General features: G+C 39.7%; 3 protein-coding genes and 1 pseudogene across 3 annotated transcripts in view; 2 read left to right on the top strand and 2 right to left on the bottom strand.

Annotated features, from left to right (window-relative positions):
• The first annotated feature begins 7,895 nt into the window (after window positions 1-7,895).
• LOC138379053 (ORM1-like protein 1 pseudogene) lies at window positions 7,896-8,539 on the top strand (annotated as a pseudogene).
• Window positions 8,540-15,719: 7,180 nt separating this feature from the next.
• On the bottom strand, window positions 15,720-46,903 carry CLTRN (collectrin, amino acid transport regulator). The gene is made up of 6 exons (XM_069463126.1): window positions 46,846-46,903; window positions 46,471-46,529; window positions 41,667-41,752; window positions 28,942-29,055; window positions 24,658-24,852; window positions 15,720-15,867 (listed from the first exon to the last, which is right to left on the bottom strand). Exons 1-6 carry the CDS (start codon window positions 46,901-46,903, stop codon window positions 15,720-15,722), a joined length of 660 nt encoding a protein of 219 aa, XP_069319227.1.
• LOC138379155 (prothymosin alpha-like) lies at window positions 36,564-36,830 on the bottom strand. Its single transcript, XM_069464534.1, has one exon. It carries the CDS (start codon window positions 36,828-36,830, stop codon window positions 36,564-36,566), a length of 267 nt encoding a protein of 88 aa, XP_069320635.1.
• A 10,353-nt stretch (window positions 46,904-57,256) lies between the features above and the next one.
• LOC138379052 (carbonic anhydrase 5B, mitochondrial-like) overlaps window positions 57,257-60,948 on the top strand; it is a 16,336-nt gene continuing 12,644 nt past the window's right edge. The window contains exons 1-2 of the mRNA XM_069464316.1: window positions 57,257-57,343; window positions 57,624-57,724. Of these exons, the coding sequence (XP_069320417.1) occupies window positions 57,257-57,343; window positions 57,624-57,724 (188 nt within the window). The remainder of the gene's footprint in view (window positions 57,344-57,623; window positions 57,725-60,948) is intronic.

The raw sequence follows: 60,948 nt of genomic DNA, 5'->3' as shown, positions 1-60,948 counted from the left end.
GGAGAACTAACACTTAAAGAATTTATTATGTGTAGGGCACCAATGTACATTACCTCACTGAGTGTTCACAACCACCTTTGCAGAAGTTGTTATTTCTCAAACTGTCAGCAAGGTTAGTAACTAGCTCTGTGTCACCCAGTAAGAGAACTGGGCTTTAACCTGTCAGTGTGTTTTCCATTGCAACCCCTTCCCCTTCCCATGGGATGTGATAAAAGTTCAGAAGAACGAGTAAGTAAGATTGTTGAAGAAGAAAATAATTGATTTTTAAAAATAGATGAAAACGACAGAGTGCTTCTGGCTTGAAATTTATTGACGTCAATACATAGGAGATATTGCCCAGATAGCTCTGTTTCTCCCGAGAAAAGAACAAGAGGAAATGGACTGAAAAGACACAGTGAACCCTCTTGTTTATCTTAAGGGAAAATCACTTGACAGTTGTAAACACTTATGCAAACTATTGAAGGGTGTTGTGTAATCTGTGCCTCTGGAGGGTTTCATAGGCTAAACACTTGACCAGGGGGGGTTTGAGGAAGGGAGTCATAGGCGGCCAGGGCTTCAGTCAACTGCTACTCTGGGAATGAGCCCTGACCAAGCCCAGTGTGGCCTCTACCCTCTCCCCTCCACCATGCCCACTTCCACTCTCTGTATGAAGACTGTCTCTCAATAAGCAGTCTAGCCCACCCTACATTCCATCTCAAATAGCCTGACCCTGTGGGTCCTCCCTCCTTTCATTCCCAACCCTCCCAGGACTCCACCTCTCCTGGCCCTTTATAATATCAGTTTTGAATGGTTAGATCAAGGTGGTAGATCTATGGGTGTTCGTTATACTATTCCTCCAACTTTTATGTATGACAATTTTTATAATGAAAAATAGTAGGGGGTTCACAGGTGTTGAGAGAAGATTGTGTGGGGGCCAGTTACCATTTAGAGACTTTGGCTCCTATCCTGGGAGGGATGGAGAGGTATGGAGAAGTTTGAGTAAAGGAATGATTAAGGTCTGGTTTTCTGCTTTAATAGGATGTGGGTTTTTTCCCTCTATTTAAAACTGGCTCAATACCGGGAGGATGAGGAGAGTTGTGGATGCAGTTTTACCAGAGCCTCTAAAATGTGCCCTGCATTATTCACAAGAAAAGTATAAACAGCAAATGACCTAAATCAAGTTATAGCACAGCATAGCCAACAAACAATTGTCCAAAGTGCAATATAAATGCTAAAGCAAAAATATAATCCTCATTCTAAAATTTCCCAATTGTGAAATGCACCAAAACTAAGATTCTGATTTCTCTCTACTCCACTGCCCAAGGTTCTGTGTTTAGTTTGGACCAAGGCTCATCCTGGTGACCACTCTGCACATTATTCAGTCATGGGGTTTCAGACACTCCAATCCCAGTTTTTGTCCTCCATCAAGAACACACTTGGCGTGGTGAAAATGGCAAACTTGAGTTATTCCATGAAGAGGAGTTGATGACTAAGTATTTTTAACATAGTAATAAGCTTAAAGTAGAACAATAATAACTAAAACATAGAAACAAAAAGAATCAGTCACTATAAATCCTCTAACACAACCTATGAACATTTAAAAATGCTGTATGCTTTGGGGGAAGATATTTAAATTCGCTTAGCCTCCATTTCTTCTTTTGATGGCTAGAATTAGTAATAATTGCCTTATCTATCCAAAGGTTATTGTGAGAGTTGAATGAAATAAATAACCAAAAAAAGTAAGAACCAGTGAATAAAATAATATCTGTGAAAAATTTTTCATATTATTTATAAAAAGTGATATTGAAATTACTCAACCTGAGTCCACAAAGTAAAGAAAAAAGGATTTATTTAGGGAAAATATTTCACTATATGTATAAATATTTATATCCTCAATGGCTAAATCTTAGAAGTAAAATAACCAATCCATCTGGAAGGACACATAAATTTGGCAAGAAGGTGGTAAAAGGGAATACATTGACATATGTTGTCTATTGGAATTCTCAACAAAAATTTAAAAAGAACAATGAAACTCTGATTAAAACTGCCAACTACACTGATTTCTAGCTCCACATACCCTCGATTCCATCCCTTTTCAAAGGACTCTAATATAATCCGCAGGAAGATTTTGTAGATGGCATTTTATTTGCTGATCTATTGAAATATGCCATGTCAAAGCACTACATTTAAAACTGTAACCTGAGGCTTTCTACAATCATTGTACTACTAAAATGAACCTTAGTATTCCTCCTTTATAGCTATGCAGATGATAACCTAGTAAGCAAACATATAGGTGATTGGAATTTAATATGAGTCTCAATCACTCTTGGAATGATTGCAAAGATATTAACATTGGCAAACCTCTGCCACTTTTGAACAAGCAGATTTTAGTTCTTATTAAAATCTGCTTCATTGGTTTAAATTTTCTTTAGCTCTCAAAAGAGCACATTAGATCACCTAAAATTATCCCAAATGAAAGCCAAAAGGCTTATAATAGCAATGAATTGTTCCCCCACTGGTTTATTGTCCTGTCCTCCCAAGGACCTTTGAGTCTTTGCTTAGAGGAGCCGCAAGCAATGAAGAAATAGAACAGGTGACTCATCCTATATACCTGGCAGACAAGTCAGAGGCACGAATTCTCACTGTAAGAGAGTCTAAGTGGCATTAGAATTTCACCAGATGCACAAAGTTTTACCCTATTGACTAGTTAGCAAAGTAGCTTGTCTATCCATCAGAGAAACTTTTTAAACTGAGTTGACTGGGAAGCCAGTTCATTCAGTAAATGTCAACGGGTTCAACAATAGTCATAGAGTGAAAAAAAAAAGCAATCATTTTGAAACATGATCATCATTACCTGGTTGGGTGGAAGTTAACACTGAGATAATTATCTTCTCAATCTCCCTCTCTCAGTAGTTTTTTCTTTGCAACTATACTAGCAGAGTTTTGTAGTGTTTTGTTTAATTTCTTTGTGTTGAAAATTCAAATAGATACATTAGAGTGCCTCCCATTATCTTTCTACCTGATATGTGTGTGGTTGTTTCTTTCCAGATGGGTAGGTTATCTTACTTCTGAAGGTTGTCACCATAGATACAAACATATATTTATATAATAAATGTTTTCCTTAAATAAAACCTTTCCTTCTTTATGGCCTCAAGTTGAGTAGTGTCAATATCAATTTTAATAAGGAAAAATTTCAGTCACAGAGCACATATTCTGTACTAATTTTTCTGTTTTTCATTATTCCATTCTATTCTCTGAATAACTATTCGGGCATATAAAGCAAGTATGAGTTCCTTTTTAAAGATAGTCTGTTTATATCAAATGGGGACAAGTTCTTTCACTGGACTGCCTCCTCTTTTATGAAACCTTGCTCACCTGGGGCCATCCAGTTAGTAAATAATAGTGTTAGCATTCAAATTCAGGCAGCACAAGTAATTCTATGGTAGATTAACATATATTATATCATATATTAATCTATTCCCAGTGGGATCTGGGGCAACATTCTATCACCAAATACTTGAATATTTTGGCAGTTAAAAATATGATGGACTCATTAATACAATAAATAAAAGACATTAAGTATAATAAATGAAGATCATCAAGAGCATTATATCTGCTCAGGTCAAGTGTTGCCACCAAATAGGTTTTAAAGGTTTTTGGATTTTAGAGTTGCAGATAAAGGATTGTGGATATGTCTTCCTCTGGCCCTGGTACTTTCTGCTATTATGTGAAGCATAGTATGCTTCATTTAATTTGCAAATGACTACTTACACGTTTTTTTTCTCTCTTACTGCAAAGTTTCTCTAGAGAGCAACCAGGCTATTGGTGGTCAGCAGAGAGAACCATTAATCCCAAGTATTTTTTTCATTGCCGTCTTATGCACAAGAGGCAATTCTCTTCTTTCTTTCATACTGAGAGCTCAACTACATTTTACACAATATCACTCAAGTTTTTACCTGTTTCTTTCTTTTTCTCTCTGCTTTTTCTCTGACTTCCTTAGGAGTGGTCAGAGAGAAAGGAGAAGGAATAAAAGGATAAGGCCATGTCACAGAACCCAAAAAGAGAGAATGCGTCGAAGAGGGTGACAGGGTGCTCTACACTGTGAGATGCTTCAAAGAGATTCAGCAGGTTGAGGATCAAAAAGCTGTAACCTTGACAAACAGAAATTCACAGTGACTTTTGAGGGAACAGTTTCCTCAAGGTGTGGGAATAGAAGCCAGAATGCAGAGTCGATGAGCAAGTGGATGGTGGTGACACCAACAGCAAATCTAGACCTATTTTTTAATTAACTAGGGTCAATGTCCTTTAAAAGTCTTCAGAATGCCTATAAGTTCCCTTTACTCATTCCATGTACTTTCTTATTCTCCCATCAAAAACATGCTTTCCCTCAAGCACTGACAATCAAAATACCATCAAAGCTGGTTCTTATTAAATTGTATTCTTCTTGTTTGTTTTCATTACATTGCTGGCATTATCAAAGTTTATCTTCTAATAGTTTACATCATAAATATATAATATTTCAGCTATATCGTGGGTTAATATGCTACTGAGAGCTGGCCTGATGACTGTATCAGCACAAACAACATGCTTATATGGAGAACATCTTTCTTAAATTCTAAAGGATTGACTAGGAAACTAATAGCTTGAACCATATGAAATTTCCATTTTTGTAGATCAAGAATGATTTATAGCAGCAGTGTTACATGGTTCTACCTCATAAGTTTTCAAATGTAACCTTGATACAAACTGAATATTTCCAAATACTTCATCATTTATTAAATATGGTGGGCTATGAGCCAATGGCTTAAGATGACAAGTGGAATCCAGGGGACTCCAAGAGCAAGTAAGACATGAGTCTTGATTGAACTTTTGTTAAATTTTGCAAATGAGGACCACCTGTTCACTGTAGCAAGGCAATTGACAATTGTACCTTCTAGGCATGCTTGCTCACAGTGGTGAGTGCTCACTTTGCTGTACACCATGCCCAAGAGCCCTTTCCAAAAGCCTTGGACCTCCTAGCCGTGTTGTTTTGGGAACCTATTTCCAGATTGGGTCACAAGTTATCAGACACTTGGAAAAAAGTAAGTTACCCTCTCTGGGTCTGATTAAATGTCTTCTTTCAGCTGGGCATGGTGGCTCATGCCTGTAATCCTAGCACTTTGGGAGGCCGAGGCAGGGAGGATCACTTGAGGCCAGGAGTTTGAAACCAGCCTGGGCAACATAAGGAGATCCTGTCTCTACAAAAAATTAAAAAAAAAAATTAGTCAGGTGTGGTGGCGTAGTCCCCCAGCTACTTGGGAGGCTGAGGTGGGAGGACGGCTTTAGCCCAGGAGTTTGAGGCTGCAGTGAGCTAAGATTGCACTGCTGCACTCCAGCCTGGGCAACAGAGTGAGAGCCCATAAAAAAAAGTCTTATTTCATCCAACACCCCACACCCATATTTACTGCTATATATTCACTAATATTCAAAAAATATAAGTGACATCAAGGGGTAATTATGGAAAAATTATAGCTAGGGACACAATTGTCACTTCTTTCCTGGCTAAACTCTCCCCTACGGCCCAGTACCACTATGGAGAGTTGTGCCAACTTGTACCCCACTACTGCCCCTACTGTGTTATAATAATTAAAAAGAGGCTAATGTTGTGTGTTATAAATTGGCTCTTATTCTGTGCCAATAGCTGATAAAAATTCCTTTTCAAACAATGCTATGAAAATAAAGAACAGAATGACTCAATAAATAACACCTAGAAATTATTCATTCATTCATTACAAAATTCCCTTAAAAAGAATGGTATTCTTAGTAATGAACTTAATCTCGTCATAAAATAATGAATGAGACCCTTATAGGACCTTCTTTCTCCTATCATAGTTCCTGAATCTAGCATGATATCTTGAATAGAGTGGCGGACAGTCAATAAATTTTTAATGGAGGGAGGAAGGAAGGAAAGTAGAAAGGAATGAAAGAAAATGTTATGCATGCTTATGCAATTGAGGTAACTAGACATGAAAATTTTTTATGCAGGAAAACAAGACATAAAATGGGAAACAGAATAGTATGTTAAGGGGCTCCAAGAATTTGAAAGAAAAACTGGGAATTTGGACTCTAAGTTTCTTTTTACTATTTTTGGCTTTTAGCCTGTGTTCTCTCCCATTCCTTGTTTCTTATCTAGGAATGATCATAAATATGCCTATTTCATGAGGTGATGCTCATATCTACAATCTGACCATTATCATTCTAAGTGCAAGAACTCACTGCATTCTTTCATATTATGATGTTTTGCATCAGTTAGTTCTTCCGGAAAATATGGATAATGAAGCTTCTTCAAAAAACCAAAAGTTATCTGCATTTACATTTCCTTTTTTTTTTTTTTTTTTTTGAGACAGAGTCTCACTCTGTTGCCCGGGCTAGAGTGCCATGGGGTCAGCCTAGCTCACAGCAACCTCAAACTCCTGGGCTCAAGCAATCCTGCCTCAGCCTCCAGAGTAGCTGGGACTACAGGCATGTGCCACCATGCCCGGCTAATTTTTTTCTCTATATTTTTAGTTGTCCAGCTAATTTCTTTCTATTTTTTTTTTTTAAGAAAGAGATGGGGTCTCGCTCTTGCTTAGGCTGGTTTTGAACTCCTGAACTCCAAGGATCCGCCCACCTTGGCCTCCCAGAGTGCTAGGATCATAGGCGTGAGCCACCGTGCCAGGCCTGCGTTTACATTTCTTTTGTGAAACAAGTTCAGATATCACCACCCCTGTGAACTTTTCCTGTACTGACTTGGTTTTCAGACACTGTCTTTCCAGTTTCATCAAGTAGTTTTTGCTAAGGATGTAGAGACTGGAATGACAGCTATATTTCCACTTGCTTTACAATATTTTATTTCCACTACATATAACCTCTCAATGTGTTCCCTTATGTCAAATTACAGGATCATTAAATTAAAAATGAAAGGTGTGGTTGATGATTGACTGCTCTCTAATTACCCAGAGTGTTTGTCAAAGGCAGTAGGCAGGAGGCATAAGCTCTATTTTGCTGTTATATTGACTCTCAAGGTTACAGCACATCTCTGCTAGCATAGAAAACTTTTCCAACAAGGATGTTTAGTGGAACAGACCTTTCCTAGTGGAATAAATCCCCTCCTCATTAGAATACACAGTAAATAAAATGATCTAGTGATCAAAATGTGTTCATCCCATGCCTTCAAAATAAGAAACATTATCTAGGATCAGTGTTTCCCAACATTTTTTCTTCATTATTGAGATTTTTTTAGACCATTTTCCTAATAGCTCTCCCATGAAATTTTAATGCCTTAGATATTACTGTTTATCTGCTTATATACTGTGATCATTTGGAGGACTACAATCCATTGTAATATCTCATTTTTTTCTCTCCACCAAGAACAATTTATGCCCTATTGAGAATGCATATCTTGGATTATGCTTGCCAGTGCACGCTGATTTGAATTCAGATGATGTTTCAACAGTTAAAGACTTCAATATGCAAAGCCGCACTATTCTCCTGGAATATACAACCCAAAAGGGCATAGGATAGAAAATGGTTCCTTAGTAAGTCATATCTTGCCAACCAACAGGCCAAATCTCATTCCTCTCCTAAAAATAAGGAAGCTCTACTAATATTAAAAAGCATATGGTTCCCGGGTCAAAATGGTGTCCAAGTAAAAAATCTTATACCCACAAATGCCTCTCCTTACAGAGAGAGGGGCTGGCTTTACTCCCAGAAGGGGTAAGACTGAGCTTGCAACAGCTACCACCTCATTTGCTTGTTTATTAGCACACATATATTAAGCTCTGCTGTGTAGGCTTTCAGCTTCATGAGGGCAGGGACTGTGTTTGGTGTTGCTCGCCATTGTAGAATAAAGGACAGAAAGAAGGAAGGGAAAAAGGAAGAGAAGGAAAGAGGGAGACATGGCACTATGTAAGTGACTTGAATACTACCTCTAAGAATATTATATTTAGTGTGAAGATACAGACATATAAACAAGTAAATAAAATGAAGTGTTATAATTATTATAATTTAAAATATGTCTAGGTAGCTGCCAGGCTGGTCCTGCTCTGTGCTGGTGGCCAGGAGTGGGCAGCGGAGCAAACATAAATGTTGCAGCTGCCCACAGTGAGGTGAATCCAAATACCCGTGTAATGAGCAGCCGGGGTACGTGGCTGACATATGCATTGGGAGTTGGCTTGCTTCATACTGTCTTACTCAGCATTCCCTTCTTCAGTGTTCCTGTTGCTTGGACCTTAACAAATATATATGTAATCTGGGCATATATGTATTTTTGCATGCAGTGAAAGGAACATCTTTTGAAACTACAGACCAGGGTAAAGCAAGGCTCCTAACTCATTGGGAACAACTGGATTATGGAGTAGAGTTTACATCTTCATGGAAGTTTTTCACAATTTCTCCAATAATTGTATATTTTCTGGCAAATTTCTGTATGAAGTATGATCCAGCTCACTTCATCCTAAACACAGCTTCTCTCCTGAGTGTGCTAATTCCCAAAATGCCACAACTACATGGTGTTCAGATCTTTGGAATTAATAAGTATTGAAATGTTTTGAAACTGAACAAAAATTTTTTACAGCTACTGAGTTTCCTATAAGGAAGGAGTAGTTAGTAAACTGCACTGTTTCTGTGATGATGTGAAATAAGAGGTATTTACATTGGAGGGCCAACTGGGTTTTTCATATGCTATTTGAAGCGCAGATTTCTGTTAAAAGATGCCTCTGTTTAACGCATCTGATATATTTCTGAAGAGAGGCTTTATAAGCAGGCTGGGCAGGCCCAGATTTTAAGTAAATGGCAACACAGTGAGGGTGTAGCAGATAAATCCAAGGAAATAAGAGATTTGTAAGAAACTAGGACCAGCTTAACTTATAATGAATGGGCATTATGTTAGGAAAAGAAAATTTCCAACCATTCAGTCACAGTCAGTTTAAGCAGACTTACATGTAAACCAGAATCATCTCTTTACAAGCTTATTAAAGATTGTTTTTATTACCATACATATTCCTCTTGTTTTATATAACAGGATATATACCCTCTTGATTTATGCAAGCCAATTCCTACTTATGAGTGTACATTTTTGATTTCACTGGCTCAATATTATGTGTTGATAGATAAGGTCATTTTTATATTTAAAAATCCACCTTCATGACTGATTGGTGCTAGAAGATAGCCAGGTATCTCACAAGCAGCCTCTGAGTCAGCGCTCTAATTTTGGAAAAAGTGGGTTTTACTGCTTTCCAGACACAGGCTGCTAAACCAATTAAGAAAATAATTTATTTGAAGCATCTAAGGTATAAGGTAATTTAAAGTGTCTGCTTATTTAGTTGAGCAATTTAATTGGTAAAGTCAGTCATTTTTTAGAAAAGGAAATATAAAATGGACTATTTAGCCAACCTGTGGTCTGGCAGAAACTGCTTCTCTAGCAATAATACCAAAGTAAGTAATGGAGTCTTTTTTAGCAGGTCTGCAGTAAAAGATAACATTCTCTTTTCTTAGTCTGCCTGCTCTCAACCCCCATATTTTGCCCATTAATATTTTGCCTTTAAATACATGGTTCTTAGTGTAGATAACCCAAAATGGTAACTATTTCCAGAGCACCAACCATATTGAATTCTGACTTAGGAAAGTTTCCCATAGGTGCTAACATTAATTGCAAAAAATACTATATACTACTTTGAGCAGTAAGCATGCCAAAAAACCAAAGTTATGATATGGAATGAAATTGAACAATTCAGTTAACACTTATAAACAAAATCGAGTGAAAAGAGTTATAGACCAACTTAAAAATCAGTTTGTGTCAATAAACTGACTTTTGGGGATAATGATCGTTTTGTATTTCAAAAGTATTGAGTTTAGAAATCAGTTGTATGATACAGCCTTTGTATGTTTGTCTTTTCTCATGTATTTTTAAATAACCAGCAATCTATACATTAGTAAAATTTTTCCTTGATGTAAAAAAATGTCTAGATATAGTTAGGTTACAAAGCAGTGGTTAATTCCATCTGGTTGGAGGTTGAGAGCAAAGTGAAATGGGTTATGAAAACATTTATGGAGACAAGGCTGCATTAGGACTTTTGTGGGCTCTAAAGCACTCTTGCCTTTGTGGTTCCCTTCTTCCATAAAAACATATTTAAAAGTAATATCATTATAGTGGAGCAAGATGAGCATAATTGTCCAGGCACTCTAGGAGCACGTAGCCAGGATGTTCAGCAAAGACCTCCCTGAGGTCAAAATGTTTAAGTGAGAGAGACCCTAAGGACAAGTGGGAAGAGTGACTGAGAGGTAGGGTAAAACACTTTATTCAAAGGCCTAGAAGTGAAAGATCTATGTATGATTGGATGGAAGAGAAAGAGAGAGGGGGTGGGGTTGGAGGGGGTGGAGAGAGAGAGAGAGGAGAGAATGGGTGAGAAATGAAGTTAGGGAAGGAAGTGGGGATCAAACCTCAACAGGCCCTGTGTTAAGGAGTCTGGCTTTATCCTAAGGATAATGAGAAGCCATTAAAAGTCTTTATGTTAAGAACTAACAGGTCCAGGTTTCCATCTGGGGCATTCATTCAAGCTACATTGCAGCCAATGGACTGGTAGATATTCTGGGGGGCCTCTAGGCTCCCTCTTGTGGGCCAATGTACCCATCCCCAGCACTCAGGAATATTGGCTGTTGAAGGCTCACAGCTGAATCCTCTAGTGAGCATTGCACCCAGCCACAGTGAACTGCCTTTCCCAAGGGTAGACCTTCTCCCAGAGAGCACCCATGGTCATCCCTGGTTAGTGTGGAGATACAAAGGCCCAACCCCCTTATCTCAATCAAGGGCAGCCCCAATCCTGAAGGATTGGCTGAGGCCTCAGTTGTAACCATGCCTCTGGTTGCTTTCACTTTGCTTAATCCTACTCTATTAGTTACCTATTGCTGTATAACACATCACCACAAATTTAATGGCTAAAAAATACACATTTATCATCTCACAGTGTCCATGGTCAAGAGTCTGCATACAGCCTAGCTTTGGTCCTCTGCTCAGGCTGCAAAGTGTTGGCCAGACTGTATTCTCATCTGGAGTTTGGCTGGGGGAAAAAAATCTGCTTCCAAGCCCATTCCAGTTGTCAGAATTCATTTCCTTGTGGTTGTAGGACTGAGGACCCCAGTTTCTTGCTGGCTATTGGTTGGAGGCTGTCTTTGGTGTCTAGATGTCACCAGCAATTCCTAGAGGTTGCTCATAGTTCCTGTCACATAGACTTTCCCAACATAGCCACTTGCTGAGTCAAGCCATCAAGAAGAGTCTCTAGAACAAGTCTGCTACCAAGACAGACTCATATATAATATAAAATAATTGCAGTGCTGCAGCATCTCATCACCTTTGCTATATTCTATTCATTAGAAGCAAGACACAGATTCCATACTCACTCAAGTGGAGGGGATTACATAAAGTTTTGAACACCAGGAGATGGGAATGATGGGAGCCACCTTTACATCTGTCTGCCACACTTGGCTTCTTCACTTCTTACAGGTGTACCTCCTGAGAGCATGCTCCAAGAAACCTGCTACCTGAAACTACCCATCTTAGAGTCTGAATCCAAGGAGCAACACTGAAGACAGGGAAGTAAGTTAGAGACTTGATGTAACCTTAACTATGGGTGATAGCAGTAGGAGATTCAGTAGCAAATTTTATTTCCATTAATAAATGTATAATCATTGTTATTAGAATTTAGAATGATACATGCCCTATCTGGAAATAAAATCAAGTCTAAAAACAAGGTATCTTCAAATAAGGATATACACAACAAAAATAATTCATTTCTAATGGACAAATTTTTAGAAACACATAGTCTTCCCAGGCTCAACCAGGAAGAAATAGAGTACCTGAACAGACCAATATCAAGAACTGAAATCGAAACAGCAATAAAAAACCTTCCCAAAAAGAAAAGCCCTGGTCCAGATGGGTTCACACCTGAATTTTACCATACATACAAAGAAGAACTGGTGCCCATCCTACATAAACTATTCTCCAATATTGAGAAGGATGGAATTCTCCCCAACACGTTCTACCAAGCCAATATAACATTGATACCAAAACCTGGAAAGGACGCAACAAAAATAGAGAACTACAGACCAATTTCCCTCATGAATATAGATGCAAAAATTTTCAATAAAATACTAGCAAATCGAATCCAAGTACCTATCAAAAAAGTAATCCACCACGACCAAGTAGGCTTCATCCCCGAGATGCAGGGGTGGTTCAACATACGTAAATCTATAAATGTAATTCACCACATAAATAAAAGCAAAAACAAAAACCATATGATACTCTCATTAGATGCAGAAAAAGCATTTGACAAAATTCAACACCCTTTTATGATAAAAACGCTTAACAAAATAGGCATTGATGGAACCTACCTAAAAATGATACAAGCCATATATGACAAACCCACAGCCAACATCATAGTGAATGGGGAAAAACTGAAAGCACTCCCACTTAGAACTGGAACCAGACAGGGCTGCCCATTGTCTCCATTACTTTTCAACATAGTATTGGAAGTCCTTGCGAGAGCTATCAGGCAAGAGAGCAGAATCAAGGGAGTCCAAATAGGGAAGGAAGAGATCAAACTCTCACTTTTTGCTGATGATATGATGTTATATCTGGAAAACCCCCAGGATTCAACCATGAGACTCCTTCAATTGATTAACGAATACAGCAAAGTCTCAGGCTACAAAATTAATATACACAAATCAGAGGCATTTATATATGCCAATAACAGTCAATCGGAAAACCAAATTAAAGACTCAATACCCTTCAAAATAGCAACAAAGAAAATAAAATATCTAGGTATATATCTAACTAAAGAGGTAAAGGACCTCTATAAGGAAAACTATGAAACACTGAGAAAAGAAATAGCAGAACTTGCAAATAGATGGAAAAATATACCATGCTCGTGGATCGGAAGAATCAACATTGTTAAAATGTCTATACTACCCAAAGTGATCTACAGATTCAATGCAATCCCTATTAAATTACCAACATCATTTTTCACAGATGTAGAGAAAATAATTATACACTTTGTATGGAACCAGAGAAGACCCCGTATAGCAAAAGCAATTTTAAGCAACAAAAACAAAATGGGAGGTATTAATTTGCCAGACCTCAAACAATACTACAAGGCCGTGGTTCTTAAAACAGCCTGGTATTGGCACAAGTGCAGGGACACAGACCAGTGGAACACAACAGAAAATCCAAATATAGAACCATCCTCATATAGGCACCTAATTTTTGACAAAGCGGGAAAGAATATACTCTGGGGACAAGAATCCCTATTCAATAAATGGTGCTGGGAGAATTGGTTAGCCACTTGTAGAAGACTGAAACAGGACCCACAACTTTCACCTCTCACAAAAATCAAATCACAGTGGATAACAGACTTAAACCTTAGGTGTGATACAATCAGAATTCTAGAAGAAAATGTAGGAAAGACTCTTACAGACATTGGCCTAGGCAAAGAATTTATGAAGAAGGCCCCTAAGGCAATCACAGCAGCAACAAAAATAAATGAATGGGACATGATTAAATTAAAAAGCTTCTGCACAGCCAAAGAAACAGTCCAGAGAATAAACAGACCACCTACAGAATGGGAAAAAATATTTGCATACTACACATCAGATAAAGGACTGATAACAAGAATCTATTTAGAACTCAGGAAAATCAGCAAGAAAAAATCAAGCAACTCTATCAAAAAGTGGGCAAAGGACATGAATAGAAATTTTTCAAAAGAAGATATAAAAATGGCTAACAAACATATGAAAAAGTGTTCAACATCTCTAACCATCAGAGAAATGCAAATCAAAACCACAATGAGATATCACTTAACCCCAGTGAGAATGGCCTTTATCAAAAAAACCCAAAACCACACATGTTGGCGTGGGTGTGGAGAGACAGGAACACTAATACACTGCTGGTGGGACTGCAAACTAGTGCAACGCCTGTGGAAAGCATTATGGAGGTATCTTAAACAGATTCAAGTAGACCTGCCATTTGACCCAGCAATCCCATTACTGGGCATATACCCAAAGGAAAAAAGGTCATTCTGTAACAAAGACACATGTACCCGAATGTTTATAGCAGCACAATTCACAATAGCAAAGATGTGGAAACAACCCAAATGCCCATCAATACATGATTGGATTAGTAAGCTGTGGTATATGTATACCATGGAATATTACTCAGCTATAAGGAATGATGAAGATACGACATCTCTATGGTTCTCCTGGAGAGAGTTGGAACCCATTATATTAAGTGAAGTATCCCAAGAATGGAAAAACAAGCATCACATGTTCTCACCAGAAAATTGGTTTCCCTGAACATCACCTAAATACAAATCTGGGAACGACACCAATTGGACATCAGACTGAGGTGGGGGGTGGGGGAGGGGATGGGGGTATGCCTACACAATGAGTGCATTGCGCACCGTTTGGGGAGTGGTAACACTTGAAGGTGCTGACTCAGGAAAGGGGGGGTGGGGAAAAAATATGAAACTGTTGTTTTTAACTTGCATTGTTCACTTAATAATTTATCATGAATATTTCCCATATTATTTCATATCATTGTACAAGAAATAATAAAAAAAAATAATAATTCATTTCTAGGGCTGTAGAGCAGATTAAACATAACTAATAAAAATTAAACTTACTATGTTCCACAGTGTGAAAATAAATCTCAGACACAGTCACACAATCAAAAAGAGACGATTAACAGTTTATTAAATTAGCACAGATTGGACTTTTGCAAATTGCAGAAATAGCCAGCAAATAGAACTGTCCCATTAGAGACTGATATTCAGAAATATATAAGCAGCTTTAGGTATGATAACAGGATAAAATTCCACCCTGTTTATCAGCATTTCTATTTTATCCATCCCATTTGCAATACATTTTACTTTTGCTTACTTAGTCATATACAGAGTGATATAAATGATATTCAAAAAGGATCCATTTTCAATCATTTCTACACCATATTATAGGTATTCCCCACTGAAAAAAAATTATTTTTCCTTAGGTCTTTGAAGTGTGAAAAAATTATGTAGATATATCCCTGACCTTATTTCTGGAAATTCTTTTTTTTTTTTTTTTTTTTTTTTGAGACAGAGTCTCACTCTGTTGCCCAGGCTAGAGTGAGTGCCGTGGCGTCAGCCTAGCTCACAGCAACCTCAAACTCCTGAGCTCAAGCGATCCTACTGTCTCAGCCTCCCGAGTAGCTGGGACTACAGGCATGCACCACCATGCCCGCCTAATTTTTTCTATATATATATTTTTTTTAGCTGTCCATATAATTTCTTTCTATTTTTAGTAGAGATGGGGTCTCGCTCTTGCTCAGGCTGGTCTCGAACTCCTGAGCTCAAACGATCCACCCACCTCGGCCTCCCAGAGTGCTAGGATTACAGGCGTGAGCCACCACGCCTGGCCATTTCTGGAAATTCTTAAATCAATAACTGTAAACACCACATGGCCACACTTATGTGCTGTCAAAATATTTTAGAATATTTTGAGTAGTCAATAGCTTATGATTTCAGTGGGTTTGTGGGTATAATTGATTGCCTTTCATTTTAAAGTACATTCAAGATTTATTACAAAAAGGGATGGTGAAACAAAATATAAGATCTGCCCTTGGTATTTGAGAATGCTCAGCAGAAAGCGCAAAAAAAAAAGTGTTGAATTTATCAGGGAAGCAGAACAACAGTCCTTCAGAGAGGGGTAAGCCGCTCATCCTCTGACATGAAGGCATCATTAACGTGTCCTCCCTTCTCATCCAAAGGGTTGCCGTTTTCCATTGTGATCATGTGTTCACACTTATCTTCACTGTCAATCACTTCAGATGTTTCTGTTTTCTTCCTAAAAGCATACAAAAAGAGGCATTGGCATCTAAGAGGAGATGAGCATGGCTGAGTATGGTCTTCTGTACAAACATGGAGAACAGGAAGGGGAATAGGAACCTTAGAACTATGAAACAACTAATGATATTATGTATTTTCAAATAAATTTCAAGGATCGTAAAGAGTTGGTGAGGTGAAAAGATACAATCAAGATAAGAACTCTGCATGGATGACATACGTATATTGATCAGAACAAGTGGTCTTATTTAGAATAGAATATAAATATAGATGAATATGTATATGAATGAATATATATGCATATGAAGGAATATGACTGTATACCCACATATGCATACACACACAAATTGTATGAAGGATGTGAAGAAATGTATGGTAAACTGGCAAGTTTAAAATTTTGCTCCAGGAGAACAACTTGACAAAAATTGAACTTAAAAAAGTAATAATTTTGTCTCGTGGGATTTGACAACTTAATGGTCTGCAAATGTTGCGTGAAAACCAAATTGAAATGAGCTATCAGAAAGCAAATTCACATTACTTTGTAGAAAGTAAGTAACTGTTACAAATTTTGGATATCACTGCTTGGCTCTACTTATTACAAAATAGTTGTGTTCATTTGTAAGTCAGGATTTGGGAACCCAGAACGCATCTTCCTAATTACATTACAACTCGTAGTTGTAATTCCAGGTCATTCCAAAAAGCTCCACATGACAGGATAAATTTTTTAGTTTCTCATACTCTCACCCTCTGTAAATCCTGCTACCCCAACCCAAGTGGTAACTAGATCCTTAATATGTCCTTGGAGTGTGGAAAGCTGCAGACTAAAATTCAAAAGTTTTTCCTGTCTTTTGTGAAAGACTAAGACACCGAGCCAACTATGCTTGGTATCATGCAGTAAAAGAAAGAAGAGAAGTGAGTGCCTCTCTAGGCAACCATAAGAAGGAGGGGTTTGCCTGAGGCTTATAACAGATTGGACATTGGAACACCATTCCATGGTGGCACCAGAGATCCATGATGTCAAGCATGAGGCTCCCAGAGTTGTCAAGGATTCTCTTGTCCAAGGAATCTGGGGAAACTCAAAAAAGGAAGACCTGAAGGGATCATCTGGCTGGAATGTTGGGCACTGCAGTGGTGACCAAGGTGGATTCTCACCACTGAGAGTCTCTTAGGACCTTAGTGAGTCTCTGACAGGTGAGGAGGTGGTGAAGATGCCCCAATGATGACCAAAATGGAACTTCCTATTAGTCCTATCTGAACATCACTTTTAATGTGCTTTAAAGAATATGGTGGAAGAAAAAGGAGAAAAGAGAAAGCTCTTTTTCACAAAAGAATGCCAACTAATACAGAAAGGGTAATAGAAATAGACAATCACCACTACAATAAAAATTGATAAAGAATTATCAATGGATACTGAACCATCCAGTGAGAGATGGTTGGGGAACAGGATATTCACATGGTCTCAAAGTATCACCCCCATAAGCAATGTACTAATTACAAAAGGACACTTATATTTTGCCAGGAGAGAAATCTGGTGAACACCTCCAACCATGATACAAACTGACAAGTCCCTCCTGATTTGATACACTGAGAAGATCACATATACATTTTTTCCTGTGTTCCTGCCACCCCAACCCCACTTTTTTAACCTGAATCTCATAATGAGGAACCTAATCAGACAAATCCAAATTTAAAGATGTTTTGCAAAACAGCTGACCTGGATTCAGCACAGAGTAGGCATTCAACTCAATGGGTGGATGGAGCAATGAATGTAGATCCATGGCTGGTTGGTTAGATGATAAATTAATGGATGGATGAATGAATGGATGAATTAATGCTGTAAGTAAAGTTATTCAGACAGTAGCCCAAGGTAGATCTTGAATAGGATTCACCACAAGAAAAGGAAGAAAGGAAGGAAGTTAGTTTCATACATGTGAAATTTTTTGTATCTCATATTTTTTTAATGGATGGAGAAAATATTCATTTTTTTAGCTTAGGAATTAGGAGTTAGCATGGATTTTGCCAGGCTTTGTGATGGTTTATTAAGTAATGTCAAACAGCTAGAATTCATTTTAAAAAGTAAAATACCTTTCCAATACTGTGAATCCCAATGTCATCATCTGAAAGTATTTTGTCATTATATATGCCACTATCCAATGTCACAATGAATCACTATAGGAAATGATTGAATTGGAGTCACTGAATTTTAAACATTTATTCATAAAACTACTTGCCCAATGCTAGGTTAAAAGTCCAAGAGACCCAGGAAAAGATAGGCTGCTGTGTTTTTCCAGCCTCAGGGTGAAGACACTGCACTGTCCATTGAAAGCATCAGCAATCAGCACATGTTGGAGTGGACAGAGAGTTTAATGTGGTGAGAGGGTCCTCCAGCCAGGTAAAATCACCCACTAGAGGACTAGAACACTTTGGTTCCTCCTCCTGTGAACAGGAGTATTGTCACTTTCCATGTTCTTCAGAAAGCAAAGGCAACTAATATTCTATAACCATCAATCACATCACTTCCATTCATAGTATCCAACATTCATTAACAGCTATGTTTTGAGTGCCTACTATGTGTACGGAAAAGACACAATCCTTATCCTAAAAAGGACTCAATGAAAGGGGAAAACTCCATATTCATCCATCCTCCCTCCCTCATTTTTTTAATGTTTTATGAAAGGGAGAAATGATTTTTTATAGGAATGAAGCTCTAGTAGAAAATATACATATCACCAAAAATGACTAGCTCATGAAAATTCTCCCAAAATCATTCCTCACTGAGCTTGGAGTGAATAATAATTTTCCATAACAATATATAGGTTTTAAACAGCCAAATCTTACCCTGAAATTTGTGTTTATAAGTATAGAACCCATATTAGAAAATCTTAGTGAAGGAAGCATTCTGCAGTAGGTAGCAATGCAACAGTAGTCTTAGAAATAATGGGTTGTCAGTGTCTATTTGCCAGTTTCTTCAGTAAAAAAGTGTTTTTATGGAGTTGGAAGAAAAATGGCACAGAGCTAGACATATGCAGATCACTGCGAGGAATCTCACCTCCCTCTCCAGAGCCACAAAGGAAAAATAATCCATCAGGCATCACAAAGGAATGGGGAATAACTAGAAAGGAAGATGGAAATGAATGAAGACAAGTTTTGCTTCTTTAGAAGAAGGATAATTTCTCGACCAAAAATGTTCTGAGGGCAATCACTGTGGAAATCTACGAAACTGAGCTGTGTCAGTGGAAAATTAGGTACATATTGTTCTTTTGCAACCTTAGATCCAGTTGTTCTGAGCCTTAGCATCGCTGGGCTTCACAAACTGCAGTGTCAGTAACTTGCTGGCTGGTGGACATGATAAGCAGCTCAAAGGTTATCTAACAGTAATATAGCACTTTGTCACATTTCAGAGTGCGTGCTGTAATAAAGTGATTCACTACCTGTGCATTGCTCTAAGAATCATAAAACTTAACTATATTTTGATCATTCTGATTTGATGTTCTGCTAAAAACATGACTTCTTTTTCCTGAAAACTAAAATTGAGTGTTAATGATTTCCGCTGTTCCTGCAATGTCAGGCGGTTCAGGAAGAGGATGAAAAACCTGTGACTAAAATGCATGAAACTAACTCCTAGGAGACCTGAGAGCAGATATCTCTTATAAATCCAGAGATAAGAGGGGCAAAAGAAGTATCATGCAGCCTTCAGAGCTGGGGAGTGTTGAGAAACAGGGTTTGCTCTGTTCCGAGATAAAGTAGTGGCGGTTAAAAGCAGAAAGAGTATTTCTGTCTCCTTTCATAGAAAATAGGGCTGATGAGCCAAGAACCAAGAATAGCCAGAAAAACAATAAAGGACAGACAAATATGATTTTTAAACAGGATAGAATCAATTATTGGGGAATTGAGACTGTCCTTATAATCAATCCAGATGATTCCTGGGGGAAAAGTCAGGGTTACGGAAACAATTTGAGTGGGCATTGCAGCACACTGAGATTGGTGGACTTTGAAATCAAGCCTGTCTGGCTTTAAATCCTGGTACCACTGCTTTTTAACCATGTGACTATAGACAAATTGCTTTACATCTGCCATATAAGAGCAATAATAATGATAATAATATTAGGTATCTATTACATGGCAGAAATCAGATTAGGTGCTTGTACACATAATCTCATTTCATTCTCACTGTGATATTATGTAGATTTTATTATTATCTCTGTTTTTTAGATGAAGGAGCTGAGACTCAGTAGAGCAACTTATCTTTCAGAATGAAACAAGATTGGTGAAAGGATTTGATCTAGAACTCTATTTAGTGCCCCCAGACTCCACTGAAAACAGAGACACTGGATTTCTATCAAGCACACATACTTAAGAACAGTAAAGAAAAATAATTATTGTATTAGCTATGACATTTCTCATTTTATTTACATTTCTATTTTTAAGACTATATATTTATTTAAGACTTTAGGCCAGGTACAGTGGCTCACGCCTGTAATCCTAGCATTTTGGGAGGCTGAGGTGGGAGGATCACTTGGGGCCAGGAGTTTGAGATCAGCCTGAGCAACACAGCGAGACTTCGTTTCTACAAAAAATTAAAAAATTAGCCAGGTATGGTGGCGCATGCCTGCAGGCCCAGCTACTCAGGAAGCTGAGGAAGGAGGATTGCTTGAGCTCAGGAGTTTAAGGTTGCAGTGAACTCTGATGATGCCATTGCAGTCCAGCCCAGGCAACAGAGCAAGATAGAAAGAAAGAGAGAAAGAATGAGAGAGAGAGAGAGAGAGAAAGAGAAAGAAAGAAAGAAAGACTTTAGAAGAATGTTAAGTTTCAGTATATGAAAGTGAATATCCAAATGCAGAAGAATGAAATTGGACTGTCATCTCACACCAAATACAAAAATCAACTCAAAATTGATTAAGGACTTGAACATAAGACCTGAAACTATAAAATGAATAGAAGAAAACAAAGGGAAAAACTCCATGACTTTGGTCTGGGCAATGAGTTTTTGGATATGACCCCAAAAGCATGGCAACAAAAGCAAAAATAGACAAATGGGATTTACATAAAACTAAAAAGCTTCTGCAAAAAAGAGAGATTAATATCCAAAATATATAAGGAACTCAAACAACTCAATAGCAAAAAAACAACCCAATTTAAAAATAGGCAACGGGCCCTCCATAGACAATTTTCAAAAGAAGATGTACAAATGGCCAACAGGTATATGAAAAAATGCTCAACATCACTAATCATCAGGGAAATGCAAATTAAAACCACAATGAGATGTCACCTCACACCTGTTAGAATAGCTATTGTCAAAAAGACAAAAGATAGCAAATGTCGGCCAGAATATGGAGAAAAGGGAACCCCTGTACATTGTTGGGGGAATGTAAATTAGTGTAGCAATTATAGAAAACAGTATGGAGTTTCCTCAAAAACTTAAAAATAGAACTACTACATGATCCAGTAATCTCACTTCTGGGTACATATCCAAAGGAATTGAAATGAGCATGTTGAAGAGATATCTGCACTCCCATGTTCATTGCAGAATTATTCATAACAGCCAAAGAATGGAATCAATCTAAGAAGTATCCATTGATCATCAATGGATGAATGGACAAAGAAAATGTGCTGTTTGTGTTTATGTGTGTGTGTGTGTGTGTGTGTCTGTGTCCATAATGGAATACCATTCAGCCTTTAAAAAGAATGAAATCCGTCATTTGTGACAACACAAGTGAACCTGAAGGACATTATACTAAGTGAAATAAGCCAGAAAGACAAATGTCATATGGTCTCACTTATATGTGGAATCTAAAAAAGTTGAACTCATAGAAGCAGAAAGCAGAATAGTGGTTGTTGGAAGCTTGGGAGATGTTGGTCCAAGAGATAATGTTTCAGTTAGACAGTAGGAATAATTTTGGGTGATCTGTTGTAGTGAGTGTAGTTAGTAATTATGTATACTTCAAAATTGCTAAGAGAGTAGATCTTAAATGTTCTCACTTCCAAAAAAGATAACTATGTGAGGTGATGGCTATGTTAATTGCTTAATTTAACCATTTCACAATATATACATGTATCAAAATATCACCTTGTATATCAGAAAATATATAAAATTTTTATTTATCATACTTCAATAAAATAAAATAGGTATTTATTTGCTAATAAAATCCCAAGCAATGAGTCAGTGAACTGGAGAAATTTCTACAGTATGATGATGATATCTGGGTGGATAAGAGTTCCTTTCCTAGCACCCCTTAATCACAGCAATGGGTTAAGCTGATCTTGGATAATAATAATAATTACTGTTTATTTATTGCACACAATATCCTGGATATTTTATACACATTTATATCAGTCAATCCCCATAAAAGCCCTGTGAAATATCATCTGCCTATTGCAGATGGAGAAACTGAGACCCATGGAAATGGGTCTCAGTGGCTCAACCAAGATCATATAGGTAAAGGGTATAGACAGTATTTGAGTTTACCTAGTTTGGGCTCCAATGATTGTATACTTTTCACCCCACTGGGTGGAATAATCAATATAATGGTGTTATTGACAAAGGTAACAGAATTGTTAAAGCTTTGGCTGAGAAATTTCTCCAATAGTAAGTTTAAATATGCAAATGTGTTAGACTCTTCTCCATAGAGGTAGAACAATGACTTAAATAATCCTATGGTCTTTCCAGGTCTTTTAAGTTTAAGATTTTGTACCACACAAACTATGTTCATTACTATCTAATGTACAGAGTGTATTGTTAAACCTTTCTTTGATTGTCTTCCTCAAAACTAAAGGCTTTGGGGACAACTCCTATCTTTTCCATGACTGGAAAGGGCTTTCATCACAATTATCAGGGCTCTCCCCACTTCAAACTGCACATTCTCCTTGCCCTTGAAGCAATATTTTGCCCAAGAGAAACCCACCATGAATTGTATCAAACTCAGAACAATTTATCTTCAGAAGGTTGTCACAATTTTACTGATTATATTTGCTAATTATTGATGCTGTCCAGGTTTACACAAGAAATTTGTCCATCTGTTTTCCTAGTTTGAACATGAAATGAATTTATAAAGGCAAGGTTGTGACAACAGCTTCACTTCTCCCAGGCAACAGATTATGATGCTATACACCCAATTATTATAGTACTATAGAATCTGCTCAGAAGGAAAGAGATAGCTGATCCTAGCACAAACTAGCTGAAAGACCAGCAAATGGCAAGATACTAAAATAATAGTAACAGCTAACACTTACTGAGCACTCATTGTGTGCCAGGTACCAATCTAAGCACTCTATCATATTAACTCTTTTTTATCCCACCAAGTTAATTATTTTCAGTACATCACACTGTCACTCTAAAAAAGTTATCTATGCATAGACAGCAAAGATAAACTTAACCATCTTGACTCTAGTACCACAAATCATATTCTCCTAAGCTCGGTTTCCCTGACTCATTGTTTGTGCTTACTGATATCCATACAGTTAGTGAATTATATACAAGGGCAGAATCTAAGTGAAAAATACTTTGAATCTAAGCAGTCTATCTCCAGAGTCCATTTTTCTAACTGCTGCACTATATTGTACTAGTGAGAAAATTGGGAACCAAAGAGATGGCATGAATTCATGAAGGTTACAATCATTAGAAACCATAGAATCACAGCATCTCAGGATCAATAGAAAACAAAAATACTAAACATAGGTATTCAAGGATTACAAGAGACTATTTCTTAATATTCTAAAAACAAAAACCAAAACGAAACAAACACTTTGTATCAAGTCTCTTTGTATTACACGTCATGCCAAGATCAAGAAAATTAAGCAAGTACAACTTGATCCTAATCTTTGAGTTTAATTTGGGGACTAGACATAAATCGCATTTATTCCATAGCATTTCACTTATCATTTGTGAAAAAAATGACAAAGCCCAAAATTTAAAATTATTACCTTCTGTTAGTAACTAGGGTGAAACATATGGAAAGTAGCAGACCTCGGGAGAAGCATTTAGTCAAACACTTACTCAGCCAAACACATCCCACATGTGCCATGTAGGTACCAACACTTTTGAAAACCGTGTCCCTGTGATTTTGAAATGCATGTCCCTGTGATTCCCACTTACCAGAAACTCCTCTTCCTTGGTGTTAGAAGGGAACATTTAGAAGCATGAAAGTGTTTAGGGAAGAATTGGGGACTTTTCCATCTTCCCTTCTGGATTAGAGGTACTTGTAAACAAAACCATGCTGAGAAATCCTGTCCCCTCTACTACCCCTCTACCTCAGTAACTCTCCCACTGGTCTGAAATCCCCTCTTGAAGAAATATCAATAATTTAGACATCAAAGTTTGCAAGTGACCCAGAATCCAGGTAAATGATCTAAAGTAGTGGGAATTTATCTAGAAGTTGTTAAATTGAAAGCTCTCAAACTAAGGTGGAGAGACATGAAAAGAACTGTGCAACTACTGGCATTTGGATGTGGACAATTACCAAACAGGAACTCTGCCCTGAAAAGTCTGCTTAGCTCCATGTATCCAGCTTAGAAAATCATAACACAGATAAGTAAAATCAACTCTGGATATGAAACATTCATATGATATAGAAGAGAGAGAAAGATAGTAACAGAAGGAACCTAGTTAAGTAAGGGACATTGGACTCTCAAAAATATCTAAAGACAAGAGCATAGGTGATATTTTTAAAATAACCAATTTTTTCAGAGTTTCAAATTTAAGGCATTATCTTTAGCCAGAGGAAAATCCTCTCCTTATTTTTCCAAGTCATGAAGAAATAGGAAAATGCTCTCTAACTCCCTTTAAATATCTTACCTTCTACTTTGCCAGATCCCTGATAAAACCAGTAGTGAAATTGCAACTATGACGATGCAAAATATCACACCAAATATAATAATCCAGGCAGGTACAGATTCGTCCACGGGTGGTGCAAGTGTGGAAGGAATTCTTAAAAATTCCAGAGTTTGGTCATTCAAAGAGAAGGCATTGTTGATCCGGTTCCTACTCATTCTAAAATATAATAATAATTAAAAACAAACAAAATAAGACAGAAAAAGAAACAATTAGAAACGAAGTACAAACCTGTCTCTCCATGATTACAAATATCTCTATAAACAAAGCATCCTCCTAGCAGGAAACTTCAGGTTGACTAGAAAGTTTGCTGAGGGCAATTATGCTGTGGTTTCTTTTAATAAGTTGCAGTGCTGGCTGCCATGTGAATGTCCTAGAAGTAACCAGAAGTCCTGTGCTTTGAGCTGTGCCCACCATGTTTTATGTCCTGAGAGGTAACATCTAGATTAGAATGACAGTATGTAATGAGCACAGGAAGGGAGACATGGTAACATAAGACTTGTTCGATAAACTGAAAGTAGTTCCATAGGACTGAAGGCAATGGTGGCTTTGGAGTCCAAAAGTTTAGAGAAATACATTACTTTTACTGGGAAACATCTGCAGCTTGGTGGTGGTGGCAGTTAGGGCTAAATTGGTAGCAAAGACTTATTTAATTGAAAACAAATAAGTGAAGTTCTAACTGGAATTTGTGAACTAGGTGAGGAGAGTCCTTGGAGATGTTTTACGACCCTTACTGAATTCATACTACATAAGCTAACTTCATCTACCTCTAGAACAACCCTGGAAAATAGAAATATAATATGGTCCTCATGTGGCTTAAAATTTTCGAGTAGCTGCACTAAAAAATAAATAAATAAAAAGAAACAGGTAAAATTAATTTTAATAATTTTTTTTGTCCAATATATCCAAGAAAATGTCAACATGTAATCGATATTGAGTTGTTGGTTCACATCTTATTTTGTACTAAGTCTTTGAAATTTGGAGTATATTTTACACTTAGAGTATATCATATTTTGGACTAGCCACATTTCAAGTGCTTGATAATCACATGTGGCTGGTGGCTACAGTATTGGACAGCCCAAGTCTAGGGAGCCTGATAGCAATGGCTTGTGAATCTGCAGACCAGCACCAGGCAATCAGAGAAGACCCCCTTTAGCAAATAAAAATCTATGCTGAGGCATGATTATTCATGGACATGAAAGTGAACCCCAGATAATCCACAACAAAGATTAAATGTATTTTTTATTAAAAGGTGGAATTTTTTTTCATAACCTAATACTGACAATCTGGGAGCACAAACCTTTCCACAAAATAATGAACACTGCTGCTAAGATATAACTCAGAGAAAGATGAAAAGTTTCTCTGCATTCTCATTCTATCTACCTGGTTGATTAACCTTTTGCTACTTTCTAACTCTAGGCTAGGAATGTTCTCTATCACCTCTCAGGTTGATTGGAAGTTCTAGCTCAAGTACAGATTAAATTTTATTCACCACTGGAATCTCCAATTGGTGTCAATCACTATTGATATCTTCCAGCCAAGATTGGCATTCAGTTAGGCCAGGTCCTCACAAAAGAACTATAACAGACATCTCAGAACTGGCTGGTCATTCCCTTACCTCATTCCATAGGTGTGGACACCCTAGTAAAGAGGAAAAAAATCACTGTATATGGTGGCAGCAGGCCTAGGATCAAGTCCTCATTCTTTTTCTTTCTAGCATGGTGGGCTTAACAAATCAATTAATCTCCCTGAGCTTCAGTTTCCTCATTTATAAATGAGGGATAATAATAATTACTCAAAAATTATTGTTGTTGATATTAAATGCCACAGATGCATAAGAACATACCTTGTGAACCAGAAGGTGCTATGCAAATATTAGGTGGAACTAGTATTATTTTGCCCAACCACATAAATTCTTCAGCCTTGAAATTCCTATTACCTGCTCTCTAAGTATCATCTTCTCTTTTTTTTTTTCACTCTATCATTTCTTCTTGGTATTGTTTCCGTTATTTTTATCCAATCTTGATTTGCCCTACTCATTCTCTGACATAAATTCTCTTTCTATTGGCCATCCACACCCCGGTAAATAGTTTCTCCTGCTGACCTTTGAAATAGACACATTGTTATGAACATATTCATGTACTTCTTGGACCTTCACCCCAAGCACACACTCTTCCTTCTCATATCTAGCCAAGCCTGGCGTAACCACAGTGCCTTCATTTTCCTCATAGCCCTTGCAGATCACAAGAATTTAATAAAATCCCTTTTCATGTGAAATATGGTGTTTCTAATTTTTACTCCCTAAGTGGTGGGTCTTAACAGTATTAGTACAAGTGTAATTTAGTTCAAACCCTCTTGTTAGAGCAGATTAAACCATTTCCCATTGATATAGATCCTCAGTGCCTTTGCTTCAGCCAGGAGAACGGATGATTGTTCACAAAAACCTTTGACATTTGATTACATACCCATTCTCTTAAGTGTTAATATTTTACAGAGAGCAAATTAGTTCTTTCACTAGGTATTTCTCCTTGGTAAAGATGATAATATGCATTTTAGTAACCTGTAAATCTTTTGTGGGGTGAGTTACTTTGTTTTGTTCTTTCTTTTTCAGGAAATAGTTTATTTCATAAATTCATTCTTCCAAAATACCTTGCTCAACATCAATCACGTGTGACATTTGAAGTTTTGAACACATTAAATGCACATTAATTAAAATAAAAACAAATCCTTCTAATTCTTGGGAGTCAAGAACTAGTTTCATTTTTGAGTTTGTTATGATTATAAGGAGGGGAGATGAGCAGCTGTCAGAAAAGAGTTTAAAAGACTTAAAATGGGCAAAAAAGATTACTGGACATTTTACTGATTATCCTGCCTAGTGTACCTTTCTGGGCAATTTTCACCTCTTATTGTCTTTGAGTTACTTTGCAAATCCATAAGTTCTAGAAAACTGACATAATGTAAATGATTCTTGTCCATAAAAAAATCAAACAAATTGTGTCTGGTGGAACATTATTGATTACTGCCTGATAGATAAACTGATGCATCATTTTGTAAATGCATTTCACCATTCCTTATTTCTTCTATATGTGTGGTTCCTTGAAATGTCCTATGAAATGGTTTTAACATCTTACTAGTTCCCTCTTTAATTAATGAAATTATAAAATCTTTGATAATATTCACTTTTAATTTGTATGAGAGCCATAAATTTACAGGGTTTTTTAAAATTATCTTTTAAAGGTAAAGACTATATATTGACTGAAAAAGGTAAATCCTTAGATATTCAAGAAATGTGAATATTTTTCTTGATTTCAAAATAAAAATCAAAGGAATGACTTGTCCCTCAAAACTTTTTACATTTATTAACTCATTTAATCTTCTCAATTACTCTGAGAGAGGAGTACCATAATTATTCACATTTTACGAATGATGAGAGGAAGGCAAAAAGAGGGTAAGTAACTTGTCTGTATTCAAGTAGTTATCAGAATTAAAAATCTAGATGTTCTGATGCCAGAGTCCATGTGATCTCAAACCATCACACAATAGTGAAATACAAGGTGTTCTTGCCAAAAGAAGACAATACTAAACATTCTTAGCTAATATTTAACACATTAACTGCCATGTGAGTTGTATTTAACTCACTGTAGTGTTGAGCCTGGGGCCTCCTGAAGCATAAGTAACTCACAAGTCTCTTCACCTTGGGAGCTGTGATAACTATTTTTCAAGTTGCATATAACTCACACACAGAAAACAATAAAAAATAACAAATTTTTCATTAAATTAGAAAGAATCATTTTGTTTTTGAAGTTTTTATTTTATTTTCATAAGAAAACACTGTGGCCCCAAGGAAAAAAATGTTTTTTCTAGTGTGTCAGTCAATGTGTTAAAGCAGGGTTTCTCAACCATAGCACGATTGACATTTTCAGCCAAATAATCCTTTGTTGTGGGGTGCTGTCCTATGCACAGTAGGATGTTTAGCAACATCTCTAACTTCTGCCTACTCAAAGCTGGTGGCACCACCACCCTCTCCAGTTGTGACAACAAAAATGTTTCCAGATATTTCCAAATGTCTCCTTGAAGGCAAAATTGTCCCTGGATGAGAACTACTAATCTAAACTAATCTCTAATAGAAACTAACAAAATGAAATCTTTGACACTTTAATAAAGAAATTATGTGTGGAGCAGGGAGAGAACTCTTCAATATTTATGAAAACAAGTGAATTAATCAACAAGTTGATTGACAGTGATTACCTTATGGCTGACTGTACCTCAGCAGCAGGAATGGTGTGATTTTTTGAAGGGTCTGTAACCACAAACCAAAATGACACCCTCTGGGTTACATTGCAAAGTAGGACATGAGCAATTCTGCAGACAGTGGAAAGAAAAAAATGCATTAGAAGAATATCATTCCAAATGGCATCAAGCCATTCACTCTACTGCTATTACCATTTTAAGAGGCATCTTAGCTGTGTTTGAAAAGTCATTTCTACCATTATGAAGAAAGGTCTTAGAAAGAAGAAAATTATTTAGGAAATTCCCTTTGTTTCAAAATCATGTCCTTGGGAATCATTCCTTAAATAAGGAATCTGCAAAAAAAAAAAAAATTAGTGGAGATTATTAGGGATCTCATTCTCCATCACCTGTTGGTGACAGCTCCCCACTCCCTCATCCCCGCCTTTTTGAAGGCTTGGCTCTTCCCTGAACCACAGAAGACTTTGGTGTTTTCTTATCAAGCTCCTTTTAGTGCCCTGCCCATTCAGCCTTACATTTCTCAGATCCAGACAAAATCTGTTGCCTGCTCTTGATTCAGTACTTGCTCTGTCTGTCTCTACTTCTGTCCCTCCCCTACCCAAGCACTGGGGCCAACCCAATAGGTGGCTTCTGAACATATTTTTGAGGGAAAAGTTCTCAAGAACCGTTTCTTTTACATCATCTTGAACAGACCTCCAAACTTGAGCACTATGATCAATTCACCAGCAGTCTTTGAATTCTTTGTTTTGTAATTAAATGCTTTTCAACTGCAAATTGGAAATATGACTCACTCTACTCTGTATGCATGGATTACCATTAAAAGGGAAAAGAGAGAAATGATATTAGTGTTCAGAGAGAAGACAATCTATATGTGGATGCACGGAAGCTGGAAATTATAGGACAGTTCACATAAAATCAGCATTACTGGTACTAAAACATAAATCCTGGACGGCTTTGGCCATTTTCTTAAGAGCTAAATTGCAAAAAGTGACGTTAACATCCATCCTAGAAGAATGAAATACACATCACCTTTACTGAGTTATTTGTTTTTCCTTAAAAGACCATCCAAGTGTATTATGTTCCTTTTCACAATGATGAAAGAGAGCACCCTCTGTCCATAGGTATCCACAGTTTTCAGGACCTGGCAGAATTTCTTATATTTTCTGCCTTTAAAGGTCAGGTACAAAAGTAGAGGCAACCACTAGACCCCTCTACCCAGAGCCAGGTGCCTGGGACCAGCAGTGGGAAGGACAGAGACTTGAACTTCCCTGGTCCTCGAGACAGCAAGGGTGGCCCCGCCCACTGCTACTGCACCCAGTGACGTGTGCGTGTCCACATGGTAACAGCCTGGCCATTACTGCGTCGGGTGGCCAGAGGGTTCCGAGCGCCCGACGCCCCGAGAGCTTTCCTGGCTCTCTGTTGCCAACAGTCTCTGGCCTCTGCAACCTTCATCCCTGGTCTTGTTAGGAGACGTCGGGGACTTGACCAAGCCAAACCTGCCCTTGAAGTCACCTGCCCATGACACCGCTGTCATGGGCAACTGCCTGAGCCGGTACCTGGGCAAGTACCTGCGCAGGTGCCTGAGCAGGTACCTGGGCAGGCCCAAGGCCACACAGCCGGCCGAGAAGCGCTGGTCCCCGCGGCCCGGGCCAGCCAGCTGCGCCCAGGCCCAGGACTACTGCAGAGTCCACTACGTCCATCGGCAGCGCTGGTTCCGCACCCAGCCCCTGCCCAGCGTGCTGCCCGGCTGGAGCTATGCCCAAATCCGCAGGGCCCTGGTCCCTGAGGCCTGGAGGCGCTTCCCCAACAGGCCCACGCCCCAGAGCGCTGTGGGGCCCGATCTCTCGGATGTTTGGCTGACTTACATGAAGCGGTGGCTTTGGAGCACCCGCAATCCGCGTCCGGTCCGCAGCCCGGTCACGGTCAAGATCGCTCCCCCGCAGCGCCCAGGCAGCATCTACCGGTCCCAGCCGGCCGAGGAGAGCCCAGACCGCTGTGCCACCGAGCCTGTGCTCGGGGCCCTCAGGCCATGCCAGAAAGGCAAAAGGAAGTTTGACGGGCCCCTCTGGTTTGAGGTTCCGAAACCCAAGCTAAGGAAGCAGGGCCCAGAGCCCGGGCCATCTGCCTTCAGTCCCATGAGCAGAAACAGCGTGGTGCCCGCCTTCATGCCCAGGCCTGGGCCGCTGATCACAGACCCGCGCCGCTCGGGAGCCGAGAGCCAGAGGAGGAGGATGGGCCTGCGCCCGCCCGGCGCCCTTTCCACCGCCTGCCCCGGCAGCTCCACTGGCCACGGGAGCAGTGCCGCCGCCACACCGCAGCCTGGAGCCTGGCCGCCCCCCGCAGGAGCTGCACCCTGAGATCCAGTGGCCCTGAGCACACCCAGCCGCCCCGACGCCCCAGCCCGCGGCCCCAGCTTCACCGCCAGCCCTGGCATCCCGGGCCGCTTCTCCTTGCCCTTGGAGTCCACCCTCAAGTTTTCCAAGGTTTTGTTGCTCTCGCAACCCTTGCCTTTCCCCTGCCCACCCGCACCTGCCCTCTCCCCGGTGTGCTCAGTTTGCCTAGCTACAGTTCAATATCCAATGATTTATTGGTAGTAACTGGGCAGTAATCAATTGTTATTAATAAAATGCATTGGCTCTTATTCAAATATGTGATGATATGTTATTTTAATATTTAACATTTAATAATTATTGAGACGTTTAAATACTTATTTCAAATGTCCTGTAATTTAAATCATCATTAATAGGCAGCTTTATTATCATAGAGATTTCATAGTCTTTCTTTTGAAGACCCTCCACCGTGGTTTTTCCAACTCGGCACTATTGACGTTTTAGGCCAGATCATTTTTTGTTGGTGGGGAGGGGCACTGTCCTGTACATTGCAGGGATTTAGCAGTATGCCAGGCCTCTAATGTCTAGGTACCAGTAGCACCCCCACAGTTGTGACAATCAGAAAAATGGCTCCAGGAATTGCCAAATAATCCCCCGGGTACAGAGGTCAGAAGTCACGCTGATGAGAAGTCACCACTGAGGCACAGCGACCTCTACCGGCAGAAACAAGCCAGGTCTCCCCAAGTGTGCGGTTTTAATGATACATACCAAACACCACGTAGTGATGAACAAAATGAAGTGGCTCATGCCTGACCAATTTTGTAGAATGTTTTGGGATGTGAATAATTCCTGTTCTGGCCTTAATAATAATCAGGAAATGCAAATTTGTTGAAAACTAGCTACTGTTTTAAATTTTTCAAATTGCCAAAAATTAATAATTAAATAATACAAAGTGCTGCTAACAACACATGGAATTGGAATCCCAAACAATACGGTGGAAGCCTACGAGTCCTGCCACTCTAGAGTGGCATTTGGAAGTGTTTTCTAGAAGAGAAAATGTGGCTACTAGAAACTCCCTTGCACACATACACAGACGCTGGTGAGGATGTTCTTTGCAACACTCATCATCATAGCAGAGAATTGGAACAACCTAAATGTCCATCAGTAGGGGAATGGATAAAGTAAATTTGTTATATGCTATCAAGGAAATACTGTTCCACAGATTAAAGGAAAGAAATAGCTCAGGGTTTCTCAAGCTCAGCATGATCTGGCCAGATAATTCTATAATGTGGGGATACCCTGTGCATTGCAGGATGTTTAGCAGCAAACCTAGCCTCTATCCATTAGATGTCATTAGGACCACCTCCAGTTGTGACAGTCAAAAATGTCTCCAGGCATTGCCAAATATCCCCTGAAGGAAAAAAAATCACTCCCCTGGTGGAAACCATGAAACTAGAAATACATATTTTTTAAATAAATGAATGAGTTTCAAAAACACAACATCAAGTGAAAAATATAGGGGGTGAAATATTATGTGTAGTACATGCCATGTGCATAAATTAGCCAAATATCATATAGTATTCCAGGCATAACAGCAGAGGCAGAAACCAGGTAAGAAGTCATTTGGATACTTTGCCTGTATTGTTCTTTCCATCTAAAGCCTTTTTAAATACTGTTCAGAGATGAATTTCATGGCATTCCCCATTAGAGAGTCAGAGAATACAGCTGTAAACAAAGCAAAGCCCCTTGTTGCATGGAGCCTGCTGTCTAAGGGGGTAGAGACAGAAGATAACATGTAAATAAATGCATATGCTGTGGCAGGGGGTTGGGGGAGTACTGTAAAGAAAAATAAAGCAGGGGAGGGATGTGTACAGCTCCCCTAACACAGCTGTGGTCCCAAATACTCTCCTCTGTTCCCATCACCATGGAACTATACCATGAATTCAAGATCTTTAAATTTATTCAATTATTCCATTGGATGGTAACTCACACTTTAATATATTACCTTAGCAAAGAAAATGAAAATATTCTATCTAATCAGAAATAAAGATTTCCAAAAGATTAAAATTGTTGCTGAAAATATTAAAGTCTACCTTTTCAATGGAGACAGTTATTGTTGGATATGAAAAGTTCCTGGACTGACTGGAGACCATTCTCCTAAGTGAAATATCACGAGAATGGAAAACAAAAAACACCACGTGTACTCACTATTAAATTGTAACTAACCAAACAGCACTCATGTGCACAATAGGATGTAAAACTCAACAGAAATCAAAAAGGGGAGGAGGGAATGGGTGAAATCATACCTAATGGGTACGATGTACACTATCTGGAAGATGGGCACACTTATAATCTTGTCTCAAGTTGAGAACCATTGGAACATAGGACCTCTCAGTATTATCTTTGCAACTCTTTTGTAAATCTAAATTTCTTTCAAATTAAATACACACACACGCATATACATACATACAAATATAAGAGCAAAACAGTTATTTAAAACATTGCCTGGGTACTGTAAAATTACCTCAAGAAAAAAACTAGGCAATGTTTTATTTTTCTTAATAACTTTGTTGATAAAGAGATAACAGACAAAAACATACTTTGAAATTAAGAAAGCTGTATTGAAATGTAAAATATTGGAACCCATTAGCATAAGGATGGTCTTAATAGCTATCTAAATTTTTAATAGTTCTGTTAAATATTCAAATGTAAAAATATTTATTAAAATGCCTCCTATTACACTAGCATCTTAAGAAGTATTTCCATCATTTCTCCAAGATTGATATTAGAAAAAAAGGTGAACGGTTTTAGCTGCTTGGGTTCTTCCTCAACAGAAGAATATTAATTGCCCTTCCTACATGATGGTTCTGCCCAAACATGTAACTCCTCTAAGATTTTAAGCAAACAAAAAAGTAACCCAGGTGATCAATAAATGTCAACAATAGAAATATAATTTTAGAGATGTGTTTATGTTTTCTTCACACACATAGGCAGTTGAACTAGGAATTAATAAGCCCACTCTCTAAAGTAGCAATGTGGTGGAAAAGCACACCCCTGCTCTGAAGATAGACAAGGCAAAGGCTGTATATGAACATGGAGACTCACTCATGGGCTGGGCTTCTTACTTGCTCAGATGATACTTTGAGAAATTAACCGAAGTCTTGGCCTCCCCAACGGTAAGAAACTGAGGTCCAACAAGAGTTAAAACCCAGGCAATGGGGAGCTACTTCTACCATGGCCATTGTGTGCCACGTCCAGCATGGGAGCATCCTCCCCCAGGACTAAGGTGGAAGAAGAGGAAGAAATGGGTGGGCGGAGGCACTGCTTTCTCGTGTCCACTGCACCTCAACAGACAGGCCTCTGGCTTAAGAGCCAGGATGTTAAACATGCTTCATTCACTCACAGATATTTACGAAGCACTAACCTTGGTTGGCCAATATGGTTAGGGATGGTTAGGAAGAGAGTTCCTACTGCAAGGGCATTTAGATTCCATGACTTTTCCCATAGTAACAGATGCAGGAATTTAGTGAGGTCAGTCAGTGTCTTGAGAACATTAAAAACCAAAGCGGAAGCCAGTAACTCCCAAGGTGTCAGAATGTGCACATAGTTCCATGCCCCATCCAAGAATAGACCTAGGACATGAGGAGGTTAAAGCCTTGCACATTTCATGTAGCTTGTCTGCAGTCCTTGTCTGGAGGGTCTCTAATCCCTGCCCTGATTTGAACTTCATGGTCTCCAAGCAAAGAACACCTGTTTTAATTGTATCAGTTACAGGGACACTAGAGACACTATCAAATACTTTGTCCATCTGCCACAAATAGATTTTCTCTCAGCCCTGGGACATGAGGACAAGGCCCAAGTCTGTCTGTCCTATGCTGTGAGTCCCTATATTCCTGAAACATGGTCCATGTGGGGCATTCAGTAAGTGATTGTGAAAAAAATGGATGGATGAAAGAATTAAATAGGATAGATTAATAAAGGTTAACATAGTGCTGATTCTGACATTATTCCCAGAGGGACAAACTGAGGAAATAAATTGGGCCAGGGCTCCAATGGTAGAAAAGGGAGGCAGGGGAGGAAGGAGATGATTTTCTGAAAACTTTGTCTCCCCAGTTACAACTATTCAGAAAACAAAACACCACAGAGAACTGTCTAGTAAAAGAAGAATCCTGAATATAGTGCAGATGGAGGTAGCCAAGAAGTGTACATGTGAGGAGAGAAAGTTGGCGCTAAAAAGGAAGTAACATGAAGAATGATTGTACAGAGTTAAGTAGTTAATTTATTAAGGAACCAACCAAAGGATACAAGTTTCTTACAATTACAGATTATGCACAACTAGTGACTTCTCCATGGTCTTTCTTCCAAATGTGGCTACACTGAATGTCCAAAGTTTGCACAGAATAGAAAACTAATCAGCCAACAAGCACTTATTGAGCTAACTACTTTTTAAAGTATGTTTTGATGTAATAAATAAACTGAAATGCCATTAGCACAACTAAATAGAAATCCTACATTTTTAAGATTTTAAATATGGTGAGTCTGATGAAATTATTTACTTATTTATTTATGTTGTTAGAACTCCTCAGCAAAATAAAATTCCGGTTTATTTTTGGATAACATTGTTTCACACGTGCATCAAACAGACCAAAAAATAAACAGCAGCTTCATGAAAGGAACCTTTTACCTTTAGCCTTTTAAACCATCTCATACCAACCAACTACTTACAGTATGGCTAAGTACATACACAAAAAAAGTGAATGCTCAGAATAAAATTGGTTTTTGTTGCTGTTTTTGCTTTTCTTCCAGGACTTTTTCTCCTTTGAGATTTATTAATATAACGAACATGGTCACACCACAAGTGAAGTCAGAAGTAGGACAGAGAATGCTTCCAACGCTGGTTTGGTCATCCAAAATCTTTTAAAATGGCTGACCCCTAACAATATGTATAAAAATATAAAACGTATATTTAAAAATACTAACAAATTTCCTTTTTAAAGTGCTTTTAAGAAAAAAAAGCAGGGCCTTGGAAATTTTGTTCGTTTTTCCTCCCCTGTTGCAAATTCACGCTGTTGGTTTTGGTTGGGTGGCGGAGAACGCTTGTCACCTGCGGTGGCGCTGCCCGCGTTGGGCGGCCCTCCCTACTGGAAGATGTACCCATTTAGATTCTGAGACCCGGTGGATGATGAACAGGTCACAGCAGATGTTTTTTTTCAGTCTAACTTTCCCTTTTTTACTGTCTAGTCATCCTCATGTCTTCCTCTTCTTGGTATCGACATCGTCATCCTCATCATCTTAAACTGCCCATTTGCCCACAACGGCCTCAGCTTCCTCATCTTCCTCTTCCTCACCATCACCCTCTTTCTCCTCCTCTTCTTCCTCCCCACCTTCTTCCTCTTCTTCATCTACCTCATTGGCAGCCTGCTGCTCTCCATTTTCCTCAGTACGGTCCTCATTAGCGGGGGCGTGTCTTCCCTCTTCTGCCCCCTCCACGACTTCCTTCTTCTCCTTTAAGTCCTTGCTGATGATCTCGGAGCTGGGGTCCAAGGCCACATGTGACATGATGGGGCATGCCGGTGGGTGATCCGAAGCAGCGAATTAAAAAGAAAGCCAGAGTCCAAGGACTCTGGCGACAAAGCTGCTGGACTCCCACCCTGGTGGCTGTGGCCAGTCAAACCAGGAGGAGGGCCCAGAAACAATGCAATGATGGCTTTTCAGAACAGCCAGTGGCTGACGGAATTCTGTGAATTCGCGTTAATAATCATTTTGGCCAACTGTTTTTACCAAGAAATTATATTAACACATGCACAAGTGGCTTCTTTAAGCAAATCACTAAAAAGAGGTAAAAATGTTTACTCCCTTTCCTCAAGAGTGGGAAGCCCTGGTCTGAAGGTAATTCTCTAAGAATTGGCTCCATTGCGATTTTCCATCAGTGGCAACAGGGCCGACCACTTCCAAGGCGTGGTAAGAATCAGACTCTTGTTTCTGGAAATCAAAAGGACTAAATGGGAGCTGGGCTGCTGTTTTACAAGCACAAGACTGTTAATCCCCTTACGATGGATACAACAGCACCTTGTTCCTTTTTAGATCACAAGACTGATCCCTGAATAATCAGGCAGAGGAAGAAATCCACTACTCACCCTACACCATTCAACTCAGAAAGAGAAAGCCACGCCTGAGTTACCTCCTCTTGTTCTATCTCTCTTGCTAAAAATAATAAATTATCTAAAAGCTGATATTTGAGTAAATAATGCAGATAAATTCCCCAGTTTACCTGGGAGATAGACTAAATGTTAGACTTAGATTATACCCTCGCTAGAAACTCTTTTGAACATTTTAAAATTCCTGTGAAACTCTTTTAGTAAATCTGGCCTAAATCATAAATAGTTGAAAACACTTGGTTGCCATCTTCAATCCAAGTCCCAAGAAAAACTCCAGTAACCAGACCTAATGAAACCAGACCTTTCTCTTAACTTCATTTTTCCATCCATCTTCCACTCCGGTTCTAAGAAAATCCAGCAAATAGCGCAAAAACCATTTGCTATCAAGATTTGTGAATAATGATTTTGAAAGAATCGTCTTGTTGCTGTCACATTTAGTGCATCTTTCTATAATATCTACATGGCCAGGTTCTTGGGTGTGGGCCTGGTGCGGTGTGGGCCTGGTTCAGTGTGGGACCTGGTCTTACACCTCATTTTAATCTCAGTGCCCAGCATATAGGAAGCTTTCAGAAGAGGTCGCTTAATTCTGTGGACCCAACCACAGCAATGCAGCTCCACAGGCTGGCCTCGTGGACCACAATGAAGGGAGAGGTTGATGTTTCTCACACCATTGCCTTTGGGCACTGGGTCAGCTGCTTCTTCCTCGCCTCCTGGCAGTACCCGGAGTGGATGGTGTAACTTTCCTGAAAGTGTCCCAGCCAGTCTAACTCAAACTGTCCTCCCTCTCACCTGCAGCTGTGCTCCTTACAGCAGGTCTGGCAGGAGCAGAGACCCTGGGTGGAGGCTCCAGACCTTCCAGCCCATCCTCTCTTTACCTGCATGTGCTCCCCTCCCCCAGGCTTCATTCTCCTCCTTTAGGGCGGGAAGGGGAGATGGGGATGAGATAGATAAGAAAGGGCAAAGTTCTTTTTCCTGGACCAGGAGGGCCCTTAGTGGTTCCCACTGCTGTCAGTGGTCCCCTGCCCTAGCAGTGTCCCGATGCTCTTCATTCACAGTGCACCTGGGTGCCTTCACGGCCACTTGGGGACCTTTGTGCTGCATCTTCCCCTGACATGGGCGAGGGGCTCTGACCGACTCCTTACACACACAGGCTCTGCCTCCAGTGGTCCACCTGCAGCCTCGCTCACTGCCTTGCGCTGCCTTGCAGTTGGTTCTGAGCCAACAGGCAGTGACTCCATCCTGTTCCTTGGCCCGGAATGTATTCAGGTTGCTGTCCCAGGTATGAGCTCAGTGACTGAGGACACCATCCTATTCTCTAGAACTCCAGCTGCTGCTACTCTGCTGGCAACTTAAGGGAGGGCTGAGAATGTCTGCAAGTTGGGGAGCATCCAGCCAGGAAATAGTATGCCAGTCTCCCCTCTTACGGACAGCTCCACCCTCTAAGAGCAGTTCTCCACGTGACTTGAGGTAGGCAGGGAAACAAGCAAGAATATTACTCCAAACACATCACTAGCGTGGAATGGCATTCTGATCAGAATGGAGCCAGCTGTCAACACCTCGAGGGGCTGCACTGGTGAATCTGCACGGGAACAACTTCCACCCCGTCCTACAGGGAAGTGGGTGGACATGCCACAGCCCTCTCTGCAGGGCCACACCCTCTGCCTGTCTGACCCTCTCAGGGAATCCCTGCCTCCTCCTCCACTGCCCACCTGGGCAACGGTGACTGGACCAGAGCAGCTCTCCAGTAAGTCCTGCGTGGAGGCAGCCAGGACCTCTCTTTAGAAATCACATCCTCTACCGTAGCCAGTGAGGGTCACACTGTCAGCGTGTGCCAACGGCAGCTTCCAAATATGAAGAGGCATCCTCAGGAAATAAGGAGCTCTGTATCACTGGTGGTGGCCAGACTTGATATAAGAGATATTATAGTAAGGAGCGGGTAAAAGGTGGGATGAAAATGAGTGTATTCGTTATTCTGTTAATCACTGGAATATCTTTATTTTCAGTTCACGTGATTTGTTTTATTCTTTGTGCTTCACAACATTTTCAACATCTTTGCAATCTTAGTGGATAAACAATGAGAAGGGGAAAAAACAACAAACAGCCAATGCCCAAGATTTGGATCCTGAAGCCATCCTGGAAAGGGATACTTGCCACACTCCAGAATTCATTCTGCCCACATTGGCACCCAAAGACCTCTGGAAGGCGGAAGGTTTCAAACTGACTCATGTGCCACGCTACTGGTGTCTTCCATCCCCCCGCCACACCGAAGAGAGGCAGCCCCATCTTGTACTGTGTGGTGCCCTTTCCCTAGGAGAAGGCTGTTCACGTAGGGATGCAGCCTTCTTTGTGGCAGTGCGTATAGAATCCGGCACAGCACGTGGATTGCATCTTAAACACACGCGGCTTCATTAAGCCGCCCTCATCACTCACCTCCCTGACAGCAGTATTGCTGGGACTCCTGCCGCCTGACCCTTTACAGAAAAATATCTACTGACCCCTGGTCTAGTTTGCAGTTTCAATTTTGACAACTGGTATTGGCGATACAAGCTTTTATATCTCCTATGTGCCCAATTCTACCTAAAACATCTTTTAAATAAACTATATCAGATATTCACAGACTCCTACAATACCCCAGGTTCTCAAGGAAGACATTTCAAAGGTGAACTCCTCAAAATCAATCTAAAATATTACATATGTATATTAATTTTTCCAATGAACAGAAACAATTGATTTAACTTAGCATGTACCAGGTGAAATGTGGGCACTTGGAGGAAGTAATAGTGCCATGAACACAGCAATGTGTAAAACCTGCTTTACAAGAAGGGCTAGAAGAAAATACCAAGAGGCTATTCAAGGGGTTAGCAGTGTGAGAAAAACAGTGGCTTTTTTTCTTATTTTTTTCTTTTCGATATTTTGTAATGTTATCAACTAACTTTTGTTGAAAAAATCATTATAAATAGGTGTGAAAGAATGCTGTAGTTTAATGGCATAAAATATAAGTAAATATATTTTTTAATCCGTAAAATAGGAAAAAATTTACTTAGAGCAAAATTTTCTTTTACTATTACTTCTTTTATTTTTTGAATCATGTGAATATATTATTTAAAAATATATATCCAAAATATACGTGTGTATACACACAAATACACATATCATGTGTTTATTTTGTTCCCTCAGATTCCACTCTTCTGTTTTATTTCTTATATTCATAGCCCATGAATCAGATATTGTGGATATGAGGGAGATCAATTAATAGTAATCCTCTTCACCAGGCCCTAAATCATTATAAAATTAAGACCAAAAGTTGAAGCAGATAAGAGACCAAACTGAGAGGCTAGGTTGGAGGATATGACTTTATTTTCTTCCTAATTTAAAAAACATCCTGAAATGAAATAAATTCACCTACACGGTCGCATGTAGAGCGGAACTGGGGCAGGTGCTGTCATGTACCGGAGTAATATGCAAGATATTTAACATCCCATATGATAGGGCACCTACTAATCTAAACAGTCCTCAGTTATAAACAGAAAGTACAGCCTTAGGGTGTACATGCCTGTCCATTCGGGGCCTGATTCTGTACTTAGCTAGGGAGTAGCACAGGAGAATGCCTGCCATCATTTGGGGCAGGATAGCTCCCAAAGAGTCAGGAAACCATGCCCAAGTTCTCCTTCCAGCTCACCAATCAGATAAATCATTTCACCTCTCAAGGGAAGGAATGAGGGAGAGAGTAGAGAGAGAGCAGGAGTGTTATCCTCATCACAAATACAGAAGGAAGGAAACATCATAAATAGAGAAGATTCCTCCAGGAGAATAGACAAAAATATAAAACTAATAAAAGTTGTAGTAAGTGCTTTTAAGAAAATAAACAAAGTGCTAAGAGTGGGAAGAACCCATACATATTTAGGTTATTTTCAAAGTGAGAGTAGAGTTCTTTAATATCTATCTACCTATCTGCAAGAAAAATTACACAATAGAAATGTAGAAAGCTTAGGACACATCATTGCAATTTGGGGGCATATTTATCTTCATATTACCTATTGAACAAAGAGCATTGTTGCAACATGATATAAACTCTAAGCTGAGCTAGATTATAAAAGTTTTTAAAAGTTCAATAAAAATGTGGGGCCCTTCAAAAGATTACATTAATAAATTTTCTTCGAGATCAAGGTTTGAAATAATGCACTACCTCAAATAATACTGTAAAATTATCAGTGAAGATTTCCCACTGTTTACTTACTCTGTTGCTTCTCTTTTGGGAATCTTTCTCATGGAGAAAGCCACCATCGCTCTGAAGAGATATTCTTCATTTATATCCCAGGCGTACTGAAAGAGAAGAAAAATAAAACATTTAGAGGGATGTGGTAAAAAATGGTCCATTGGATTCTAATTGTGTGCACCACAGTGATGTCCCCACTCATGCGCGCGCGCTCTCTCTCTCTCTCTCTCTGTCTCTCTCTCTTTCTGTCTCCCTGTCACTGAAAACTGAAGACCATGATAGATAATATCCCCATAATGTTCAGGGCAGTGTTTCTCAGAAATTCTATAATTCCATGTTTGGTGTGTTACACTGTCTTCCTCAGAACTTGCAATATCAGTTGCCAGTCAACAAATAGGGCATTTGGACATTTCACCCTGGCCGTATATGGTCCATTTCCTTCCTCCCTTCCTCTCTTCCTTCATAAACTCCCTCCCAGTTTCCTTTCCTTTACTAACATCAGTACAATTTTTCTATTTTCTTAGCTGGAAACTTGAGTATGTTATGGGCTGAATTGTGTTCTCCCCACCCACACACATACAAAAAAATTTCTATTGAAATCCTAATTCCCAATACTTCAGCATGTAACTGTAATTGGAGATAGATACAGGGATGATTAAGTTAAAAGAGGTCGTTAGGGTGGACCCTAATCCAATATGACTGGTGTTCTTAGAAGAACAGGAAATTCAGCACAGACTGGTACAGTGGGAAGATGATGAGCAGATAGCCATCTACAGGCCAAAGAGACCTGGAATACATCCTTCCCTCACAGCCCTCAGGAGGAACCAAACCTGTGGACACTTTGATCTTGGACTTATAGCCTCCAAAACCAAGAGAAAATAAATTTCTTTTAAGCCACCCAATCTGTGGTACTTAGTTACAGCTGCCCTAGCAAGCTTATACAGTCTATTTGACTCATTCATGCAGCAAAGTAAAAAACCTGAGGCAAAAAGAGACTGGCATGTTTAAGGACCACCAAGGAAGCTAGTTGCAACTGAAGCACAAGCAGGCAGGGGGAAGGTAGAAATAGCTGAGGGGAGGGGAAGGACTGGGTAGAAGGGAGTTGGCATATCACAAGGTCATTGTCAGGACTTGGGTTTCACTCTGGGATAGGGAAACATATTTTGCTATCATTGCCTTTCTCCTCTTCTGGTGAGGGGTCGATAGTAAGCAAAAATAAATGGCTCCTAAATAACAACAAAAAAAAGTATCACTCAGTTACCTTCTCTGGGTAAGAAGGTTTATGACTGTACCTCTTTCTGTCTCCTAGATACTTTTATAATATATTCTTTAAACTTTCTTCAATTGCTTCTTCCCCTTCGCCCTACTCTGTTTAGCCCTATCTTATATAACTCTGCCATAAGATGTTACCATCGAGAAGAGAAAATTCAATCTCTTTTTTTCCTCACATGCAAGTGTTGAATATTGCATTTTAATGGCAGCTTTAGATCCTATTGGAAGTGCTCCTTCAATCTTTTAAAGTGAACTTTTCATTTTATATTATACCATGACAGTTTAAAAATAATTAACTGGCTCATGGCACATAGCTCCTTGTTTTTGATAATACATTTCTTTCCAAAATCAGTTTTACTCAGAATAAGAGTATCTACAGTCCAATCTCATAAATAAATGAGCAAAACATAAAGAAGAAATGAATCTGGTTAAAAATAGCACACAAACACTCCTCAAACACAAAAGGCTTATTAATAGAATGCAGAGATGGGGAACAGGCCCGCTCAAGTGTAGAGAAGAACAATAAGCTCCATGAGCAAATTCGAATGAAGATGCTAGCCAGCTCTCCTTGGCACATAAATTTAAGTTGCTTTTCAGATCTTGGGGGTGACGTGACCTGATCTCCTGTCCTTACATTGATTCCTCTTAAAAACAAGAGCATAAAACGGCTGGGTAGGAGTCCAATTTTGGTCACAGAACAAAGCCCCAAACTATTTAGATCAGGACAGGATTGGTGCAGTTCTAGATCAGGTTAGGGATCCTGCTAGTGGAATTAACTTATCTTGGGTAAGTGTGAAAAGATTGAAAAATTGTGCATTGGCCATAGCATATTTCTACCAGGGCATTCAAAACGTGTCAAAGAAACAGGTTTCACTCATAAAAGGAATTGAGCATATATAGTGATGAGAAAATGTACAACTTAGTCTACGGCCATACCACCCTGAACGCACCTGATCTCATCTGATCTCGGAAGCTAAGCAGGGTTGGGCCTGGTTAGTACTTGGATGGGAGAAAATGTACAACTTAGGAGAGAAGAAGGACAGAGATACCAAAGCTAAACATTTGTATACTGTATGGCCCAACAATTCTACTCCTGGACAAATACCCCCAAAAGAGAAAGCATATGGAAAATATGTGTACAAGAACGTTCATAGTAGCTTAGCTACCTGTTGTGCATATACTTGACACATAATAGGTGCTCAATGTGTGAAATTGAACATACCTTTATGTTCCCACATATGGCTTCACAGACCAGGTGGTGCCTATTAATTGCATATACTTATCAATTCAGCTTCCTTGGTTTCTCATTTCAGTAACACTTGTGCCAAGGCCCTAAATGTCCCTGGCTCACCTTGCTTTTTGCACACATCTAAAACCCCCAGGTAGTAATCAGTGTAACTCAGGAAAATCACAAAACGGGTGAGTTGGTTTAATGCTAAATTCATTATGCTCTACCCCTAAATTGCCTGAGAATCCCTTAGGTTTCTTCATCAGTTCTCACTTTCATGGGCCACGTGACTATTTCAAACCTCACCTCACATCTCACTGAATGCCTTCGAATTGCTTCATGATTCATAAATACATCTCAAGTTATCAATTTAAACTCTCCCATCCTCCTGACACCAAGATACAAAACTACCTCCATAGACACACATCCTATCCACCTCTCCCCTGAAGTGCTAGACACACTTGTGCCTATCAGTGGCTATTCCCTCCCCCTCTATTAGGAACGCTTCCTCTCGGCCCTTCTCGGGATCTAAACAATACCAGTTTCCCCCTCTCTTCTGTGTATTCACCTCTTACTGGGGCCTGTGCATTGCTTTTTAACCACGCTCAAGTCTTTCCATCCAAACAACAGCAAAGACAAATCACTTTACGCAATCTTCTTTTCTTCCACCTCTTGCTGTCTCTCTCCTGCCCTTCACAGAGAAAATTCTCCAAGGAGATGTCCACACTTGCGTTTCCACATGTTCACTGCCCATTATTTTAGCTGTCTCCATTATCTGCCTTCCAGCTGTGCTAGTTCACAAAGCAGCTCTCTCTACAGCCACCGTTGACCTCCGTATTGCCTAATGCCACGAGCATGTTTCAGTCTTCATCTGGCTCAGCCTCTCAATAGATTCGATGCCCTTGAATGCTCCCTTCGTCTCGAAACAAAACTCCCCAACACAGCCTACTTAGTCCTTGGTCTGGGCCCTCCTTTCTTTCTAAGTTCCTCCTCACTGCCTCAATTCCAGACATCTCAGCCTTCTTTCTGTCTTTCACTCTCACCAACCTCCTTCCTGTGATAAGCCTTTGCACATGCTGTTCCCTCCGCCTTTCCTTCTTTTATCCCCTGGTTCATTTCTCCTCATGCTTCAGACCTCACAACAAGTGCCAGGTGCTGAGGTCCCTGATGAGGCCAAAGCCCCTTTGTACTTCCCCTTCCTTAATACTTGCTAAGATTGCACGTTTGCATTTGGTTTACTGAATATCTAATGGATGACCGATTCTCCCACTACTATAAACTCCACAATGGCAAGGACAGGCCTGATTTTAATTGCCATTGCATCCCTAGAATTCAGCATGGTGCCTGCATCAGAGGACCCTGGGATAAGCAACCCTACACACTGGCAAACAGAGTGGATTCTGCAGTCAGACTTGTCTGGGTTCAAATCTTACCTGCGACTTGCTAACTTGAGATATTGAGTGAGTTACTTAATTTCTTTGCACCTCAGTTTTCTCATCCATCCAGAGGGAATGGAAATACCTGTACTACCTTCCTCAAAGGGTTGTTGTGAGGGCTAAATGACTTGATAGGAGTAAAATGCTCAGGAAGGTCCCAGCCAGAACGTAAACTAAGTTCTGAATAAATGCTGGCTGTTACAGCAATCATTACTCATTAAGTAAATAATAAAATAATACATTGGTGGACTGGCCTGAAAACAGAATATCTCTAAGTTTTTTAGCACTCTTTTTTTTGTTGTTGTTTCTAGCCCGAGGCATGTTAATATCACCTTCTAATGGGAAAAAAATTTTGCAGGCCACACTGGGAAATGGAAACTAGAATTAGACAATATTGTCTTATTAATTCAATGGTGTTTACTGTTCCTGTGAGTATTTTTTAACTTCTATTTCATAAGCATATATTTCATATTGTTACTTTGAAAATTGAGAATGGAGGAAATTCATGTTGGAATTGAAAAATTTGGGGCTACGAAAGACCTTACGTGGGTAGAATTGCCCCTTCTTTTCAATGACTAGAAAACTGAGGCTGACAAAAGCCCTTTTGCTCCACCAGGCCGGGTTGAGATGTTCATTTTCTAAATTGTTTTGTGTAATACAAACCTTCACATATTTTCTAGCATACAGTGCAGATTAAATACTTTTAGGCAAACCTACTTTATTAACAATTTCTATTTTACTATAATCTATCTTTGCTTTAAGAAAAGATCAGATTTGAAGTCTTTAGAAATAATTAATTTGAGATTAACTATGCACAGAGTCCCGTTATTAGAGAAAGGGTGTTACTAGCAAACAAAATTTAAAATGAACACTCAGGTGCTCCACTTACTGCTTTCTTTCCAAGAGCTGCCTTGATGCTAAGTCTCACTTTAAAAGCATTTTCTGCACCTGACAGAAAGAAAAAAGAAAGAGAAGTATATGGTGATAAGATCCATCAAAACGAAGCCTGATAAATTCTAATATTTAATTCAACTCAAAACAACAGAACACAGAACTACAATTAAGCTACCCCAAACACTCCTGAAAGTTTAACCAAAATCATCATAGATGATTTTAAATTTTCTTTCAAACTCATCAAACAGTTATGACCCCAACTTTCAAGCCACATCACGTCTACAGATTTAGAAAAATAGTTCTTTCAGTCAATGACTTGTCAATCATTCAGAAAACTGCTAATCTATTTTTAAGTTTCAAGGCTACGTACCTGGTTGACAGAGTTGAGCATGACTAGCAGTCACCAGAAGGAAGAGCAGCCACAACATTCTTTCAGAGTGGAAAACACAAGGCAAACTGAGAAAAAAAATCCACCCTGCACTTAAAGCTGCCTTAGCCATTCGGTGACCCGGATTAGAATATCAGAGAAACGAGCCAACCACCGTTTAAAACGTTTAATAATTAACAACCATCATTTGGGTTAATACTTCCATAAAAGCAGCCCATCTCCTGTCACTTATTCACAAAAATCTATTTGAAAAGCTGATTAGTTGTTTTTTTACAGACTCTATCTCAAAAGAATGTTTCCTCTGCTGTCTCAAAGTTGGAATCCTCCCCCCTCCCCTTCTGTGGTTGTCTGGTTAAGTGCACGGTGGAAAGCACTGAGTCCTTTCTGGAGGTTTTCCTCGGCATGAACTTTCCACCTTTTCGGGGCTAAAATATCTGGTTCATAGATAGGCTATCTTAATTTAGGAAACAAACGTGACTCCTTTCTATCTCCGGGAAACAAAGGATGTCTTCCAAGAATGGCCTCACCTGACTCTCACCACAGCAGGTAAACATCCAGGAGAGCTTCCACTTCAAACAAAGGGAATGGTGTTGTTCAGTGCTAAGGTCTGGCACTTGTGTAAATCAAAGCTAATGATATAGAGCAGTGCTGTCCAACAGAACATTCTGTGATCATGGGAATGTTCTGTCTGTGCTATCCAATATGGTAGGCACTAGATATAGGTGGCTATTGAGCACTTGAAATGGGACTAGTGCTACTGAGAAACTGAATTTTCGTTTAGTTCACTTTACTTTAAGTAGGCACGTGTGGCTAGTGACTACATTGGTCAGTGCAGCAATACAATGGTGATTAAGGGCTACCTACCCTGAACTAGGCTCACTGGATTATTTCTCTAATCCTCAAAACAACACTTCACAGTCGTTGTTGTTACAATCACCTCACATGGGAGGGAACTGAGGCTCCCGTGTTGAAGTCTTTGGCAGCAATGGATGAGTGGAATGGGTGTCACTTTACCAATCAGGCTGGCTTACACTTCAGCCCTGTCTCCACCACACCGAACTGCGTGGTGTCTCTGGTCATCATTGGTAAAAACTGAAATCTCAGCAAAACCTCAGAGGTGCTCCGAGGATTAAGCTGATGAGTGTAAAAGAACCTTCCTCCTGCTGGGCATTCCACAGATGCCAATAGACGCCCCCTCCAGAGGGTCTGTGTCAGGGCTTTGCTCACTACCATGCTGCCTCTTCATGAATTCAGTCCCCAAATTCCACCTGGTTCCTGGAAAATCATGAGTGGCAGAATTACACTGGGTGAGCCTGATGTTACATATTTAATAGAAAAATTGGATATTTTAAGCGACCATTAGGAAAATATCAACAATGACACTTCTGCAGCACTTTGAGAGACATCATTTCCTCCTCCTAGTAAAGATGGTATTTGATGGTAAAGGACCCATTTCTGTTAGCTAAATCCACCTGTGGAAGCTTTTTCTCATCTCCTTTACATTGGTTGTAAAAATACTGAGTCAGGAAAAGCTATACTAGAGGGAGAGGCAGCCAGAAGTTAGCCCAGCCATTGTAGCAATTTCACTATTAGGTGAATGGAAATTTCCAGAAGAGAGAGCTCACTTAACTAACCCCTAAAAAAAACGGTCAGACTAGATGAAGTCACCTTGGGAAATGTTAGACTAGATAAAGTCCTCAGGGGAAGGAAAAGTCAAGACACATAGAGATAGACACGGTAACAAAGCATTTTATTTGCATCAAGAAACAAAGCCATGTTAGGAACATAGAAATCCAATTCAGCTTTCCTTTAGTTTTGCATTTCACAAAAGTGACAAATTTCTCCATATGCTTTTACTTAGTCATCTATGTAACTAGGATTGAAGATTGTAAAATACTGAGTCTTAGTGTAAACAATTCATTTGAAAAGAAAAGACCATCTCTTCTCTTTTCAGTGATGATTCCTCAATGTTTGTTGTCTTATTTTAAAAATGATAGAAAAAAAGAGCAATAAAAATTCTTTATAGCCAACACAGATAAGCAAAAAGAGAAAAGCAGGAAACACCCATAATATCACCAACATGGATGATCAATGTTAATATATTTTAACAGTGGAAACATGCCTTCCTTAGCCTTGGGTCTTCCTGTATGTTCTTGCACGATGTTGTTGTTGTGCTGTTTCTTTGTAGTGCCAATATCAGAACAGAGTCATGTAAAGATGGAAATAGGAACAACCATTCTCTTCTTTCTTACTCTAATAGGAATGCTGCTACTCCACAGAATCTGGTGAGTCTCTATAAAAATGATGTGTCATGTGATAAAAGTATCCTTTTATTTCTAATTACTAAAAATTACTATCAGTAATTGATGTGGCATTTTATCAACTGCCTTTTCAGTATCTATTAATATCACTAAAGGATTTTTACCATTTGGTGCATTATATTAATAAATTTTTTTTACATTGATTTAATCCTTAAAACAGTTTTATAAAATTTATTTTTAATATGCTGCTGGAATTATTTGCTGGGTTTTCTTGTAGGATTTTTAGACCTATTTTTTTAATAATATCACATAGGTTCCTTTTCAAGTGCTGATTCTTGAAGTTTTGTTTTCCTAGCCTTTACATTATCATCTTGAAAATGATATAGAAAGGTTTCCAATATTTTCTATGTTTAGAAGTACTTATAATGCATATAAGAAGTAAATAGTTCAAAGATGAAGAATCTGGACCATGTGTATTTTAGAGGAAGAGTTCTTTGAAATTTTTCATTTTATTTATTTTTTGAGACAGGGTTGCCTGGGCCAGACTGCAGTGGTGTCATCATAGCTTACAGCAACCTTAAAGTCCTGGGCTCAAGCGATCCTCCTGTCTCAGCCTCCCCAATAGCTGGGACTTTAGGCGTGCACCATCACACCCAGCTAATTTTTGTATTTTTAGTAGAGATGGGATCTCACTATTGCTGCTCAGGCTGGTTCCCTGGCCTCAAGTAATCTTCCCACCTCGGCCTCCCAAATGCTAGGGTTACAGATGTGAGTTATCTGGCCAGGCCAAAAATTTTCATTTCTCACATCATCATTTATTTCAGGTTTTATATTTCTTTCTGAGTCCATTTTCACTGTTTACAATTTCCAAGAAAAAATTCATTTTGTTAAGATTTTCCAGTATTCTCATGGAGTTTATAGACTATCTCCCATAAAATATCTACATTTGTTGCTATGTTCACTTCATATTTTCTAGTATGTATATTTATTTTTCTCATTTTCCATAATACTTACCAGAGGTTTATCTATTTTTGTTGTTATTTATTCAAAGAACAAGATCTTGGATCTAATTTATAATATTTTTCTGTTTTTGATTCATCAATCTTATTTACATTTATTAAGTCCTGGTTCCTGTGGTCACTATATTTGTTTTCTTCTTTTAATAACACTTGCATTAGCTAATACACTTATTTGTTTTAAAAAATTTCTCAGTTAATAATGACAATATCTGTGGTTAATTTTTTTTGATATCCCAGTAATTGCTTATCAAAGTATTTGACAACAGAAAAATAAACAGCAGCCAAAAATGGAATAATTCAAAAATACAGACTTTTATAGGTCTTGTGAATAAAAAGACAAAAGCTGAAATAACAAATATGAGACATGTCCAATAACTTGACTTCAAATATGAAGACGCCACAAGTTACATGTCACATAGAAGGTACTGAAAATGAATTCAGTGTTGAATAGCTTGATGGAGATCTCAATAAAATAAAAGGAAAACAGAACTAGATACAAGGGTTCTTGCCTCTCAACATAGTATATTTTCTTACACTTTTCAAATCGTGCACAAATTTAGTGTTTGTCTTGATGTACAAGTTTTAAGTAGTAAACTTCCAGAGGATTCGCATCTATGTAACTTGCTTCATAAAATGCTCATTTCAGCAGTTTCACATATGGGGAGCTTAATAACTTATTAGTAACCATGGTAACGACAACAAATAAAGCCATTTCAATCATTGTGAGTATATTACTATTTACTTCCAAATATTCAGAGTTTAGAGAATGTAGACAAAAAGTTCAGATTACTGTTGCATGAACAATACAAAAGAGCACTGAGTCTCCTGAAACAGAAAAAAGAAATTGATTTCTCCATGTTTTTAATACTCCGTGACACTATTGAAAAGCAGCTTCTGGGCACATAGCTATTAATCTACCACTCTGGGTGGTAAATAAAACATGAGATCACATGAAAAGAAAACACTGTCATTCTTTTGATTCATGAAAGATGCCTTTTAAAGTTCATCAGAGTCATAAAAGCATGTAGGGATATGTAGCCTCCATTTACCTGCAAGAAAGCAAAAGGTAGGGAGGGCCAATGTTCCTTTTAAATTGTTACCCTGATTTTTCCGTTTCATCCTAAACAGGAATTTAGTAAACGTAGAGCAGCTATACCTAGTACAGTAAACCATGAAACCATTTCAAATGTGACATTACTCTGTAAAATTTTATTGGGTTTTGGGAAATGCATCTGGCTGTGACACATTAAAAGAAATCAAAGAAAACCTTTAATAACTGAACATGGAAACCTTTTATAAGATAAAAACTTTGTACTTTTTAACTAACATCTTAATTAAATGGCTCCACTCAATGATTGTCTAGAAGTTGTAGAATTCTGAATAAATGTGATTCTTCCTGTTTCAGTTAAAATGAAATTGATATACTATATAATAAACAATATCAAGATATTTATAGTAATTAGTACAATATTTTCAGTATAATTAGATAACAAAAATAACTTTATTCTCTTTAAATTATCAGATTACGATGCATGGAGAGACAAGACATTTTTGCCTGTTGTGCGAAAGTGTTCTATTTCAACTCAGTAGCTTTCAGTTGAGAGTGATTTTGTCCTCCAGAGGACATTTGACAATGTCTGGGGACATTTTTGATCATCCCAAAGGCGGGAGAGAGAGAGGTGCTACTGGCATCTAGTGGGCAGAGGCCAGTGATGCTGCTAAACAGCCTACAAACTTTAAAAACATCATTTGGGCCTATATCTGGTAACTTTTTTCTCTTGTATTTGGGTTAATAGCAATAACTCACACAAAGAAGAACAAGAGATAAAAGGGAACCAAATATGTGTGTGTATAAAATTAAACATACTATAAGATTATAACACCATTTATTGTATATTTTGAAATTATTATTAAAATAAGGTCATTTATCTTTTTTATTAAAATGGCTAATGAGAGAATATTTCCTGGTTTGAGAGTCCTGGGTTCCTAATGGGCCGACAGTGCGACCGTCCATGATTAGTAAGTAAAGGGCATACTAGAAACTCACTGTCAAGGAATGCCCTTCCTACCTTCCATTGTTTTTCTCCTTGTCATTTATAAACACTGAACCATTTCCACATTGAAATCTTCATTAGCCCCCTAGGGCCAAAGGCCAAAGTCTGAGAATCCAAACTCTTTTTTTTTTTTTTTTTTGAGACAGAGTCTCCCTTTGTTGCCCAGGCTAGAGTGAGTGCCCTGGCGTCAGAGCAGCTCACAACAACCTCAAACTCCTGGGCTCAAGCAATTCTCCTGCCTCAGCCTCTCGAGTAGCTGAGACTACAGGCACTTGCCACCATGCCTGGCTAATTTTTTGTTTTCATTTTTAGTTGACCGGCTAATTTTTTTTCTATTTTTAGTAGAGACGGGGTCTCACTCTTGCTCAGGCTGGTCTCAAACTCCTGACCTCAAGAAATCCTCCCGCCTCGGTCTCCCAAAGTGTTATGATTACAGGCGTGAGCCACCACTCCGGACTGAGAATCCAAACTCTTTGTCCTCTAAGATCCGAACCCAACTTGGTTTCTCAGATGCATCTACACTGACGCTCCCTTCCCACCTCCTCTGAGCCATTCTACCAGCTAGTCCCCCGCAAGTTGGCCATGTCCTATCTCTGTCCTTTGTGTGTGTTTGTTTTCGGGCGATTTCTTTAACTTGAATTCTGTGAGCATTCATGTTTTACCTTTAAAGATCTTAGCCATTGTTCCAGGTCTATCTTAATTATCACCTTCTCTGAGAATCCTTTCCTTTCTTTTGCTTTTGTTGGAGAGTTTTAGGATTGACTTGTCAAATCCACTAACTTTTTATTCTCTCCTCCTGTGTTCTCATAGGATTTTGTTCACATTCATCCACACTTTTATTGCCAACATGATTTACTTTTATGTCCTACAAAATTGTAAGTTTCTAGAGGGCAGGGACTATATCTGGTTCATTTTTGCATTTTTCATAGCCCATGAATATTTAATAGTTTTAAAGAACTGAATGGAGGATGGGCACAGTGGCTCATACCTATAATCCGAGCACTTTGGGAGGAACAGGTGGGAGGATCACTCGAGGCCAAGAGTTCAAGTCCAGCCTGGGCAACATAGGGAGACCCCCCCGTCTCCATAAAGAATTATTTTACAAATTAGCCCAGTGCAGTGGTGCACGCTTGTGGTCCCAGCTATTAATACTGGGGAGGCCGAGGCAAGAGGATTGCTTGAGCCCAGTTGTTCAAGGTTGCAGTGAGCTAGGATCATGCCATGGCACTCCAGGATGGGTGAGACCCTGTCTTTAAAATTTTTTTTTAATTATTGGCAAATTTCAATCATAAAGTGAAGTTCTACAAGCTTGGGATGGTGGAAATGAAGTACAACGAAGTATACTGCAATATTTTTTTACATTCCTAGCCCTAGAAAAACAACTCACAGAATCCTTGATAGACAAGGAATCCTGTGCTTTGGAATACTTTTGCCTGCACCCCCATAACTTATGCGCTTCTTAAGATGAGAAAACATATGAAGCTAGGATATTCAAAAGCTCATCAAAACTTGCAGGTTAATCAATAGCCATAACATTATGAACTTTGTCTTATTCTTCACAAGTTAACATTTTTCTACTTCAGAGAGTTAATCACTATTGCTTGGAAATAAAAATTAATTCAGACAAACTGAGTGAATGTAATTCTGCCAACTTTATATTCCTAAGGAAGGAATTTAAAGGACAGTTTCTTAAATGAGATGTTTGCATGTCTGTGTGTATCATCTTATGCATGGAGACCCATACATTATAATGAGTCCCATATAGTAAAAACAAGACTTTACTGACATTTCTTCCTATATGTTTAACTTGTTTCCACTATTTCTCAGGTTTAAGAGTTTTCTCATGGTTTTGGCAAATCATGATTTTTTTTTTGTAGGCTAAAATTGTAATCATCTGCTTGGCTGCTGGTTAGAGGCCACCCAATCACCTTTAGCCCTGACTATAGCTATCATACTTCCTTTACTAACCTCTATAAAGATGGGGCAGGGGGAATCAGGTCATGAAACTTTTAAGCTATATGCTCTCATTTTCACAACAGAATCTTAAAACTACCCTCATTCTGGTTGATATAAAAATATATTAATTAATCAGTATCTCAGAATTTCTGCTCCTAGGTTTTGGCCAGTGATGACTTTGAACCCTCTGTCTGAAATTCGTCAAAAGCCTTACAAATGAGAAATGTTGTTTTCATGGACTGCCTAAAAGATGTGCCCAAGAGACCCCTATTGCTACAAATCAGAGATGCCAGATAGGTTGTTGTTCATGTGGGGATGAAGGGAAACTTCCCCTTTCCCCCAAAAGCACTGAAAGATCAACTCACAATTAAGGCAGATTAATAAGAGGAAGAGGTTTATTTACCATGCACATGGGGAGAATCACAGAGTGATCACCCAATATCCCAATGGGATCCAGATATTTTTGCACACTCCTTTTAGAGGGGAGGGGGAGGTAAGGAATATAGGTAATTCTGTTTAGGGGCAATCAATGGTTGCTAGGGATGATGAATTGATGGGGAAAACAGATTGACTTGTAAATGATTCTCTTCGCAAATTAAATTAACCTTGAGAGACAGGTATTATATTTTAAATGATTTGGGCCAGGTCTGGTTGCATTCTTGATCTTCTTTCCTGCAATATAGTGAGATAACAGGGAAGGGAAGGGAAGTAGACTGTTCTTTGAAAAGGTCCATCTGGTTTATGCAGACAGAAGGAAAACCCCTTCCAAGGGCCTGTTGATCTCTAAGGGCCTTTAATTCAAAATATTCTTTATACCAATGAGTCATATTTTGGGGTGAAATTTCTTGAGCTCCTTCATTCGCAGCCACTTGCCCATCCTGCACCCACAACAGACACTGTTAATCTATTACAGAACTTTTTCCTTCTGAGCATGGACTCAGCCACAGAACTTCCCAACTCAGCCATTCAGTCGGCCAATATAAATGAATGAGAATTGATGTGTGAGTTGAAACTTACTTGCCATCTCGGGGAAAGATGATTTAAGTGCTACCCTGAATTAAGCCAGACCATTACGGGCCTGTGTACTCAGTTGGACAGGAAAGTTTGGATGGTTCATAAACTGATTTAGTGCCCTGTGCTTTGTGATTATGCCGACAGTTTCCGTTGAGGGGATCTGGGTGTAACTCCTTATGACTTATTTCCCACTTAGCTCACAGCATCATTATGATGAGGAAACTGGATAATCCCTCAGGACTAAAAGAAAAACTATGCTTCTCAAAAACAAACAAAATCCTGATTTGTTTTTATGAAACTGTGTAACCTTAAAATAATTGTTATTTCCTCTTTTCTCTGGCCATTCAGAAGTTTAAGAGTCAAATCTCTTGCCCACCTTCAACAACTGTTCTGGATCTGATAATGTGCATACATGAGTGTTAATCGTACCATTGGCTACATGAATTTACCCTCTGGTTCCTTAAACTATTTCTTTTATACAGTGTTGCCTGTATTTTGGTAAGCTGCCTCAAATCATTTGCGGAAGAAGGTGAAGTATAACTGATGCTATAAAAATCAATGCAGTAACTTACACAGGCTGTACTTGGTCCAATTTCCTGTGTGTTTGTTTTTTCAGACAAAAAGTGATTGGCATTTGAAACATTTTACATAAATGAGATAGAGTTCTCAGGGCCAGGGTAAGCTGAATAAAAATGTTTTGTTAAAAGTTGCTTTTTACCGTGCTTCTTATAGTTCAGCATTGTGAATGTTGCCACTGTCTTCAAGGTAGAAATGGATGGAAGGTGGGGAGAGAAAGGAACTCTTACACTTTATATGTGATCATAAAATCTTGATTGCTGGCATATGTAGAATTATATGTAGCAAGTCTTACTGCCATAGAGGGAAAATTGTAGTCCTCTACACAAGTGAAAAGAGTATCCTTTTAATGAAGATTTATTGAGAAATTATTGTGAAAGGAGCTGTATTAAGTATTAAGCTGGTAATAACTTCCTCACATTTTTCTTGTGGACCCAGAATTGTGAATGGAGGGAGTAAAAAAGAGTAACCTTGGAGCAGGGGGCTGCAAACAGAGCTCTAAGTGTGGTGTTGTCTCAACAGGCCCTCAACAGCATGAGGGCACCAGGTGCCTAGGAAAAGTCAGCAGGATACATCAGTAAGTAGAGAAGTGTGCTTTCTCCACCCTTCTGCCTAGCATTTAAAGTCTGCTTAGAGCCTGGAAGGAACATGGTTTCAGTTGGTCCCCATATCGAGTTAGAGGACATGAAACCTGGCTGGAAGGAACAGTGTTGTACCACTGGTCCACCAGTTCTGTTTCCCCTACCCAATTTTTGCTTAAATAGTTGTAGTGTTTAGAGCTGGGAGAAACAAGAAGAAACTCATTTTTTAGAGGAGGATCAGGGATTTGCAGTCTCATTTCATACTGTACATGCCGCTGACGCCTGGCTTCTGGACCTGGATAGTTATCTCTGGAGACCTGTGGGCCCCTTCAGCTCCTCCGTGGTTTCCCAAGACCAGGTTCCAAAACTAGAGGGAGTGCAAGGCTCGTGGAACTGGCGGGAGGAGCACGACCAGAACGGAACGGAAAGCAGGTGGCCTGTGAACCTGTAAGGGCAGCCAGCACCTATCGCAGGTAAATGCGCATGAGCAGGATAACTGTGGCCAATGAGGATCTACGGTCCTGGCGAGCAGACTCGGAAGACCGCCAGGATAGGCCAGAACGGAGGGCAGGAAGGTAACTGACGCTAACCAGAAAGAGCCTGGCTCCATGGCAACGGCCCTCCTGTGAGGAGCGCAGGCCGCAAAGCCCAGCGAAAAAGGCGTGGCCTAGACGAATAGCAGGGGCGTGACCCGAAGTGGGCCTTAGACTGTGCATGAAGGGTGTGGCGTGGTTGCTCGTAAAGAAGTGACAAAGATGGTCGAGTTCGCAAGACAAGCGGTTCCAGACGGAGGGCAGAAGAGTTACCAGAGTGGAGAGTAGGGACGTGAGCACAAGGGTTGGAAGTGGGGTGGGCAGGATAGGCGTGACTAGATGAGCACCGGGATGTGATCAGGATCGTGGACTGGGCGGAGCGTGGAGGAGTCGCCATAGATGGAGAGGCGGGCGACGCGAAACTGGAAGGAGAGGCACAAAGCAGACGGAGCGCACAGACAAGCCTTGAACGCGGGGGCGCGGCCTGTGCGTGTGGGCGTGGCCTTGCCGCTCAGGGGCGTCACAAATGGTGGAGCAGGCGGGGGGGCAGAGGCGTGGGCATGTTATCCCGCAGGCGCGTGGCTACGGCGGGAGGCCGGAGGCAGCCACTGATAACGTAGCCAGAGCGGAGAGCAAGTGTGCACCTGAGGGTAGGGGCAGGGTGGAGGCCAGGTGTGGGCTCCGGGGGGGGGGGAGCGTGGCCAGGGCAGAGGCCAGCCTCAGGGGGGCGTGGCCTGGAGCGTCGAAATGCTGTGTTCCGGCGTAGGGGCGTGGCGAAGCGCAAGGGGCGTGCCAAAGATGGCCGCGCGCAGGAGCCTCGGGTCCCGGGAGCAAGCGACGAGGTTCCGGCTCGGTGGGCTTGTTCTGGTATGGGCCGGCGGCGATGGGAGCGTGGACAGCAGCGAGGCCTGGCCTGCCAGGGGGAACAGGAACTACTCCCTTCCCACGCACACACGACCACGCGCCGCTATCGGCTCCGGAGCCAGAGAAGCTGTTGGTCTGGCGAGGATGGTTAGGGGCCTGGCGGAGCTTCTCTGAAGAATTGGGGTGGCAGCGGGCGAAAAATAGCCCCTGCCCCCCTCTGGGCGTCTTCCTCCACTATGAGGGTCACCAAACACCCTGTTAGGCTTGTGTTCATTTAAAGGTAGAACAGCTGTCCCAGAGACTGAGGGCTGAGGGGAGTGTAGTTCCAGAAACCGAGGCGCAGCAAACTGGGACTCCCTCGGGTCTTCATTGTTGATCTTCCCACCTGACTGTTGCCAGAGCATATAGACAGACTCACAGCCAACACCGGGGTAGAGGGTCAACAGCACAGTTGTGTCCCTTGTACAGATCTGAGCCTTTTTCACTTCTCAATTCCTCCTTCTGTCCTTTTTCTTTTGTGCCTCGCCTCAGAGCTGGAAGAGAGGAACCTTCAAAATACAAACATTGGTGGCTGGGATTCTGTGTAATATTCATTGTTAAATGTTACTGAGGGTGCTGGAAACTCGTTACTCTTAATATCAGTGTAATTCTCTCTCGTTTATTTTTGCTGGAAAAGCTTGAGAAAGGAGTTAAGATGTTTACACCTCAATTTGTATAGAATTTGTTCTCTGTTAGCCGGTGAAAACCACATTGCCTTCTACTTCCCCTTTATCCTTTACTGATAATATGGCCATTTCCACTCTGCTATTGAGAAGTCTTGCTGGAATATGGAGAATAGTCAGAAATCTCTGATGAGAGAAGTTGCCCCTGGCACATCTCTGGGAGCAGTCACACTGTTCGCAGTCCCTTTCGGAGTCCCAGTAAACCAAAGTTCACGCCACTCACCCTCTCTTCAGGGGCCTAGTGAAGAGCAACACTGATTTTGAATATTTTGGAAATGAAAACTTTTCTAGGGCTTTCCTCCTTTACTCAGTTATTTTAAAATCAGTACCTGGGCTGGAGTTCACCGAAAGGCCAAAAGCAGCAAGGGCATCCCCTTCTCTGTGCTTGTACATAGCTGCCCTGTTCTTCCTGGAGCCAAGCAAAAGGCTGCCATTGCTCACAGTTAATTGTGAGTCAATATGAATATTAGGAAAACCTGACGGAAAGAGGGAAATGCATTGTATTTCATTGGCCACACTGAGGCAGTTAGTTGTAACACACAAATCAGGTATTAGAAATGTATTTTGAAACTTTTGGCACCCCCAGATTGAGATCATGCTCTCTGGGAAGAAGTGAGTGAGAAGAGGTAGCTAACCTATATTAAGACATGACAACATAATCTCTAATTTAAATTTCAGGGAATTACAAAATACTGGCTTCCTTTGGCAATCAGGAGGTGAGAAAATGAAGGGTCAGTCTGATGACAAGGAATTTTCCAGTATCATTGTAACCTTTTGTTAGTATTTTTGCTTCTGTTTTGTGTAAGTATAAATGGCTTAATCAGGCAGAGTTCAAGCTGTGAGGCATTTAATACATGATTTATGAATGATTTTGAAAGGCTTTTAGAATCTTTTCCTCTCCAACCCCGGCACGTTTCTAAGTCTGCAAAAGAACAGAAAAACAATGCGTTGGTAAAATCCAGTGCATTCCTAAATAATCAATGTTAGCAAAGGACATATAGCACAGAAGGCTTAGCTCCCCTAGGGCCCATTCAGCCACAAATTGATAATTGTTGAAATGGAGTATTGGATATATAGGTGATTTATTATATTATTGTCACCATATTTGTATAAGTTTGCCCTAATAACAATTTAAGGGGAAGAAAAAAGCAAAATCAGATTCTAGATACAGATGATCCATGGTCTATTTCTCTTTAAACCTGCTCAGTGAATTCAGATAATGAAAGTATTTAAAAACCAGGTGCTCTTGTATGGCTGTAGATACTATCAATATAATGTATTGAAAGTTTATTAGCAGTCTGTCTTTTAAATCCTGAGCTAGACTTTTACATAGCTTCAACAAGGTGATTTCTCATCTCAGATATTTTGACATACATATTCCCACTAACAAATGTATTTATACAAACATATATAAAACTAAACCAAAGTGATTTTTCACTTTGATTTGAGAATTTTCAACACCTTTTGGGCAATACTTTAGGTGTTATGAGTTGAATTATGCACCCCCATACCTCAGATTTATATGTTTAAGTCTCAAGCCCCAGTATGTCAGAATGTGACCTTATATGAAGATTGGGTCTTTAGAGAGGTAATCAAGTTAAAATGAGGTCATTAGCTTGACTCCTAGTCCAATATGACTGGTGTCCTTAATGAAGGGGAGAGATTTGGACCTAGACAAGGTGAGAATGCCCTATAAAGATTGGAGTTAATGCTACAAGAAGCCAAGGAACTACCAAAAGCAAGGTGTATTAGGGTTTTCCAGAGAAACAGAATTGAGAGAGACAGAGAGAGTAGAGCAGATTTATTTTAAGGAATTGGCTCATGTGAGTGTGAGGCTGGCAAGTCTGAAATCTGCAGTGCAGGCCAGCAGGCTAGAGACCCAGGAAAGAGTTGATGTCACAGCTTGTGTTAATCCTATTGTGCTGCTATAACAGAATACCTGACACTGGGTTATTTATAATGAGCAGAAATTTATTTGGCTCACGATTTTGGAGCGAGAAGTCCAAGGGCATGGTATCAGCATCTGGTGAGGGCCTTCTTGCGCATCATCCCATGGCAGAAAGCAGAAGGGCAAGAGCAAGAGGGAGGGAGGAGAAGGGGGCCAAACTCATCCTTGTATCAGGAACCCACTCCCCCAATAACTAACCAACTCCTGCAATAATGGCATTAATCTGTTCATGGGGGCAGAGTCCTCATGACCTAATCACTTCTCAACACTGTTGCATTGGGGATTAAGTTTCCAACACATGAACATTGGACATGTTCAAACCATAGCACAGCCCAAATCCAAAGGCAGTCTGGAGGTAGAATTGCCTTTTACTCAGGGGACCTCAGTATTTTTTCACTTACAACTTTCAACTGATTGGGTAAGGCCCACCCACATGAAAGGTAATCCGCTTTATTCAGACTCTACTGATCTAAATGTTAATCTCATCAAAAAAAATAACTTCATGGCGACATTTAGATTGGTATTTGACCAAATGTCTGGGGACCATGGCCTTGTCA

Source organism: Eulemur rufifrons, chromosome 30, assembly GCF_041146395.1.
Source record: "Eulemur rufifrons isolate Redbay chromosome 30, OSU_ERuf_1, whole genome shotgun sequence".
Classification (NCBI taxonomy): Eukaryota; Metazoa; Chordata; class Mammalia; order Primates; family Lemuridae; genus Eulemur; species Eulemur rufifrons.
This window is presented reverse-complemented; position numbering and strand designations above follow the sequence as displayed.

Coding starts and splice junctions, on each gene's coding strand:
- LOC138379155 (XM_069464534.1), bottom strand. CDS start 36,830: ATGTCACATGTGGCCTTGGACCCCAGCTCCGAGATCATCAGCAAGGAC.
- CLTRN (XM_069463126.1), bottom strand. CDS start 46,903: ATGTTGTGGCTGCTCTTCCTTCTGGTGACTGCTAGTCATGCTCAACTC. Junction 29,056..41,666: donor CCCAAAAGAGAAGCAACAGA/GTAAGTAAACAG, acceptor CACTGTCTGCAG/AATTGCTCATGTCCTACTTT. Junction 15,868..24,657: donor GGGATCTGGCAAAGTAGAAG/GTAAGATATTTA, acceptor GTATGCTTTTAG/GAAGAAAACAGAAACATCTG.